This window comes from Lepidochelys kempii, chromosome 4 (genome assembly GCF_965140265.1).
Source record: "Lepidochelys kempii isolate rLepKem1 chromosome 4, rLepKem1.hap2, whole genome shotgun sequence".
Taxonomy (NCBI): Eukaryota; Metazoa; Chordata; order Testudines; family Cheloniidae; genus Lepidochelys; species Lepidochelys kempii.
This window is the reverse complement of record NC_133259.1, coordinates 57,822,130-57,894,218: the sequence shown is the minus strand read 5'-3', so window position 1 is coordinate 57,894,218 and position 72,089 is coordinate 57,822,130. Positions and strand designations below refer to the sequence as shown.

The window sequence follows — 72,089 nt, the reverse complement described above, 5'->3', positions numbered from 1 at the left end:
CAGACAGCACTGGTGGCCATAGCTGACTGAGAAGGATCCTGGGGAGGAAGCACAGAGTTTGAAGCCTAGAATCCTAGGCACAGTCCAGTACAAGAACAGCCTGGTACCAGGGGCAGTTCCCCAAAAGACTATACACTAATACAGCAGTCTCCAACCTTTTTATGCCCAACTTCACTTTTTGAATTTAAGGGCAACCCAGGATCTGACCCTGCCTCTTACCCGAGGCCCTGCCCCTTCCCCAAAGCCCTGCCTACTCCATCCCCTCCCACCTTCATTGCTCGCTCTCCGCTACCCTCACTCACTTTCACCAGGCTGGGGCAGCAGGTGGGGGTACGGGAGGGGGTCTAGGCTCTGAGCTGGGGCTGAGGGGTTCGCAGTGTGGGAGGGGGTCTGGGCTGAACCTGGGACAGGAGTTTAGGGTGCAGGAAAGGGTGAGGGGTGCAAGCTCTGGGAGGGAGTTTGGGTGCAGGAAGGGGCTCCGGCTGGCGCAATGTGTTGGGGTGCAGGAATGGGTGCTGGCTCTGGGAGGGGTCTCAGGGCTGGGGGTTGCGGTGCAGCCTCCTGCCAGGCAGCACTTACTTTGGGTGGCTCCCGGTCAGCAGCGCAGTGAGGCTAAGGCAGGCTCCCTGCCTATCCCAGCCCCACGCCACTCCTGGAAAGGGCCAATGTGCCCCTGTGGTCCCTGGGTGGTGGGCATGTGGCTCCATGCGCTGCATCTCTCTGCAAGCACCATCCCCACAGCTCCCATTGGCCACAGCTCCCCATTCCCAGCCAATGGGCGCTGCAGGGGTGGTGCTTGCAGGCAGGAGCAGCACTTGGAGGGAGACCCCTGCCCCGTCTCTGGGACTTCTGGGAGAGGCGTGGAGCCAGGGCAGGCAGGGAGCCAGCCTTAGCAGCAGCCCCGCTGTGCCGCCAGAGATCGCCATCAACTGGGAGATCCTCTAGGATCGACCAGTCGATCACGATCGACTGGATGGTGACTACTGCACTAATAGATCTATAAGACACTAAACTGTAGACTGTAAAAACTAATTACAAAACTAGATCTAATTCTTATTTTGTAGGATGAAGCTAAAGCTATGGACACTGAAGGTTCCAATCTGGACCATGTGTAAGGTTACGATTTAGTCACAGAAGTCGTGGAAGTCACGGAATCTATGACTTCCAGTGACCTCCATGATTTCAGCCTGTGCTAGTTGGGAGCTGCAGGGTCTCCTGCCACCCATGGGACAGGGAGCTGTGGTGGCCCCCGGAGCTCCAAACTGCTGAGAGCAGTGGGGAGCATTGCAGCTCCCGGCCACTGGGGGAAGCCTGCAGCTCCCAGCTGCCCCAGCCTCTGGAGCTGCGGGTGGTGGGGGTACCCCACAGCCTCCAGCTACTGCAGGAAGCTCCTATCCCCTGAGCAGCTGTCCCGCTTCAGGCAGAGTGGGGACCCACAGATCCCCATTTTGTCATGGATATTTTTAGTAAAAGTTATGGACAGGGCACTGCTTCCGTGAATTTTTCTCTTTTATCCATGACCCATCCATGACTTTTACTAAAAATATCCATGACAAAATCTTAGCCTTAACCATGTCAGTGAGAAGGAACTGTACAGACAGTTGGTCCACCCAGCTCTTTATCTTTTTGGACAGAGGCACAAGATGAACTAGAGCGCATGCATGGACCAGCAGACACTACTTTCAAATTCTCCAGCTCCAGGCACATGATGCGCGCGCACAACCCAAAGTGGTCTACAATAGGGACCATCACTTGAAGAAGAACCAGCTGATCTAAACTGAAGATGCATCCAGCTAGACAAACTAAAGGCTTTGTGAAAGAAGGTAAGGAATGGAAGGCTGGAGGATGGAAATGGTATTGTCATGTATCAGGACAGGTTTTTTCCCCAAAATGTAAAATATCTGCAATCAGTTAGACTTAAGTTCCTCTTAAAACATTATGGATCCAAAAATAGCAAATGTATCCTAGTAGGTATGAAAGGAATAAAGAAGGAAACTGGGAGGCTGGCCTCATTGTAGGCACAGATTTAAGGCTGTGTATGGGTACCTTACTGTGAATCTCAAATGTTTGGAGGGTAATTCTGTATTTAATTCTGTATTTCTTGTCCTGCTAAAAGTTGGTTTGGTTTGTCTGGATGGGAGTTTGTAACTATGCTGTTTGGATTTTTACCATTAAATTACTAAGTACTCTTAATCTTCAGTACAGTTTTAAATCAAGTCATAAATAAAGCCTCTTTCAACTTGGAAGCAGAATTTTGGCATAGACTGAACTGAAGAGACTGTGACAGCTGCATGGAAATATGCTGCTAAGTGTTCTGTCACATGTGGCATCCAAGAAACATGTGTATTGCAAAGAATGTGTATACCTCAACTAGACTGCATGGTATCTTTATTTCCCCATATGTGCTGGGAAGAGTGCAGAGAAAGGGAGTCCTTCAGATTCATTTATAATGGCATCTCCCCTACATATTACAGTTTTGGATGAAGATGCCAAAAAGTTACACATTACAAGCATAGGGTCAGCAGCAGAAGGAACCCAGAAGAAATTTTTTTCCACTTGAAATTTTTCTGGAGGTACTAGTGATCTGTTCAGCCACTTTATTTCTGGCAGACAAGAATATGGCTGTAACAAAGGTGAAACTGCCTGTTGTTCCCACAACACATACTTGAAAATTTGGAAAATATTTGCTTTTCAAGAAACTCACTTAATGTCTCAAGCATTGACCAATGCAGAGCTGTGAAAAATGTTCTTATCAAACCCTAAAACCATGCCAACCTTGCCTAGTTTTCAAATTCCATAACGAACTTGAAACTCAGCTCAAGTCATTAAAAAGTTTGTGAACCTTTTTCAAGAGAATCTGAGAACAGCATTGTGCAAACCTGGGCTGATTTCTGGAAGCTAGGGTTGAACCTGAAATTCAAAGTTCAGATCTAAACAAAGCTGCAAATGTTCTCAAAATTCTTGTCTGACTCCAGGGTTTTGCTTTGGCAAAGTTCAGATCTGGAGCCAAAGTGCTAAAATGTAGGAGTTTGGATAGAAAATCAGGTGAAATTGAGCATTGTTGGCTGAATTGTTTTGAGCTTTAGGGGTGTCCTAACCTAAAAATCAAAGTGGAAATTCCAAACCAAATGTCCAGGATACAAACCCATGCAAATCAAAATGTACTTTTTCATGAGCTGCTTTGATGCTGAAAGCACTGGCATTTGGCAATGCTGTAGTTACCTGTCCCCCTTTTCCATGCTGTCACTAATCTGTGATGCACACTTGCATTTGGACTGATTTTTTTCAAGCAAAATTCCTCACTGAAATGCTGTTAGGCATCAATGTCTATTAAGGGTGTCACCAGCCATATTAAGTTCTAACTTTTCTGGTTTTATTTATACTGCATAACTTGAGGAGGTAAGAAAGAAATTGAATGAAGCATAAGCTGTGTGGAGTCCTATGTAAAGATCCTGTGGGTCCCTAGACAAGCTTCAGTAGTCTACAAGACACCTTTGAAGAAACAGAGAGGAAGTTTTAACATCTGGGCAGGGGATCATGAGCCAAGAGAAATGCCAGTTTCCAGGAAACTAAGCTTTTCTCTGAAGGAAACAAACTTTAATGCTAGTGGAGGAGGTAATGAAATATAAAGATCCATAGCTGGTAAAATGTCAGTTTAAGGGAACCTTGGCAAAGAAGTTTGCCTCGTGGCTATCTGGCAAAAAATGTAGTGGATAAAATAAACACCCAGGATTGTTGTTCACAGGGATCCTCAGTCAAACAAATAGACAGGGGAGCCATGGCCTCTCTTCTAATTTCTTTTCCCCAAAAACTGTAGCCAGGGTGGGGGGGAAAGAGAAGTTATCATAGCCTCCAGCTGTTTCTTCCCCCCCCCCCCCCGCCGCCAATTTGTACTATATCTGTACTATGGAACTCCAAAAAAAAAAAAACTGTGGTGGGTGACTTACTCTGAGTAGGGTTGCCAACCTTCTACTAGCACAAAACCAAACACCCTTGCCCTACCCCTGCCCACCCCTCCTCTGAGGCTCTACCCCTGCTCACTTCATCCCCTACCTCTGTGGCTTGCTCTCCCCCACCCTCACTCACTCATTTTCACCAGGCTGGCTCAGGGGGTTAGGGTGCAGGAGGGAGTGATGGCTCTGGCTAGGGGTGTGGGTTCCAGCATGGGGCCAGAAATGAGGGGTGCAGGAAGGGGCTCTGGGCTGGGGGTTGGTAGAGTGAGGGCTCAGTCTAGAGGAGCAGGCTGTGGGGTGGGGCTGGGGATGAGGGGTTTGCGGTACAGGAGGGAGCTCTGGGCTGGGGGGTGAAGCCAAGGGGCTCAGAGTATGGGAGGGGGCTCAAGGCTGAGGCTGCCCTTATGCTTAAGAGCAGTAAGGGGGACATGCTGCTGCTTCCAGGAGCTGGGCGGAGCCACAGCTGGCAGGAAGCCTGCCTTAGCCCCACTGCGCTGCTGACCGGACTTTTAACGGCTCAGTCAGCAGTGCTGACTGGAGCTGCCAGAGTCCCTTTTTGACCGGGTGTTTTGTCAAAAACTGGATGCCTGGCAACCTCTCTCTGAGTGGCCTCAGTGGAGGTGCACTGTCCAGGAACACCAGGGTCCAAAGCTAGTGCAGATGCACAGTGTGTCCACACACATGGTGTTTACAAGTAATTGAGATCCCCAAGATTATGCAGACCTCTGGAAATCAGTATGTTCAGGGAATGAACTTCTTGCTTTTTCCAAAGGGAGGGAGAAAAGCTTACCTCCATAAACAGAAGAATTCCTAGGAAAGTTTGCAAGTCAGAATTGGTGCAGTTCTCTCCCTCCCACTATGGATAACTCCCACATAGGGGAGAATGAGGCCTTTGTTAACAAGTACATGGGTGTCTGTTAAGTAGCATAATCTTAGAGGAAAATTTTGCATTTGTGTTTATTTAAAACAAATAAGAGTCACAAACTTAATAGGCCACTTTTTGGACGTAAAGGGAAATGTGACATACCAAACAGTAGCTGGTGGCTTGGGAAATTCCAAATCATGGATTCCCTCAATTCAGAATGCATTATCTCCTGGAAACTTAAAGGATTTCCATGGATCAGGAAGATGAGTTCTGAAGATCATACACAAGAGTCTGTGGGCTGCTTTGCAACTTAAAGGGAGCTTTGAACTGCACCTTATAGAATCATAAAAATGTAGGATTGGAAGGGACGTTAATAGGTCATCTAGTCCAGTCCCCCATCTAGTCCAGATTGTCCCTGACAAGTTTGTCTAACCTGTTCTTAAAAACCCGCAGTGATGGAGATTCCACAAAGTCTCTAGGTCAAATCTGTTCCAGGTCTTTAACTACTCTTAAAGTTCAGAAGTTTTTCCTAATATCTAACAAATCTCCCTTGCTACAATTTACACCAATTACTCCTTGTCCTGTCCCCAGTAGTTAAGGTTTATCACCTTCCTCTTTATAACAGCTTTTCATGTACTTGTAGACTTATGTTCCCCCTCAGTTGTCCCCTTTCGGACTAAACAATTTTTTTTTCAATCTTTCCTTGTAGGTCGTGTTTTCTAGACCTTTAATCATTTTTGTTGCTCCCACCTAGACTTCCTCCAATTTGTCCACATCTTTCCAAAGTGTGGTACCCAGAACTGGACACAATATTCCACCTGAGGCTTTATTAGTGCTGTGTAGAATGGAAGAATTACTTCTTGTGTCTTGTTTACAACTCTGAATGCTAATACATCCCAGAATGATGTTTACATTTTTTGGCAACAGTATTACAAACCCCTCAATCCTTTTCTGCAGTACTCCTTCCTAAGCAGTCATTTTCCATTTTGTATTTGTGCAGTTGATTACTCCTTCCTAACTGTAGTACTTTGCATTTTTCCTTCTGATTCACTGGGTGCCCGGCAACCCCCAAACTAGGGAGTATGAAGGTTGCTTGAAGCCATTAAGCATGCTTCTCTAAAGTTGCACGGTCGACAGAGAGGCCTAGATGAGTTGTGCATTGCAAAAAAGGATACCTTATATAAGGAGAATGTTATTTTTTGAAATCAGAGATCGGACGGATTTTTATCTGAATGTATATACTTCAGATCAGCAACTGATTAAATCATAGTTTTAATTCCACTGTGGAGAGGTGAAGACATAATAAATGCAGTAAAGCAATTCAACTCAACTGTAAATCACCTGCTGTTATATATTGAGCTGCATATTGTAGCACTAGTAAGATTCCACACACAAAAGCTTCAATAAGACTCAAGTTGCTATAGTACCTGACATGGATTACATGGGACATTGGCATGGGGACTTTTTTCTTAATTATTCTAGACTTGGGCCTGAGCAAAGTGGGCTGCAAAGCACAGCTCTCAAGCTTAGCTTTACTGAAGTTCAGGAGTACTTGGATCTAGGATATTAGTTTTTCCCATCTCTGTTATATTTGATTTTCACCTTATGCTTCATGAATTATTGATAAGTATCCTGACCTCTGTGCTAGGAAAGCATTTTATTATTTTGTCTTGGGAAAATACATGTGTAGGCCATACAAACTTTGAGAGTACACCTGCAAATACTGTGTTGTCACAGATAAGCAGAACATCAGTACAGACAGGAAGAGTTGGCAAAGTGAAAGCAGGATTTTCTTCCATATTTAGAGTCAAATGTTTAAAAGGATGGAGGCTGTGGTCCCTGTGCAAAATATGTACATTGACCTAGACCCTAATATGCAGGGCCAACCCCATAACTGCATGTGCAAACACACTGACTGTGTGAGTAGACAGGTATTAACATATATACCAATTCCAATTGCTGTGATTCTTTGTATATTAATATCCTTGCTTCCATTAAAGGTATTCTGTGGTTGATAACTATATTAAATAAACTACAGCATGCAAGCAGCAGCTTACAGACTTTGAGGCTACAGGGTAACATATCACCAGATCTATCTACACATCTGAAACATTGTCTGAATGCCAAATGTCTCTGGTATCACTAATATGAAGATCTTACAAACCTTGTTAATACCTCAACTCTGCAGAGGTATAGTAATTTAGAATGCATATCATCAAACATGATTTCATAGGGAAACCTCCATCACCTGTATGGAATGAAAAACAGCTATAACATGTCCATCAAGGTCTAAAGAGGAGCTCTGAGATTGTGTTAGCCACCTTTTAATGATTTGTCCTGACTCTCAGTGCTGCTGGAGGGAAGTGTGCCTGATTATGGACCAAATAAAGAGAAGTGCTGAGCAGCAGCTCTTTGAGCCAGGACAAATCAATGAACATTGCAGGTGCTTAGTACCTTGTAGTGTCTGATCCGAAGTTTGCATCATGATCCTAACAAAATATGCACGATCTTCAATCTCTACAAGCAGGGCTCACAGATCATGCTATAGGGAGGAAGGAATATACAAATTTAGGTCCACACTCACAACTAGTGTAAATTCATGGAGGTCAATGAACCTCTGCTGATCTACACCAGTTGAGAATCTGACTCTTCAAGTCTAATATCAGACATGCAGTGTATTAAGCATTTTTCGGAGTATCATGATTCCATTTTGCTAATCTGTTTATTGTGTTGTGTTACTCCGGCATTTGGCAAACTGTTTCAATGTCCAAAACATTTCATGACAGTGCCTGTTTTAGAGTGTATGTGAAGGAGTACAAAGGCTCAGGACTTGATTCATAAAAGTAGTTATGAGAGTGTTCTGTAATTTTGTCATGGATCTCTTATACAGCAGCCAGGCTGCATGCTGAATGCTTGATTCAAAGAGAAGAATCACTGCATTACATGGCAATATTGTGACATGCTGATCAGGTGCTGGGGAGACACAAATTCACACAAAATTGAATTACGGTTATCATGGGAAAATATCCTCCTGTGCTCACTGAAGGATTTAATCACATTGCCCCAAACACCGCTTTGTCTGTTAAAACCTGTCTCAAGGAGCCAGGAGGGAGAACCTCACAGGTTTTTCTCTGAATTCTTGAGCAGGAATAGGACCCTCTGCACAGAAGTAAGAGGTTCAGCCCCAGGAGCCCACAGATTTCCCAAGATCTGCCCAGATTTCTGAGGTCTGCCTGAGGAAAGGGCTGTCAGCATGGAGGCCCTGTGACTCCACACCATCTGGAGCCTCTCCTGCTCCCTAGCAACACAACTCTAATTAATTCATGGTGCCAGTGACATCCTAGCCTGTGGCTGCTTCTGGAACACCCCTCCCCCTCTTGGGGGCACGGGGAGAGGGAGGAGAGAAGGGTTGTACAGCATGGAAGGGACTGCAGATATTAGCTTTACTGAGTATTCATCAGGTGCTTGGACAGAACCTGTGCCCCCTGCCCTGCACCAGGTCCAGCCTCATCCCCACCAGCACACAGGGGTCCCGGACTCAGAAAAGAGCCATTTTTTGGTCCCCAAATAGGGAGGAAACAGTGCCATGGGAGGGTCTGACTATTTCTGCACAAACCATTGAGGAGATCTTTTGTCTGCTGGAATTTATGCAGGTCCTACCACTCTCTTAAAAATAAAAGGGTATCAATGACAACATTAGAACAGATGCTGCCTGTGGTGTGGTCTGGTGGCCCCTTACAACAACAATTAATCCCTTCTCCATTCTCATGAATGTTTTAAAAATCCATTAGAGAATACAGGAAAGTGAAGACAGACCAGCTGTATAGTTTCAAATACACACATTAAAATATTTTTGGAGACGGGGTTATTGTCTGGATAAAATTAATTATGGGCCTAAATTTAGCATTGGTCTCTGTTTTGGGGGATTTTCACAGGGTGCTCCACTCACTGCTAGGATGGCACCTTCTCCTTGGTCACTCTGGGGAATAGCCCAGGTTGATGCCCCTTCCTGCTGTTGCATGACACCATCCCTTCTCCTCTGTCACTGTCTGCAGCCCCTCTCTCACTCCAGGAGCTGCTGTGGCCTCTTTGTGCTTGGTCCTGCAGCCAGGTCATTCAGTGTTCCCACCCCCTCCCCTGCTTTCTGGCATATAGTCCTTTGAAGTCTATCACTCCCACAGAGACCCAGGCAGTCTTCCAGCTCACTGTCCCAACAGTGCCACTTCCACAGTGGCAGATGGGGGACCCTGGACCCACCCTCTATGCTGGGTTTCAGCCCAGGGACCCTACAACATGCAGCCAAGGTCTGTTCAGTCCCCAACCTTGCTGCTTACTCCCTAGGCTGCTTCCTATCCTGGCACTCCCCTCTGCCTGGGGTTTGCAGGCCTTTCTACTCCCTCCTCCCAAGAAGCAATTGTGGGCTATTTGTCTCTAATAGCCTCCAAACACTTCTCCCAGGAAGTGACTAGAGACTACCTCCCCACAGCCTCCTTCCTGCTATCCGCTCCCTGGCTTTATAGAAGCCATGCCTGTTCCTGCAGAGGTAAACTTCCCTAATCAGGGCTCTCCTCTCATCCTTCAGCCTAATAGGTTAATTGGCTCATCTGACCTCCATTAACCCCTTCAGGGCAAGTGTGGGGTCAACAGTCCATCACAGGGACTTATCTATTTTCATAACATCATAGCCAAAGACTTTACAAAACTGATTCCGATATGAAAAGAAATTAATTCTTGTGAAATGGGAATCATCATATATGTAAAAAGGGCAAATGAACTGTTGCTGTAAAGGAAAGAACATCTTTCAAAATATTGATCAGTTTAGATATTTTCAATACCACCTAGTCTCAGTTCCTGGACCTCTGTGAACGGACAAGAATTATTATAGATTTTGCTACTTTTCTGTCTGCCTTTATGGCAAATACATCAGAAAGCCCAATCTTGCAAGTAGCTGATGTGCCTTCTGCAAGGTGGTCAGTGCACTCAATACACACTGAAGTCAGGAAGACTTGAGGGAGTTCAGCACCTTGCAGGAGGCCTTTACCTCCCTGCAGAATCAGGCTCATACATATGCACCACATTGTATTATGCAATATGGCTGTATGTACACATTCAACATTCAAAACAAGAGATGGATGGGGCTGAACCAAAATCCTGAATCTGAACCCACTTGGGCTTTGAACACCTCCAAAGTACAAGTCTGGATCAGAGTTATATTTTGCAAACAGCCCATACTTTTATAATGGACAAAATCAAACCCCATAAATCTGAACTCATCCTGGTCAAGGTTTTTCAAAGTGACTAGGGATGGTGGGTGCCAATTTGGGCCACGCATAAAGGGACTTGGTTTTCAGAAGGCAAGTATTTTCTGCAAATCAATCCCCCTTTAAAATATGTCAAGTTGGGCGCCCAGAAATTAAGGTGCACAAAAAACTCTAGGCACTAATGATAGACTGGACCCCAGATGTTGTGGGAAGGGCTTCAAAATTCTGGTCTGGATTTGCATTTTGCAGCTGGAGCCAATCTCTAGTCAAAATCAATACAAAGTTCTGTGCTGGAAACATACACATAGGAAATAATAACAGAAACAAGAAATGTTTCCCATGGAGAAACATGTATTCCCTCAGCAAAGTGCAAACTACAACTCACATTGTGAAGGGGCTTTGTGGTACAAATATCCAGTGAGTGCATTGTCTCTCTAGAGTTCTATGTTACAGGTAACTAGAAAGGATTTTCAAAGTCACATTGCTTTATAACTGTCCATATGTCTAAAGACTAATTAACTGTGGCAAGCTGACCATTAAGAAAAAATGTTCGTACAGATGACAAGATGACAGATGTTTTAACACAACTACAATGTCATCCTTAAAAAAAGATGTGACAAGTTTAAATTTCAATTAATTAGATAAGTTTTAGAATAGAATAGTCATTTTCAAACCACTGACCCGTATTAGACTAGGATAACAGTATTTCATATTTTAAAGAGGCATTCTACTCAGAAGACTGACTATGATTTGTAAAAAAACAGCAACTTCTTATTCAACCAATCTGCTCCCTATGTGTATTCAGACTTTACTGACTGGAGAAAATATCTACTCCTTTTTACTTCCATTGGCATAGCAGAGCCAAAGCAGCTACGAGAGCGAGCGAGAGCTGGATTCTATTTTGACTGTTTCATCACCTAGAGAACTAACTTAAATAAGTTCAGAGTGCAGCATCTGTAAAGCTGACGACACAGGAGCCACAAAGAACTCAGCCTGACTTTCAGATTCCAGGATGAATCTGTAGAGCTACCAGTTAGAAATAAACAATTTTTTTTCCAGGCTTTCCATATTTGATCTGAAGTTAAATGCCAGACAATAAACATAAGACCTCACATTTTTTCAAAGTCAACTTTCAAAGCAGATCAACAGTTCCAGGGCCTTCATTTTCAGCAATACACACCCAGAATCGATATTCCAGCTAGAACTGAGGTAATCAGTCTTTGCTTTGACGTATTTCCTTGTAAACCATTATGCTTTAATATCTGCATTAGGGATTTTTCACAAATTTGGTCCAGACTGAATGGTCCAAATCCTGAGCTTCAACCAGGGCAGTTCAAGAGGGTGGAGTGCAAAGGTGGCCTTAATCCTCCTTTCAACACCCCAGTTCTGGGACAATCCTGGCACTGGTCCAGTCCATGGCATATGTCAAGGTTCCTTCCCCACTCTGAACTCTAGGGTACAGATGTGGGGACCTGCATGAAAGATCCCCTAAGCTTATTCTTACCAGCTTAGGTTAAACACTGCCACCACTAAAGTGTTACACAAAGAACAGGGGAAGTGCCCACTTGAAAAAGTCTCTCCCCCTTAAAATATCCCCCCAAGCACTACACCCCCTTTCCTGGGGAAGGCTTGATAAAAATCCTCACCAATTTGCATAGGTGAACACAGACCCAAACCCTTGGATCTTAAGAACAATGAAAAAGCAATCAGGTTCTTAAAAGAAGAATTTTACTTAAAGAAAAAGCAAAAGAATCACCTCTGTAAAATCAGGATGGTAAATACCATACAGGGTAATCAGATTCAAAACATAGAGAATCCCTCTAGGCAAAACCTTAAGTTATAAAAAGACACAAAAACAGGAATATACATCCCATTCAGCACAACTTATTTTATCAGCCATTTAAACAAAACAGAATCTAATGCATATCTAACTAGATTGCTTACTAACTCTTTACAGGAGTTCTGACCTGCATTCCTGCTCTAGTCCCAGCAAAAGCATCATACAGACAGAGAGAGACCCTTTGTTTCCCTCCCCCACTCCAGCTTTGAAAGTAACTTGTCTCCTCATTGGTCATTTTGGTCAGGTGACAGCGAGGTTATCTTAGCTTCTTAACCCTTAACAGGTGAAAGGGTTTTTCCTCTGGCCAGGAGGGATTTAAAGGTGTTTATCCTTCCCTTTATATTTATGACAGCATACATTAGAGCAGTCTTCCAAGGGGCAGTTCTAGCACCTAGGACATAAGGGAGCACTAGTCACACCTTCTTTTCTTTGAACACATTACCTAGGCCAGTAGCAGTAGCCACGAGCCACTTATGGTTGAACATTGCTAAGGGTTCCCCTGCAAAGAGGTATAAAACTGCTCCGAAAGCACTGTGAAGTCAGGGCCCATGCCTCTCTTCCTGCCAGTGAGAACAATTTTCTGTAGCAAGAATTCCAGCATGGGAGCAAAATTCTTGATTTTTTTGTGAATTTTGTCACAAGGATAAATTAAATATTTTTGCAAGGAAAACACTTTATGGCAAAATGACACCTTTCCAACCAAAAAACTGCCTTCACCGTCTATAACAGCCATTTAAAATTAACATTTTTAAAATTTTCATTTTTTTGGAACTCATCAAAATAAAATTTTGTCCCCTAGTTGTGCTATAAGTGATTTGTCTGCACAGCTTTCCTAGCAACAGGAGAGATAAATCCAGTCCAAAAATACTCACTTTTAATTAGTTTGGATCTGGATGCAATTTTTTTCTCTTTTCTGTCCCAAGGCATACTAAATTATGAATAATTTAAACAATCCTTTGTATATATGGCTGGGATACACAGGCTAGCAGAGTCTTGCAAGCATTCACTGTGCCAATCTGTCACCACACTTTAGCACACAGTCTGAATCTTACACAGTAAAACAAACTTCAAGGCCAGCATTTATTCATAAGCATTCAAAACCACAAAGACATTGGAAACAGGCTCACAATGTGACTATTTCCATTCAGAAAAAGCTGCATTATTAAAAGCTGTTTCAGTAATGCTTAATTGGAAGCCCTTCTGGGGTTTTGCTTCAAAAAAGCTGCTAAGAGCTATGTTATGCTTGGAGTGCACAAGAAGAAGGAAGTGCACGTAAGAATCCTTCCCCTTTCTCACACTCCTGTACAGTGGCTGGGTACCAGCACAGTTCCTGTACTCCTTAAGGGCATGTCTACACTGGCAAAATTACAGCGCCTGCAGTTACAGCACCGCTCAAAGAGCGTAGAAGGAAAACCACTGTTGTGTGTTACACTGACAGCTGCAATAACATGTTCACACTTGCGGCACTTGCAGTGCTATTCAGAGCGGTGCACTCTGGGCAGCTATCCCACAGAGCACGTTTTTCTCTTTTGCTGCTAAGACTTGTGGGAAGGTGGAGGGGGGTGGGTCGCGCAGCATCCTGGGTCCTGTCCCAATGTCCTGTGATGCATTGCTTTGCATCCCAGCAATCCCTGTGCTTCTGTCTGCATTTGGCGCCATCTTTCAACAGTTTGTGTACTGTGCACCCTGCCTCTTTCGGGCAGCAGGAATGGACTGCGAACTGCTGACCAGTATGCTGCTCACTCTGACCAACATGTCATGAGTGGCAGTGGAGTTATTCCTTAAACGACAAAGGCAAGAGGAATGTGACATCGATCTCGCCACGCATAGTAGCTACGACACGAGATTGCTTGTGGCATTCACGGAGGTGCAGACAGTGGAATGCCACTTTTGGGCTCAGGAAAAAAGCGCTGACTGGTGGGATCACATAGTGGGATCACGAGCAGTGGCTGCTGAACTTTTGCATGAGGAAAGCCACAGTCATGGGACTGTGTGATGAGCTAACCCCAGCCCTGTGGCGCAAGGACATGAGAATGAGAGCTGCCCTGTCGCTGGAGAAGCGCGTGGCGATTGCACTGTGGAAGCTGGCTACTCCAGACTGCTATCAATCGGTCGCTAACCAGTTCAGAGTGGGAAAGTCGACCACTGGAGTTGTGCTGATGGAAGTATGCAGGGCCATTAATCGCATCCTGCTCCGAAAGACCGTGATTCTGGGCAATGTGCATGACACTGTGGGTGGCTTTGTACAAATGGGCTTCCCTAACTGCGGAGGGGCAATAGATGGCACGCTCATTCCAATTCTGGTACCAGACCATCTAACCACTGAGTACATTAATTGCAAGGGGTATTTTTCAATGGTTCTCCAGTTCTTGTAGATCACCGTGGGTGTTTCACAGACATTAATGCAGGCTGGTCCAGAAAGGTGCATGATGCACGCATCTTTCGGAACACTGGCCTGTTCAAGAAGTTGCTTAATGCCGTGGCTTATGAAGCCATACATGGGACAACATGACAGCAGCAAGGACTGATTCAACAACAGGCTGAGCAAGTGCAGAATGACTGTTGACTGTGCATTTGGCTGTTTAAAATCCTGCTGGCAATGCCTGTATGGGAAGCTGGACATGGATGATGACAATATTCCTGTGCTTATAGCCATGTGCTGTACTCTCCGTAATATTTGTGAAGGGAAGAGTGAAAGTTTCACTCAGGGCTGGACTGCAGAGGCTCAGGGCCTGGAGGCTGAGTTTGAATAGCCAGAGACCAGGGCTATCAGAGGGGCACAGCGTGGGGCCATAAGGATCAGGGATGTCTTGAGGCAGCAATTTAAAGCTGAAAGCCACTAATATTTGTTGCTATGCTTGGGATTGCAGTGCTTGTAATGCTAGGAGGTGATTGGTGCACATGATGCAAGAAGGGTGCTTAACATAATTGTATGTTGCTTTGCAGTGCTTTTTTTGCTTTCACTTAATAGAATAAAGATTGCTTTCAAACCAACACAATTCTTTTATTAAAAGACAACAACCAGAGGAGAGAGTCAAATGAACAAATTCATCAGCAGAGAGGGGGATGGGGGAAGGGAAGGTCTCAAGAAGAGGAGGGGTCTCGGGACGACTACAGATTTGTGTATGTCCAGGGATCATACCCAACTGTCTCCTTTGGAGTACAATGCAGTGGGTGTTGTACTTCAGCAGGGCCAAACTGCAGGGGGATGGGTGTTGAGTGCAATGTGTAGTGGGAATCCACAGTGCTGGACTGTGAGGAGGGAGGAGTGGAATGCTACAGGTAGAGAGAGGAGCCAGGAGGTTGATAACGGTGTGTTGGCGGTGTGTTGGGGGGTGCATGGGAAAGAGTTTTGTCACAGCAGCTGCAGGGGAGGGCGGGCATGGAGCTGCTCAGTTTGAAGAGCTAGTATCACCTGAAGCGTGTCCACTTGGCGCTGTATAATGTTTAAGAGCCTCTCCGTGGCTTCTTTCTGGTGTGCCGCGTTCTCCTTTCGGTCCCTCTTCTCACCATCCCACGACTCCTTCAGTTCCTGTTTCTCAGCGGCAGAGTGCATCATAACCTCACAGAGAAAGTCCTTAGTTCTTCTTGTCCGCTTTCTAATTCTGCACAGCCGTTCTGCCATCAATAACAAAGAGGGAGGCTCGGCTCCCAAGGTCATCTCTGAAGTATAAATGCAACATTTTACAGAAGCAGTATTGTTTGCAACACAGACAACACTGATTCAGTGCTTTAAAACACAGCCAGTACTCACACACCTGTCACTAACTGGCTGACCCCAGACAAGCACACATGAGCCACAAGACCCCCAAAATGGTGAGTAGCCGCAGGGGCAGGGTAAATCACTCTTCCTGGACCCTGCTGTACACTGGGCACATTGCTCTTGGGGAGAGACAGCACTGTGGGGGGGGGGGCGGTTAATCATTCCTGCATCCACATTTTCCACAGGATGTGATCATTATGGAAGGTATCTTGCTGCTGAGGGTGAGCAGGGAATCAAGGGAGGGTCTTCTCCAAGCCCGCGGCTTTTGCCCTGGCCCCATGTGGCTTGCCTCTCCTCCCCCCTCCCCCCCCCATGATGGGAAAGTGGCGCAGGAAAGTTACTGTTAATGGGGCAAGAAACAAAGCAGCTCTACCAAGGAACCTGCGGCAGTGGATTGCCCAGTATCTACTACAGACCACCAAACCAGGAAGAAGAGATGGATGAGGCTTTTTTTAAACAACTAACAAAATCATCCAAAGCACAGGACTTGGTGATGATGGGGGAACAGACATCTGTTTGGAAAATAACACAGCAGGGCACGAATTATCCAACAAGTTCTTGGAATGTATTGGAGACAATTTTTTATTTCAGAAAGTAGAGAAAGCTACAAGAGGGGAGCCTGTTCTAGATTTGTTTTTGACAAATAGGGAGGAACTGGTTGAAAATTTGAAAGTGGAAGGCAATTGGGTGAAAGTGATCATGAAATGGTAGAGTTTATGATTCTAAGGAATGGTAGGAGGGAGAACAGCACAGTAAAGACAATGAATTTCAAGAAGGCAGACTTCAGCAAACTCAGGGAGTTGGTAGGTAAAATCCCATAAGAAGCAAGTCTAAGGGAAAAAACAATTGAAGACATTTGGCAGTTTTTCAAAGAGCCATTATTAAGGGCACAAGAGCAAACTATCCCATTGTGTAGGAAATATAGGAAGTATGGCAAGAGACCAACCTGGCTTAACCAGGAGATCTTCAGTGATCTAAAACTCAAAAAAGAGTCCTACAAAAAGTGGAAACTCAGTCAAATTACAAAGGATGAATATAAACAAACAACACAATTATGTAGGGACAAAATTAGAAAAGCCAAGGCACAAAATGAGATCAAACTAGCTAGGGACACAAAAGGAAACAAGAAAACATTCTACAAATACATTAGAAGCAAGAGGAAGACCAAGGACAGAGTAGACCTGTTACTCAATGAGTGGGGAAAGACAATAACAGAAAATGTGGAAATGGCAGAGGTGCTTAATGACTTCTTTGTTTCAGTTTTCACCAAGAAAAGGTTGGTGGCAACTGGACATCTAACATAGTGAATGCCACTGCAAATGAGGTAGGATCAGAATCTAAAATAGGGAAAGAACTAGTCAAAAATTACTTAGACAAATTAGATATCTTCAAATCACCAGGGCCTGATGAAATGCATCCTAGAATACTCAAGGAGCTGACTGAGGAGATATCTGAGCCATTAGCAATTATCTTTGAAAAGTTATGGAAGATGGGAGACATTCCAGAAGCCTGGAAAAGGACAAAAGGGCAAATATAAAAAAGGGAAACAAGAACAACCCTGGGGAATTACAGACCAGTCAGCTTAACTTCTGTACCTGGAAAGATAATGGGGAGCAAATAATTAAGCAATCAATTTGAATACACCTAGACGATAATAAGGTGATAAATAACAGTCAGCATATATTTCTCAAGAACAAATTGTGTCAAACCAACCTGATAGCTTTCTTTGACAGGGTAACAAGCTTTGTAGATGGAGGGAAGTGGTAGATTTGGTATATCTTGACTTTAGTAAGGTTTTTGATACTGTCTTTCATGACCTTCTCATAAACAAGCTAGGGAAATACAACCTAGACGGAGCTACTATAGGGTGGGTGCATAACTGGTTGGAAAATGGTTCTCAGAGAGTGCTTATCAGGGGTTCACAGTCATGCTGGAAGGGCATAATGAGTGGGGTCCCGCAGGGATCGGTTCTGGGTCTGGTTCTGTTCAATATCTTCATCAATAATTTCAATAATGGCGTAGAGAGTACACTTACAGTTTGTGGACGATACCAAGCTGGGAGGGGTTGTAAGTGCTTTAGAGGATAGGATTAAAATTCAAAATGATCTGGACAAACTGGAAAAATGGTCTGAAGTAAATAGGATGAAATTCAATAGGAACAAATGCAAAGTACTCCACTTAGGAAGGAACAATCAGTTGCGCACATACAAAATGGGAAATGACTGCCTAGGAAGGAGTACTGCAGAAAGGAATCTATGCGTCATAGTGGATCTCACGCTAAATTGAGTCAACAGTGTAATGCTGCTGCAAAAAAAGAAAACATCATTCTGGGATGTATTAGCAGGAGTATTGTAAGCAAGACACGAGAAGTAATTCTTCCACTCCACTCCGCGCTGATTAGGCCTCAACTGGATTATTGTGTCCAGTTCTGGGCGCCACATTTCAGGAAAGATGTGGACAAATTGGAGAAAGTCCAGAGAAGAGCAACAAAAGTGATTAAAGGTCTAGAAAACATGACCTATGAGGGAAGATTGAAAAAATTGGGTTTGTTTAGTCTGGAAAAGAGAAGACTGAGAGGGAACATAACAGTTTTCAAGTACATATGAGCTTGTTACAAGGAGGAGGGAGAAAAATTGTTCTTCTTAACCTCTGAGGATAGGACAAGAACCAATGGGCTTAAATTGCAGCAAGGGCGGTTTAGGTTGGACATTAGGAAAAACTTCCTAACTGTCAGAGTAGTTAAGCACTTGAATAAATTGCCTAGGCAGGTTGTGGAATCTCCATAATTGGGAATTTTTAAGAGCAGGTTGGACAAACACCTGTCAGGGATGCTCTAGATAATACTTAGTCCTGCCTTGAATGCAGGGGACTGGACTAGATGACCTCTTGAGGTCCCTTCCAGTTCTATGATTCTATCGCCACAAGAGTTTCCTGGAGATCTCTGAGGGATATTCCCATGAAGGGAGGGAGTTTATCAACAGCCTGTTCCGCTGCTCAGACTAGGCATGCAGTGGGAGACAAGCCTGCTTTCTGCAACCCTCCTGCCCCCAACAACTTGCTTCAGCAATTCCCAAAATCAGATCCACTTACCAGGGGCCTCCTCTCCTGTTTGCGCTTTGCCAAGATCCGACTGCTGTGACTGGCTAGCTCCTCCAAGGTAGCAAAGAGCTCCTGACTGCATGCATCTCTGGCCTCCGAGTCATCCTCTGCCTCCGGATCTCCCTTCCCCTCCTGGTCCAAGATTTCCTCCTCCTGGCTTGGTCCACTCTCAACTGGCACGTGAGCCAATGGAGTATCCACAGGGGCCTTTGCAGTAGAGGTGAGGTCACCACCAAGTATCGCATCCAGCTCTTTGTAGAACTGGCAGCTCGTGGGCGCAGCACTGGCATGGCGGTTTGCCTCCTGTGCCTTGTGGTAGGCGTTCCGCAGCTCCTTCACTTTTACCCTACACTGCAATGTGTCCCTATCATGGCCCCTTTCTATCATGCATCATGAAATCTGTCCATAGGTATCATAATTCCTATGGCTGGAGTGCAGCTGGGACTGCACAGCCTCCTCACCCCAAATGCCGATGAGGTCCAGTAGCTTGGCATTGCTCCAAGTGGGGGATTGCCTGGTGTGTGGAGGAGGCATGGCCACCTGGAAAGAGGAGGAGGCAGGAGGAGGAAAGAGGAGGAGGCATGGCCACCACTGCATGCATCACCGAGCAAACAGGAAGGGGACTTTCAAATTTGCAAAGGAATGTATGGGGTGGGGATGACAGTTGGTCACCTGAGGGCAGGGCAGTAGAGTTTAAACCGATGACCAGAAAGGTGAGAACAGGCATCGTGGGACACCTCCTGGAGGCCAATCTCAGTGCTATCATCGCCATGGTGTCTACACTGGCACTGCAGCACTATAGCCATGATGCAGAAAGCTGTACACCTCTTGTTGGGGTGGTTTTTTAGAGTGCTACAACTGTGCAGTTTCTGCGCACTAAGTGGCTTGGCAGTGTGTACACCTAGGGAGTTACAGCACAGAAAGGTGCTTTACTGTGCAGAAACTTGGCAGTCTAGACAAGGCCTTAGTGTGAGATCTGCTCCCTCTTTCCTCACCTGGGGTGCAAGAACCCACCACCACCCTTGCTTACACACCAACCCACAGAGCAGGACCAGAGAGCAACAAGGAGTATGCTGCACCATTGGAAGGGGTGAAGCAGCAAACATGTTCCCAGAGTCCAAAAGTAAGCTAGAGGAATAATTTTGCGTACTGAGTCATCATTACCGGAATGGTCCCTGGAATAGCGCAGCTCTGCGCCACCTTCAATGCATGGCCATGCCTGTAAGGCAGAATCAAAACTTAAGAAGAATGATTATTCATACCATAAATGATATATATATATATATATATTAGAGATGAGCCTGAGCCATAGAATCAGATTTTCCCCTCACTTAAGCCATTGCAATTCCATTCTCTTCAATGGAGCTGCTATTGATTTACAGGGTCATATCAGAATCTGGTCTACAAAGTTCAGATCCATACATATGTTAATCAAAGTTTGGGACGTTTTAATCCAAGGCTTTGGTTTGGGCCCATATCTAATGAATAATGAAGAAAAAATCTACATTATATCTTGGTTATTGTGAGTTTGTATTGTGGTGCCTCTGACTATCATTTTAATCCATCTGAAAAAACATTTTATTTTAGGGCCTTGGAAAGCAGACTGTAAAACCAATGTGTAGAATATGAGTAAAGTAGAACCTCAGAGTTACAACATCTTGGGCATGAAGGTTGTTCGCAACTCTGAAATGTTTGTAACTTTGAAGAAAACGTTATGGCTGTTCCTTTAAAAGTTTACAACTGAACATTGATTTAATACAGCTTTGAAACTTTACTGTGTAGTAGAAAAATGATGTTTTTAACCATTGTAATTTAAATGAAACAGGCACAGAAATAGTTTCCTTACCTCGTCAAATCCATTTTTTTAAACTTTCCCTTTATTTTTTTAGTAGTTTACCTCCTGTATTGTATTTTCTTTTTTTTTCTTTTTTTGTCTATGCTGCTGCCTGAGTACTTCTGGTTCCAAATGAGGTGAGTGATTGACCAGTCAGTTTGTAAATCTGGTGTTCGTAACTCTGAGGTTCTAGTGTATTGCTCCCAGCTATCCTATGCTATCGTCTTAAGTTTATGTTCTATCTATCAAGTCAGTCACCCCTTTAGTATTGCTTGTACAGTTAAGGGAAAATACTGACACGTGATCTCAAGTAGGTGTACAAGATTCAAAACGCAGGAGAAACACAATGTTTCTGCTGTGCAGTAGATCCAGACGTGGAGAGGCCAGACAAACAACTCAGCAACCCCACAGCACTGTGGCAAAGAACTCTGTTGAGGCTCTCTGCCACTCACGTTGAGTTGGGGTGCGGAAAGAGCCTAATTAGTGAGGCGAATAGGAAGTATGTGGAGGTGAAATTCTCCCCTCCAAGTGCAAGGCCCATGCATTGCTTAAGGCTCAGTGAAACCCTATTTTAGCATTTAAGTGGTATCTAGGCCTTGTGCAGAACCTTTGCCTTGGGGCAAATTTCAGCCAGGACAATTGGCAAGAGCCACTGAAATGAAAAAAAAGTAACATTTGTATACGGTTTGCACTAGATCTTTGATTATTCTGTGCTAAATTTCAGTGTCTTTGTTCTTTCTGATCCTGCATTTGGGGTTTACCCTCATGAATCCAGTTGCAGGACCATGACTTTAGAATCTTAGCTCTTCTTACAGTCTGAGAGATTTACTGTCTTCCTGTATGTGTATGGACAATGTGTCGCATACTGTGACTGCTGTGAAAATAACAACATAAATACTAATACTACTACTAATAATACAGCTGGACATTCTGTTCTCAGTTACAGTGGTGTAAATATAGTGTAATATTAACTTTTGAGAACTTGCTCTAAATTTACACCAGTGTATCTAAGTAACATGTAGCTCGAAGACTAAAGTGAAAGATAGTTTAGAATCCAGGTAAGACTATTAGGTAGCTTAATTAGGTCTAGGTAAAAATTAATGTTCACTAAAATATCAGGCCAGATTCACCATTGGCCTCACTTGGTGCAACTACATAAATTCAGTGGAGCTGCATATGCTCCTACTAGCTGCAAATACAGTTAATCACCTATCTGCCAATCCATCTACTTAAGATATCTAGCTATCGCCTTGGTTTCTAAACCCGTATGCTTAATCTACAGTTTACAGCAGATTAGCACTTTGACATAATTTAACATGGACTGTTGTTGAAAAATATACTAGATTATAAAATTCTGAAGATGTAGCTGTCGAAGCTCAGAAGATGAAAATTATTTTTCTGCATTAAAGGAAGCAAAGATTTGCATTAACAAATTGATGTTTGTGAAAACTGCAGATTTTCATCAGCTAATAAATACAAATGCTAATTCTTAGCTCTTACACAATACTTTTCATCTGGAGATCTCAACACACTTTACATAAGAGGGTAATTATCATTATCCCCATTTACTGATGGGGAAAAAGAAGCAAAGCACCCTGAAGTTAAGCGATCAAGGTCATGCAGCAGATCAGTGCTATAGCCATACAGAATCGTCTTCTGACTCCTAGTCCAGTGCCCCGTCTCCATTCCCCACAGTCTTCTGAAGTGCACTTAAATTGTGTTCTGCCTCCCATTGTACAAATGATGTACGGGGCTTGCAAGAAGCCAAGCCTTTGAATGGCCCACATAAGCAAAGAGCATAATAGCCATCCCTGTGAACAAAGACTGCTTAGTCCTTGCTCCTTCCTGAGAGTAAATGCATGGGAAGGAGCTAAGGCTATGGCCTGGCCCTCATTCTGCACCCAATCTACACCATCTGTGTGGTTCCCCCAATCCTCTGCACAGCGAGAGGTGCTGGGAGCGACTGTGCCTCCTGAGCCACAATCTCTCCCAGTGCTCCTCCCGGGACAAAACAGCTTCATACCCATTCTCCAACTGGGCCCTCATGCAGGCTCTGCACTGGGCTCAGGATTGGGTTTTTGTATCAATTATTTGTAAGACATTTCTCAGGACAAACCCAATAACCATGAAAGACTATTCTACCCATTTCTGATTTACTGTATTAAAAAAAAGTGCTTCCTAACATTTCTTCTGAGTCTTTATTTTTTCTCCATTGCAGTTTATATTTTCTTCTGCCAGTTGGATGAACTGAAGAAAGCAATAATTTAAAATCCAACTGCTTTAATTCAATTGCATCAACAATCCAAAGAATCTCTCATGCAATCCTGGAATCAGAGTAAACAAAGTATAGGTATTCCTCAAACGATCTTGTTGTAGATTAAGCAAATCCTGACTTTACTGTCTTTCGGTATGAAACTTTTGTTCTTTTCAGCTGGCTTTCCTTTTAACAACAAACCGAAAAATAGGGATCAACCTCAATTTTCTCAGGGCTTGTCTACACTTACTGGGGGATTGACGTGTGGCGATCGATGCATCAGCAGTCAATTTAGCGGGTCTAGTGAAGACCCACTAAATCGACCGCAGATCACTCTCCCGGTGACTCCTGTACTCCACCTGAATGGGGAGTTGACTGGAGAGTTTCTCCCATCGACATAGCGTAGTGTGTCCCCCGCGGTAAGTAGATCTAAGTACATCGACTTCAGCTACGTTATTCACATAGCTGAAGTTGCGTAACTTACATTGATCTCCCCCCCACTCTGTGGTGTAGACAAGGCCTCAATACTTCAAATTAAACAAACAAACTTTATGAATACATTGTCCTTACTGGATATGCACAGGATTTTAAATAAGATCATAAAGGGGATTATGTAACTGGTAACACATAGTATACCTTTAGGTTTATATTCTGCTACACTAAGACCCCTATTTAGAACTCATTCTCTTTTTTAAATGTATATAGGAGCTTTGTCTGAAGTGAATAGGACCCAAAGTGTTCTTACTGCTTCCCTGTACACTACTGGAATTTGTAATTCTTCTTCCATTACTTGCTGTAAGCAATATAGGTCTTTAGCATCTGTTCCATCTCCATCTGAAGTTAATGTAAGTCTTTCCATTGATATCAATAGGAATTGAACTGGATCCTTGAGATCCTTACTCAAAGCTCATTTTAAAAATCCTTATAATCATTCATTCTGTATTTGTCTTAATTGAATACTGATCTTGAGACCTGATTGTCTAATGGCACCTTTTTTATTCTAACTTTTGTGTCTCTCTTAGTTGGAGCATTTAGGGCTGTTTGTCAAACCAATGCACTTCACTAACACTGCAGCATCTAAAGCTCACATTTCAATCAATCTGTTTTGTTGTGTTAAATCATAAATACTCTGTTTTAGCCACTGTGGTGGTTGTGCATGCTTTTTTCCCCCCTTTTGGTTAACAAATGTACCTGCCAACTCAGCTTTTGAAGCGTTGCTAATATTTCTCAGCTTCATGTTGTGAAATATTTTTTGTTTCCTCAGAAACAGATCTTCAGGACCACATCACTACTATAACTCCCTGCTGCTTTTCAGGAGCAGTTTTATGGATAGTCACAGCAGAAAGAACCCTCAAGCCCTTTTTTCCCTCCCATCCCCCAATGAATCAGACTTGACAAGGTAATTTTGAACAACTCTTCTGACTGTACAACTTGGATTTTTATCAGCGGGAAAAAACATAAGTAGCTCACAAAATAAAAGTTATAAACCTGTTTTCTCACTGACTTGCTAAATAGCTCTTGTTGAGAAAGTTCACTGACACTGAGTCAGGGTCCAAAATACATAGATATGAAATGGTCAAAAACTAATGCAGAGAAAAAGTTAACAGGCGGTATCCAGGTGAACTATATTAACCGTACATAGGAGGTGTTCTAAATATCCCACTGCAAATACAACAGTGTTAGCGGAAATGAAGACAATGATCTTCAAAATTTTTCCTTGATTGGCTAAAGCCAAACAGAATTAAGATCAATTCTCTGAAAACATAAGGAATATTAGTGTTCAATGTATATTGAGATTCAGATTTATCACTGTCTAACAGTGATAGTACACAGGGTTAACACTTGGGATCTGGCCCTGCATGGGAGGGCACTGTGCTTCCTGCACAATATATTATGATCATGTCTTTCTCTGATGGCTGAGTCCTGCAACTATAACTTGCTATTTACTTGCAGTTAAAGGAGTTCTCCTTTGGTATAAGTGGTAGAGGCAGGTGTTTTCAATGCTGAAAGTCCCAGATCTGCCCCAGTGATGACTATGGTGGCAATGCATACAAGCCTTCTCAGGAAATCTACAGATTGACTCCATATAGGGGAGCCAGCTAGATAGTGGAGAGCAGTAGAAGAACACAGCCTGACCATAGTTCCTTTCCAACCAACCACGACTGCTGAATGGGGGAGCTCCAGAAGTGTGGCAGCCACAATCCTGAAAACCCCATTCAACATTTATAATATTTAGTACCTATGATGATTCTTACATCAACATCAGTGTATGAGGATTCACCAAACATAGATGAACACATACATAGGAGGTCAAGACAATGTGAGAATCACAAACGCAGGTTACATGTGGGATAGACAAGATTGTCCTTGACCATTGCAAGCTGTTGTGTCCTTGCTCTGACCTATTCATATTTTTCACATAAAGGTGTGAATGCACCTTGTTTCTAAGTGGTTAATGGTGACATGACAAATCTGCCACCACCTTGCTCTGTCATGGACTGTTGCTTCCCAGTTGCTGGGGTCAATTTCACATGCTTTTAAGTTTGACTTCAGTGTGTCTTTATATTGTTTGTTTGTACTGGCCACCATAAGAACAGGTGTCTTGCTTCACCTGAGCATAAAATAGGGCTTTGGGTAGTCTTGAGTCGGCCATTCAAATGACAAACCCAGACCAATGCAGCTGAGCTTTTATGAGCAAGCTTTGAATGGCAGACATTTGACAAGAATTAAGGATTTCAGTATTGGGAATCTTGTCCCACCGTTTCACCCTGCGAACAGACTGAAGACCATTCCAATAGTAGTAAGATAGTACCTAAAACACTCTTTCAATCTTCACAGTGCTGTGCAACCCTTATCTAATTAATCCTCATAACATCCCTCTGAGGTATATATTATCCATGTAGTACAGATGCGGAAACTGAGGAGTCAGAGTCCACCTTTCTAGGTACTTATAGTCTCCAACACAGTAGTATGTGAGTGTCTCACAAAGATTAAGGAATATTTCATCATTACAAGCTTGTGAGGTTGGGAAGCTGAACTGAGGCACGGAGAGATTAAGGCCAGATTTTTAAAGGTATTCAGGTGTTCGGCGCTCCTAACTAATATTAAGAGCTTACACTCTTGTCTACACTATAAACTTTGGTCGACACAAGTTATGTCAGCCTAAAGACACTGCAGTCACTATATTGCTTGTGTGTATGCATACGCAGTTGTTTGCATCTGCACTGCGCATGCTCACCAGCAGTGCTTGTGTTGTTGGTGAACTGTAATAGAGCAACAGACAGCATGCACATCCCTATTTTGGCACCAGCTTATCTTGCCACAGAGATCATCAATAGAAAAGGCTACTTTGTCAGTGGTTATGCAAGCACTGGTGGATCATTGGGGATATTTCACCAATATCACTATGGGCTGGTCAGGGAAGGTGCATGACGCTTGCATTTTTAAGAATCCAAAACTGTTCAGAAGCTATAAACAGGGACATTCTTTCCTGTCCAGTGGATTACCACTGGCAATTTGAAATGCAAATAGCAGTGATCCTGGGGTACCCAGCCTACCTCATGCTCCCCTGGCTCATAAAGCTATGAATTATGCAGTGCTTGCTGTACATTTATAATTATTACACTGGTTTTTTACTGAATCTATGAGTTCTGTAGTTCTGTACAATTTTTACAACTAATGGGTATTTTGAATAGCTCCATGCATTCTGAAATAAAGATTAATTTTTTCCAAAAAAATATAAATGCATTGCATACCAAAAAGAGTGCAAAAATAATGTGCAATTACAAATTAAGAGAACAGACCTTTAACATTTGAATGGTAGAAAATATTCATATCCATTTCAGTCCATTTTGGCTACATGTACACGAACTGTTGCCCTCACAGGTTAGTATTTGTGAAGCTACGGTTGTCCCACATTGGAGAGGTAAGGGTAGTGTTTACTGCCTGAGAATCCCCATTATGTCCTCCTTCTCCTTTTCCTGCTGGGATTCCTGGGCCTGCCTGACATATTCACCCTCCAGAACCTCTGTTCACGGTCTGATGCAACACTGTGTCAAAGTCAGATTCAGGACTCACATAATTTGTCAGACCACACTGTTTATTAGCAAAGCACTTTGCCAATGCACCCAGATATGTGAGCCCCTCTCTGAGGCTCAAGCTAACTTATTTATACAAATAAACCAAAGCCAATTTAACATAAGAGACAAAAGGAAGCAGAAACTGACAAATATACATACATATCTTATTTGCATACTAACGTTTACCAATCTCCTAGCTCAGTAGGAGCTCTAAGTTAATTAGTTTGAGGACCCATTGTCTCACACTCCTTAATGTTTCTCTTCCTGACAACTATATTTTAACAAACCCTTCAAGTAGCATTTCTTTAATGAATTATAATTTCAATATAATTCATTCTACTGTCACAACTGCCTTGCAGGATCTTACTAAACATATCTTCCCTAGTGCTCTTCTTTCTCCTCATCAGGGTCAGGCGTTCTGCAGGTGTGGAGGGGGCACCCCGCAAGGCCACAATGGCAGCAACCACAGATAAAATGAATAGATGTATCGTATTTTCAGTCACAATGGAAAGTTTCAGAACTCCCCCCTCTTATTCCCATAAGCGTTTTAAGTAAGATCTGCTTATTGACACTTCAGCTTTGCAGCGCCTCTGCACAGCTTCACTCTCCAGTCTGAGCCAATAGAAGCCAGGGCTGAGGGAAGGCAGAAACGAGGAGGGAACTGTTTGGTTGCATGAAACAATAAAATTTAGGCCCCTATTTTCATGCGTACAAGTACAGGGCAAAGGCACTGAGTACTGGCACTGTTTTCCACAGGCGGTGGTGATTTTAGCTATCTCATTCCTGCAGGTAGCAAAGGGACAGAGAGCACAGCTTCTGTTGGCATCCCAAAACTGGCTAGGCCCATATGCCACTAGCCTGTTTACTGCAATGGTGCCTGCTGAAGTCATTGGGAATGGCCTGGGAAAGTATCCTACCACGGAGGAAGAAATAAGGCTGCCTGCCATCCCTAGAAACCTTCACGAGAGGATTGCAGAATACCTCCATGAAAGATTCATCAAGATCTCGCATGAGGATATAAGGAAGAGCCCTATGTACATAAATAAACTGCTCCGCATGCAATGGCTGCCTAATCCTACAAGGGAATTAAAAACAAATAACTCTGCTTGTTGTATTGTTACATCTTCTTGTATGAGTAAAACAGTGAGAAGTTGATACCTGTGTCCTGCTAACTTGGTGTTCGGCTGGGCACCATCTTTATTTTTAAACACTGGTAAGGAAAAATGCATGAACAAAGTTACCCAAGGTTCCTTTCCCTTCATTAAGCTTGTTCATCTTTGGCTTGTGGGACTTGCCAGATTGCAATGGAGTATTGAAAAAAGATACTAGCTCATGGCATAGATGGACTCCCTGACGCGTGTTCCCCTTCCTCCTCTTCTTCCCCCTCCTTGATGTTCAAGGCAGGATTTGGTGTCTCAGCATGTTCATAGGTATTCACAATGGTCTGCAGGGTATTGGTGCTCTTTCCACCAAGTATGGCATACAGCTCATTCTAAAAGTGACAGGTCTGTGGCTTGGCACCAGATTGATTGTTGGCCTCCCTGACCTTGTGGTATGCCTGCTGAGGTTCCTTTCCTTTCATGAAGCACTGCTTCTGATCCCTGTTTTACCCCATTGCCTATTCAATTTTTTTGTAGATGTCTATGTTTCTATTACCTGTTCATAGCTGTGCTTCCACAGTCTCTTCTCCCCACAGACCCAGGAGATCCAATAAAGCCTGTCTATTCTAGGCAGGAGCACATCTAGTGTGTGGAGTTGGCCTGGTCAGTTGCTCTCAACAATGGATGGATGCTAGATGTGCTTGCCAAGGCAGGCAATCAGGAAAAGGCATTTCAAAAATATGCAGGAGTTTTAAAGGGGAGATGGCTTCTGGTCGTGACCTCTGGGCAGTGGAGTTGACAACTGTGACCAGAACAGTCATTGTCAGTCATTGTGGGACAGCTGCTGGAGGTCTGTTAAGGTCGAAATAGGTCATGCAGTGTCTACACGCACGTGGATCGACCTCAGTGGGTTGACCATAACTTATTGCTGTTTGGAGAGGTGGTGTTACTGCATCAGCATAATGAAGTGCTTACATTACTTGGAGACAAATTTGAGTACAGACACATGAACAACTTGGTCAACATAAGGTGACTGACATCGACATAACTCTGTAGCATAGACCAGGCCTAAATCTCATTTTCAAAAGGGATTTAGGCACTTAGATGCCAGAGTCCCATTGACAGTCAATGGTATTTAGGCTTTGGTGCCTAAATCACTTTAGAAAATGAAACAGCCTCCTAAATCAGTTAGTGTTGCAATGTTGAGTGTCACAACACCTAAATAGCTTTAAAAAACAGAAAGACAAGATGGGTGAGGTAATATCTTTTATTGGACCAACTTCTGTTGGTGAGTGACAGGAATTGGCCCAATAAAAGATATTATTCACCCATCTTGTCTCTCTAATATCCTGAGAATGACACAGCTACAACACCACTGCATATTTAAAAATCTGGGCCTAAATTATTTGCCCAAGGTCACATAGGAAGTCTGTGTCACAGCCAGGAACTGAATCAGCTCTCCTGAATCTCACTCCAGTGCCTTTACTGCAACACTGTGCTGCAATAGCTGAGATCAGAACTTAGGAATCCCTGGACCCCTGTCCTGTGTTCATACTATTTGACCATAAACCCTTCTCTCTGACAACTGGAACAAATCTAAAATTCACTTATTGCCACTGCATATAAGTATTGCCTCCTGCCAATCATGAACAAGAAGGGCCTTTGCTACCTCCAGTAGTAGTGTAGATTTAGAAGAGTGTGGGGCCAGCACACTAGTGAGCAATTCCAGTTCAATAAGTTGTGAAGGCCTTCTGCAAATCCCACTACCTGATAAAAGATGAAAAAGTAAAAAAAAAAAGAAAAAAAGAAAAACTAGTATTGTATATCAAAGCATTTTGTACAACCTGAACTCTAACTGCATTTTTGTGGTTGTAGATAGTTAAATTAAGAATGCCTTTGTAAGCGTTCTTCATTGCCGCTAGTGCCCTTTTCTGGCATTCCCTTCTAGTGCTAGTCAAACCCTTTGAGTTACCACGGTTTGGCTAATCTTGTTTCTTTTTAAATCTCATTAAATGCCTTAGTATGTATTACACATATTGAAAGGAATGAATGCACACCTTGCAAAAATAGTAGAATAGGTCTCTCACATGAAGAGAAATTAGGTGGCCAAAAGAGCAACATCTAACTTTTGAACAGAGCAGTGGACAGACATGACTAATGGATTGGAGAGTCTGTAAAATGCTTTTTAAGTCCACTGTGATGGTTATTTGTTATGCTGGCTTCCATCACCTGTTTGGGAAACAGACATGGCACAAGACCCACAAACACCAATTTTTTTCCAGTATTTTGACACAGGACAATACAATAAGCCTTTTATCATCCAGAACAACAACTTTGGTAAATCCAAGAATCCTTTTATTTTCTCTTTACTGGTCAATAATAATAGATATATCTGACACAAATAATTTGTTCTTAATGTGGTCTGTCCTGAAAGGCTTCAACTAAAAACACAACTGGCTTTGCTTAACTTACCATTGCATCAACAACGCACACTTTGCAAGATGAATGACTCCAGTTTATATTTTGATGAGAGATGGGGCATGGGTTAGCACAGAACCATTTACCATTAAATAGTAGTCACAGTATCACTTTTTAAAAATATATTACATGAATATCAGGCTCATATAAGGCGGCAAAATTTACAGGCCTGGAAAATCCTCTGTTTACCTAGGGTGACATTATCAGCATTGGCAGTGACAGTGTAAACTTCTCCCCTTAGGACATGCCAAAGTTTCCCAACCCTATACTGGATGGAGGGCTTCTAGGGGTTAGCGAGTGCATCAGCCTCCATGCTTACTCTGCCCTTGGCCTCTCTGCTGAGACTGCCAACAAGGATGGCAAATTAATGCCAATTGGGATGATGGCTTTTTGTAATGTGCACACGTGTTCACGAGGAAATGGAATGAGACCACCAACTCATTTCACATAAGCCATTGAACACAATAGCCATCATATAATAATGAGTGAACTTATGGCCCTCATCTACCAAGGCTGAATTTAAGCTAGTAACCTGATGATAAAAGAATCCATATTCCATTTCCAATTCCCTGAGCTTGGTAGACTACCTGTAATATCTTTCCATAAGCTGTTGTTGTTAGGGTTCTGCTTTCAATCATTGCAGCTATGAAGAGTTGTACCATTTCTTATCAAATAAATTAGTGAGTTCTAGAAGTAGTTTTGTGCATTCTCCTCTCCTCTGAATTTTGCATCTTGTTGAGTTTTACTTACTGAAAAATGTTGGCTTTGTGTATAGATGACTTGTGTACATAGCCCAACCTGCCATTAATTTTCCAAGCGCTCTGGAAAACTGATTTTCCTAGTGCTTATTTTTCCCTCCCAGACTGTAAAGGCTTTGGGTGTAAATGTGTCCTCAGCATTCTGCTGGCCAGTTAATGGATATATTTCTCACAGCTCTATTCAGACCAATATAACTTTCGTACTATTAAATATTATAAATGTCTCTCTTTTGTACCATAAATCATTACAGAAAGATCTGGTAGGATAGACTGGGACAGACCTATACTTTTATCTCTTAAATCACAGGCAGCATTACTTCCATTGTATAGCAGCTGGCCTGAAAAATTCAAATGAGGAGAGTTCAATGTAATTATTAATGCCACTGATATGCCTTGCCTCACCCTCAGAAGCAACATTATTATCCTTTTCATTATCTAATGCGGAAACATCACCAGGGCTCTTATTAATAATTGCCGCTGTGACAGAACCACAGTATTTAGTTTTTTAGGGGTTTTTTTGTGTTTGTGGGGAATTTGTGTTTGTTTGTTGGGTTTAGTTTTTGGTTTTTGAAGGATGATTAATTAGGAAAACAAGAATTGAAGTCTCAACAGTTATCTCTATTTAAGATCATTCAGAAATGATACAATAAGAGAACTGTAACTTGGAAAGTAAACAGAGCAAAGTGGTCTGTGTACCAGTGTTCTCTGGGTCTGATTCTTCTCTCACACTGGAATAAATTCTGGAGTAATTGTACTGAACTCAATGAAAGTAAATAAGTATAAAGCCACTACAAGCAAAATTGAAATCAGGTCCTCTAAGACTAATCCACAGAACCCTCTTTTCCCACTGAAGTCAATAGAGAGTTAGGTCACTCAAAGGATGCATTTCTTACCTTGTAGGATCAGGCTTTATATTTCTAAACCAGAGCTAAATATTTCCTAGTTAGATGGTATTGTGTGAGTGTCTTCTACAAACAAGTTTAAAGAGAAGAGGGACTGCTTTTATTAAAATGCAGTTTGAATCTGTATTACTATAATTTGAGACTTCTAGTATGAGGCCTACCCAAAGAAGAGTGACACTGACCAGATACAGGGTAGCACAGGGATTCAGATACGTTACCCAAAGAATAGCACAGATCAAAGCAAACAATTTATAATGATTTATAAACTTCATATATTATCCATAGAACAGACTGAAAGTCAATTTAGCCTTGGGAGCTACTGAGTACTTCAACTTCCACTGAATTCAAGGGGAATGGAAGATGCCTAGGATGGCATAGATTCTAAGCCCTGGTCTACACTAGGACTTTAGGTCGAATTTAGCAGTGTTAAATCGATTTAAACCTGCACCCGTCCACACAGTGAAGCCCTTTAATTCGACTTAAAGGGCTCTTAAAATCGATTTCCTTACTCCACCCCTGACAAGTGGATTAGCGCTTAAATCGACGTTCCCAGCTCGAATTTGGGGTACTGTGGACACAATTCGATGTTATTGGCCTCCGGGAGCTATCCCAGAGTGCTCCATTCTGACCGCTCTGGACAGCACTCTCAACTCAGATGCACTGGCCAGGTAGACAGGAAAAGAACCGCGAACTTTTGAATCTCATTTCCTGTTTGGCCAGCGTGGCAAGCTGCAGGTGACCATGCAGAGCTCATCAGCACAGGTGACCATGATGGAGTCCCAGAATCGCAAAAGAGCTCCAGCATGGACCGAACGGGAGGTACGGGATCTGATCGCTGTTTGGGGAGAGGAATCCGTGCTATCAGAACTCCGTTCCAGTTTTCGAAATGCCAAAACCTTTGTGAAAATCTCCCAGGGCATGAAGGACAGAGGCCATAACAGGGACACGAAGCAGTGCCGCGTGAAACTGAAGGAGCTGAGGCAAGCCTACCAGAAAACCAGAGAGGCGAACAGCCGCTCTGGGTCAGAGCCCCAAACATGCCGCTTCTATGATGAGCTGCATGCCATTTTAGGGGGTTCAGCCACCACTACCCCAGCCGTGTTGTTTGACTCCTTCAATGGAGATGGAGGCAATACGGAAGCAGGTTTTGGGGACGAAGAAGATGAGGAGGAGGAGGAGGTTGTAGATGGCTCACAGCAAGCAAGCGGAGAAACCGGTTTTCCCGACAGCCAGGAACTGTTTCTCACCCTAGACCTGGAGCCAGTACCCCCCGAACCCACCCAAGGCTGCCTCCTGGACCCAGCAGGCGGAGAAGGGACCTCTGGTGAGTGTACCTTTTAAAATGCTATACATGGTTTAAAAGCAAGCATGTGAAAGGATTACTTTGCCCTGGCATTTGCGGTTCTCCTAGATGTAGTCCTAAAGCCTTTGCAAAAGGTTTCTGGGGAGGGCAGCCTTATTTCGTCCTTCATGGTAGGACACTTTTATCACTCCAGGCCAGTAACACATACTCGGGAATCACTGTAGAACAAAGCATTGCAGTGTATGTTTGCTGGCATTCAACCAAAATCTGTTCTTTCTCTCTCTGTGTTATCCTCAGGAGAGTGAGATATAATTCATGGTCACCTGGTTGAAATAGGGTGCTTTTCTTCAGGGACACATTCCTGCTGTGCTGTTTGCCTGTGGCTGAACAGAAATGTTCCCCGCTGTTAGCCACGGGGAGGGGGGAGGGTTGAGGGGGTAGTCACGCGGTGGGAGGAGGCAAAATGCGACCTTGTAACGAAAGCACATGTGCTATGTATGTAATGTTAACAGCAAGGTTTACCCTGAAAGAGTGTAGCGACTGTTTTATAAAATGTGTCTTTTTAAATACCGCTGTCCCTTTTTTTTTCTCCACCAGCTGGATGTGTTTCAATGATCACAGGATCTTCTCCTTCCCAGAGGCTAGTGAAGCTTAGAAAGAAAAAAAAAACGCACTCGAGATGAAATGTTCTCCGAGCTAATGCTGTCCTCCCACACTGACAGAGCACAGACGAATGCGTGGAGGCAAATAATGTCAGAGTGCAGGAAAGCACAAAATGACCGGGAGGAGAGGTGGAGGGCTGAAGAGAGTAAGTGGCGGGCTGAAGAGAGTAAGTGGCGGGCAGAAGACAGGGCTGAAGCTCAAATGTGGCGGCAGCGTGATGAGAGAAGGCAGGATTCAATGCTGAGGCTGCTGCAGGACCAAACCAGAATGCTCCAGTGTATGGTTGAGCTGCAGCAAAGGCAGCTGGAGCACAGACTGCCACTGCTGCCCCTCTGTAACCAACCGCCCTCCTCCCCAAGTTCCATAGCCTCCACACCCAGACGCCCAAGAACGCGGTGGGGGGGCCTCCGGCCAACCAGCCACTCCACAACAGAGGATTGCCCAAAAAAAAGAAGGCTGTCATTCAATAAATTTTAAAGTTGTAAACTTTTAAAGTGCTGTGCTTAATGTGCTGTGTGGCATTTTCCTTCCCTCCTCCACCACCCCTCCTGGGATACCTTGGTAGTCATCCCCCTATTTGTGTGATGAATGAATAACGAATGCATGACTGTGAAGCAGCAATGACTTTATTGCCTCTGCAAGCAGTGATCGAAGGGAGGAGGGGAGGGTGGTTAGCTTACAGGGAAGTAGAGTGAACCAAGGGGCGGGGGGTTTCATCAGGGAGAAACAAACAGAACTTTCACACTGTAGCCTGGCCAGTCATGAAACTGGTTTTCAAAGCTTCTCTGATGCGTGCCGCGCCCTCCTGAGCTCTTCTAACCGCCCTGGTGTCTGGCTGCGCGTAACCAGCAGCCAGGCGATTTGCCTCAATCTCCCACCCCGCCATAAACGTCTCCCCCTTACTCTCACAGATATTGTGGAGCACACAGCAAGCAGTAATAACAGTGGGAATATTGGTTTCGCTGAGGTCTAAGCGAGTCAGTAAACTGCGCCAGCGCGCCTTTAAACGTCCAAATGCACATTCTACCACCATTCTGCACTTGCTCAGCCTGTAGTTGAACAGCTCCTGACTACTGTCCAGGCTGCCTGTGTACGGCTTCATGAGCCAGGGCATTAAGGGGTAGGCTGGGTCCCCAAGGATACATATAGGCATTTCAACATCCCCAACAGTTATTTTCTGGTCTGGGAAGAAAGTCCCTTCCTGCAGCTTTTGAAACAGACCAGAGTTCCTGAAGATGCGAGCGTCATGCACCTTTCCCGGCCATCCCACGTTGATGTTGGTGAAACGTCCCTTGTGATCCACCAGAGCTTGCAGCACTATCGAAAAGTACCCCTTGCGGTTTATGTACTCGCCGGCTTGGTGCTCTGGTGCCAAGATAGGGATATGGGTTCCGTCTATAGCCCCACCACAGTTAGGGAATCCCATTGCAGCAAAGCCATCCACTATGACCTGCACATTTCCCAGGGTCACTACCCTTGATATCAGCAGATCTTTGATTGCATGAGCTACTTGCATCACAGCAGCCCCCACAGTAGATTTGCCCACTCCAAATTGATTCCCAACTGACCGGTAGCTGTCTGGCGTTGCAAGCTTCCACAGGGCTATCGCCACTCGCTTCTCAACTGTGAGGGCTGCTCTCATCCTGGTATTCATGCGCTTCAGGGCAGGGGAAAGCAAGTCACAAAGTTCCATGAAAGTGCCCTTATGCATGCGAAAGTTTCGCAGCCACTGGGAATCGTCCCAGACCTGCAACACTATGCGGTCCCACCAGTCTGTGCTTGTTTCCCGAGCCCAGAATCGGCGTTCCACAGCATGAACCTGCCCCATTAGCACCATGATGCATGCATTGGCAGGGCCCATGCTTTCAGAGAAATCTGTGTCCATGTCCTGATCACTCACGGGACCGCGCTGACGTCGCCTCCTCGCCCGGTATCGCGTTGCCATGTTCTGGTGCTGCATATACTGCTGGATAATGCGTGTGGTGGTTGATGTGCTCCTAATTGCCAAAATGAGCTCAGCGGCCTCCATGCTTGCCTTGGTATGGCGTCCGCACAGAAAGAAGGAGCGGAACGATTGTCTGCCGTTGCTCTGACGGAGGGAGGGGCGACTGACGACACGGCTTACAGGGTTGGCTTCAGGGAGCTAAAATCAACAAAGGGTGTGCCTGTACATCAAGGAGTATTTCAGGCAGGACTGCACGGAGGGTTCCAATAAGAAATGGTGCACCAAAGTTATCGTTCTTATTGGAACAAGGAGGTTAGCCTGGCCTCTGATTGATACATGGCTAGATTAACCTCGCTGCGCCTTCTCTGTGACTGACTGCAGTGTGATCTAGACAGGGGAGGAGGAAAATGAGTCCAAAACAAATCTGGTCTATTTCTTGTTCTGACCCACTCCATCGATCCTTTACATCTTTGGCTGGCAGCAGACAAAAAAGGCGCGAAATGATTGTCTGCCCTTGCTTTCATGGGGGGAGGGAGGGTGGGAACGGGGTCCTGACGATATGTACCCAGAACCACCCGCGACAATGTTTTAGCCCCATCAGGCATTGGGATATCAACCCAGAATTCCAATGGGCAGCGGAGACTGCGGAAACTGTGGGATAGCTACCCACAGTGCAACGCTCCAGAAGTCGACGCTTGCCTCGGTACTGTGGAAGCGCTCCGCCGAGTTAATGCACTTAATGCACTTAGAGCATTTTCTGTGGGGACACACACACTCGAATATATAAAACCGATTTCAAAAAAACCGACTTCTATAAATTCGACCTAATTTCGTTGTGTAGACATACCCTAAGAGAAATACTTTAGGATTTACAGATATTGCCCACAGCACAGATTGACTGTGACCTGACAAAAACAGTTTATGATTTACGGTAGTAGACTTTTTTCCTAAGCAAGCAAACAAGTGATGTGAATAATTAATTTGGTTAATTAATGGTCCTAATGCCTTGTGCAGGGCTCTCAGCTAGCTGAGTATTTCGCTATTCAAATCTTCCCAGGCTTAGAGATTTTGCAGGGTCTGTTTTCTGCTTACTTTTCCAAACCTCAGAACTTCCTAAGCAGAAAAAAAATCTAAACATAATGCGGTGAATGAGACAGTTATTTGCATTATTTTTTATGAATATCATATATGGCTCAATTTACCTGCTTGATACGAGCCTGCCTGTCTGCCTGGCGTTAAATTAAAGGAGGCTGTTAGGCAGAGAAACAAACAAGAAACAAAACAATGGTGAAGATAAAATATACGGGGGTAAACTATTTCAAGAGAGTTAAGATACCAAAGCTGGGCCATTAATTGGAAGATGCTATTTTCAAGGTGCCAGACAGAATTATACTTGGCTGGTTTGCCAAAGGTGAAAGCCTAGATGTCAAAAATGTCATAAACAGTTATAAAAAACCTCCAGGAAAAAGGAAGAGGGTTGACCAGCCAGAGGTAGAGGATGGAAGGGCATCTCTGACAGAGAGACACTGAGTGCAGGCTGCAGGAGCTGACTGTCTCCCCCAGCCAGAGATGGAGGCAACTGGACTCTGTGGAATTTACCAAAGCTTGTAAGAAAAGATGAAAACATAGGGAAACATTCATAGAAGCTGTTATCGATGTTTATTGGGGTGAACTTCCAGCAAGCTTAAATCCAAGTTCCTTTTTCCTTATTTTCAAATCCCAATTTACTTCCCGTTTGCCCCAATTTACATAGTAATATTCTTAGCTATACCTTAACCAATCATTTAACTGAAATTTACCTAACCAATCCTAATATATTGTAACATGATTAGCTAACCAATTATATTCCAACACTTTAATTAGTTTATCCCCAGCAAAATTAATTATACAGCAGACAAAAACAATCACAGAACCAGACAGAGACCATGCAAATAAACAATAGCAAAGTGGGAACTATAATGACAAAACAATACAGAAGTGAGGATTTTACAACTACATCTATAAAGACATAGGGTTTTTTTAACTATGTCTATTGATAAGTGAGTTCTTACCAAACAGGAAACTATCAAACTAAATTTCCTTTTACATCTTCGAGGCTCTTTTCTTTATCTGGAGGTAATAGATCGGCTCACCTTTCTAACAGCCCCAGATTGCCTTATTTCAGTAAGACTGGTTTGTAAGTGTGTGAGGACATGACCGTACGCTTTCCAGCTTATGGCTGCTCCCACTGTTTAGCAAAAGGCCTTAGCTTAAGAACAGGGCCTCAGACTGTCACAGTAAAAGAAGGCCCTTACACAGGCAGACAGTGATTTTAATTCTTTCTTTTATACCTCTATAACTAGCTAAATGATAAACATATACCTAAATTCTTAAAGTATAGGCCTTTACAGACAGGCCTGAATATCTATATCCTAACAGAGGCATTTATTATTATATCCCTTTGTTTTGCATGCTATGTATCTTTGAGTGAATAAACAATGCTTTGTTTTTAAATAAGCTGTTTCTGAGTCTTTTTAATCAACTGCTGTCATAGGCCCCTGGATAGGCTTACAGGCACCATACACAGCTGGCATATTAACACAACTGATAGACAAGGGGCTGCAGCAGCCCAGAAACCCTTACCAAGTGTGAGGTCAGTCTAACGAGACAATTCAATTGACAGCAGGATACCAAGGGACGAAAAATAACTTTTGAAGTGGTAATGAGAGTGGCCCATTTCAGACAGTTGACAAGAAGGTGTGAGTAACAGTAGGGGAAAATTAGTATAGGGGAAATTAGGAAAATCTTGGTATCCTGCTGTCAATTGAATAGTCTCATTAGACTGACCTCACACTTGGTAAGGCAACTCACATCTTTTCATGTATTTATACCTGCTCCTGTATTTTCCACTCCATGCATCTGATGAAGTGGGTTTTAGCCCACGAAAGCTTATGCCCAAATAAATTTGTCAGTCTCTAAGTGCCACAAAGACTACTTGTTGTTTCATTTATAACTAGTAAGTCCTGCATTTCCACCCCCTACCTGGCTGCATGGATGCATTGGCATTGAGATGCATCTATTCTACACTACACTGATGATGCACTGAAAGCTTTGATGAATCCCTGATGCCCTAGCAGCTTCTGCTATGCTTGTTGAAAAGCAAACTGTAAAGTCTAAATGTACTCATTACGTTTTACACCTATTTGTTTCACTAATTATGCAAGAGAGTATACGTATAATTGTCATATAATTGTCACTTAAACCCTTTTTACAGATTCCGGAAGACTCAAAAGTGTTTTGGTTAATAAAAAACTAAGGAGGACTGCAAGAAACTACACTATAGGGATCAGATGGATTTAAACACTATAGGGATCAGACATCGTGATGGCAGTTGCAATTTAACCTGGATAAATTAAGGAAATTTATATTAGCAAAAATTATCTAAACTGCTCATATTCACTGATTAGCTCTGAATTTGTAGGATACTCTAAAGGAAAAAAAAAATCAAGTAGCAACTAGTATCACGAATTGTGAGAATACCAGACAGAGAATTTCTTAGAGAAACTGCTTGATGAGGAGAAAATTAACTAAATTTAGAGAGCTATTTAAAGGTGACCTGCAAGATATTTTTTTAAGAAAACAAAAATTTTAGAATTATGTTCTGGATGTCCCAGCTAGCCATGATGAGATGGCACAAGGCAACTATATTTGCTGTGGTAAACATATAAAGCTAGAAGATGTGTGGAAATAAGTTACATCAGACTTAGAAAGAAATCTACTTTAAGGAGAGGAAAACATAAAACTATTATGAGGAGACTGCTCCAGATTCATAATATTGGCATGCAGGGAATTTAGACGCTAGATAACATTCTTGAAGGGGAGTTCACAGCACTGATTTTTCCTAAAAGCCTGAATGTTGCAGAGTGTTGTCCAGTACAGGCTATGCTACAGCACAGCACCTCAGTAACCCCAGCTTCCCTCTCAGACAAACACATACTCACATGTTCAAAAAAATTCCACATTTTGGGGAATTTGATTTACTAACACCAAACAAACAACACACAGTTCTTTAGGTCCTCTGCAGCCTATTCTCCCCCTGCTCAATCCTCCCCCCCGGCCCCGCCACTCCTAATACAACACTTCCACTTTGTTGCAGGGTTCTTTACAGCCCTTCTTCTAGAGGATACACCTAATAAATTTTTATCCCTTGACACAGGGTTTCCTCGCTCCTCCTAGGGGCTTGCCTAGAGCCCTAGTTCCTAGGTTGCAAGATTTTCCAGCCTTGCTCCATTTGCAAAAGAGCCTTCCTCCAGGTTTCTCCTCTTCTGATAGAGATATAAGCTTACATTTTAAGCTTACATTTACATTACATACATAGAGATATAAGCTTACAGGGTGTGACTAAACCACAACTGGGAGGTGTGATTGCAGCATCTCTGTCTAGCTGAGCTAGCTTTCATTGAGCTTAAAGGGGCAGAATCTTGGAACAGGGCTAGATGAGCTTGGGCCACAAGTATCCTTACTGTATTTCTGTCTTTATAAAAATATAAAAGCATCATAGAATCATAGAATATCAGGGTTGGAAGGGACCTCAGGAGGTTTCATAGATTCATAGATTCATAGATATTTAGGTCAGAAGGGACCATTATGATCATCTAGTCTGACCTCCTGCACAATGCAGGCCACAGAATTTCACCCACCACTCCTAAAAAAGACCTCACACCTATATCTGTGCTATTGAAGTCCTCAAATTGTAGTTTGAAGACCTCAAGGAGCAGAGAATCCTCCAGCAAGTGACCCGTGCCCCATGCTACAGAGGAAGGCGAAAAACCTCCAGGGCCTTCCAATCTGCCCTGGAGGAAAATTCCTTCCCGACCCCAAATATGGCGATCAGCTAAACCCTGAGCATATGGGCAAGATTCATCAGCCAGATACTACAGAAAATTCTTTCCCGGGTAACTTGGATCTTACCCCATCTAAAAACCCATCACAGGCCATTGGGCCTATTTACCATGAATATTTAATTACCAAAACCATGTTATCCCATCATACCATCTCCTCCATAAACTTATCGAGTTTAATCTTAAAGCAAGATAGATCTTTTGCCCCCACTACTTCCCTCGGAAGGCTATTCCAAAACTTCACTCCTCTGATGGTTAGAAACCTTCGTCTAATTTCTAATCTAAATTTCCTAGTGGCCAGTTTATATCCATTTGTTCTTGTGTCCACATTGGTATTGAGTTTAAATAATTCCTCTCCCTCTCTGGTATTTATCCCTCTGATATATTTATAGAGAGCAATCATATCTCCCCTCAACCTTCTTTTAGTTAGGCTAAACAAGCCAAGCTCCCTGAGTCTCCTTTCATAAGACAAGTTTTCCATTCCTCGGATCATCCTAGTAGCCCTTCTCTGTACCTGTTCCAGTTTGAATTCATCCTTCTTAAACATGGGAGACCAGAACTGCACACAGTATTCCAGGTGAGGTCTCACCAGTGCCTTATATAACGGTACTAAAACCTCCTTATCCCTACTGGAAATACCTCTCCTGATGCATCCCAAGACGACATTAGCTTTTTTCACAGCCATATCACATTGGCAGCTCATAGTCAACCTATAATCAACCAATACTCCAAGGTCCTTTTCCTCCTCCGTTACTTCTAGTTGATGCGTCCCTAGCTTATAACTAAAATTCTTGTTATTAATCCCTAAATGCATGACCTTACACTTCTCACTATTAAATTTCATCCTATTCCTATTACTCCAGTTTACAAGGTCATCCAGATCCTCCTGTAGGGTATCCCTGTCCTTCTCTAAATTAGCAATACCTCCCAGCTTTGTATCATCTGCAAACTTTATTAGCACACTCCCACTTTTTGTGCCCAGGTCAGTAATAAAAAGATTAAATAAGATTGGTCCCAAAACTGATCCTTGAGGAACTCCACTGGTAACCTCCCTCCAACTTGACAGTTCACCTTTCAGTAGGACCCGTTGTAGTCTCCCCTTTAACCAATTCCCTATCCACCTTTCAATTTTCCTATTGATGCCCATCTTATCCAATTTAACTAATAATTCCCCATGTGGCACAGTATCAAACGCCTTACTAAAATCTAAATAAATTAGATCCACTGCGTTTCCTTTATCTAAAAAATCTGTTACTCTCTCAAAGAAGGAAATCAGGTTGGTTTGGCACGATCTACCTTTTGTAAAACCATGTTGTATTTTGTCCCATTTACCATTGACTTCAATGTCCTTAACTACCTTCTCCTTCAAAATTTTTTCCAAGACCTTGCATACTACAGATGTCAAACTAACAGGCCTATAATTACTTGGATCACTTTTTTTCCCTTTCTTAAAAATAGGAACTATGTTAGCAATTCTCCAATCATATGGTACAACCCCTGAATTTACAGATTCATTAAAAATTCTTGCTAATGGGCTTGCAATTTCTTGTGCCAATTCTTTTAATATTCTTGGATGAAGATTATCTGGGCCCCCCGATTTAGCCCCATTAAGCTGTTTGAGTTTCGCTTCTACCTCAGATATGGTGATGTCTACCTCCATATCCTCATTCCCATTTATCATGCTACCATTATCCCTAAGATCCTCTTTAGTCTTATTAAAGACTGAGGCAAAGTATTTGTTTAGATATTGGGCCATGCCTAGATTATCCTTGACCTCCACTCCATCCTCAGTTTTTAGCGGTCCCACTTCTTCTTTCTTTGTTTTTTTCCTATTTATATGACTATAGAACCTTTTACTATTGGTTTTAATTCCCTTTGCAAGGTCCAACTCTACTTGACTTTTAGCCTGTCTCACTTTATCCCTACATATTCTGACCTCAATAAGGTAGCTTTCCTTACTGATCCCTCCCTTCTTCCACTCCCTATATGCTTTCTGCTTTTTCTTAATTACCTCTCTAAGATGCTTGCTCATCCAGCTTGGTCTACAACTCCTGCCTATGAATTTTTTCCCCTTTCTTGGGATGCAGGCTTCCGATAGCTTCTGCAGCTTTAATTTAAAATAATCCCAGGCCTCCTCTACCTTTAAACCCATAAATTCTTCAGTCCAATCCACTTCCCTAACTAATTTCCTTAATTTTTGAAAGTCAGCCCTTTTGAAATCAAAAACCCTAGTTGCAGATTTATTTTTGTTAATCCTTCCATTCAGTTTGAACTGAATTAGCTCATGATCACTTGAGCCAAGATTATCCCCTACAACCATTTCCTCTATGAGATCCTCATTACTCGCCAAGACCAGATCTAAAATGGCATCCCCTCTAGTCGGTTCAGCAACTACTTGTTGAAGGAATCCATCAGCTATCGCATCTAGGAAAATCTGAGCCCTATTATTATTACTAGCACTCATCCTCCAGTCTATATCTGGGAAGTTAAAGTCTCCCATGATCACACAGTTTCCATTAGTATTTACTTTATTAAAAACATTAAAAAGGGCTCTATCCATATCCAAATTAGATCCCGGTGGTCTATAGCACACCCCAAGCACTATCCTAGGGGAGGCTCTAATAGTTTTCTTCCCCAATTTAATTATTGCCCAGACAGACTCAGTCATATCCATTTCATCGCTTCTTATTTCTTTACATTCTATCTCATCATTGATATACAGTCATCTAGTCCAACCCCCTGCTCAAAGCAGGACCAATCCCCAACTAAATCATCCCTGCCAGGGCTTTGTCAAGCCTGACCTTAAAGACTTCTAAGGAAGGAGATTCCATCACCTCCCCAGGTAACGCATTCCAGTGTTTCACCACCCTCCTAGTGAAAAAGTTTTTCCTAATATCCAACCTAAACCTCCCTCACTGCAACTTCAGACCATTACTCCTTGTTCTGTCATCAGCTACCACTGCGAACAGTCTAGATCCATCCTCTTTGGAACCCCCTTTCAGGTAGTTGAAAGCAGCTATCAAATCCCCCCTCATTCTTCTCTTCTGTAGACTAAACAATCCCAGTTCCCTCAGCCTCTCTTCATAAGTCATGTATTCCAGTCCCCTAATCATTTTTGTTGCCCTCCGCTGGACTCTTTCCAATTTTTCCACATCCTTCTTGTAGTGTGGGGCCCAAAACTGGACACAGTACTCCAGATGAGGCCTCACCAATGTCGAATAGAGGGGAATGATCACGTCCCTCGATCTGCTGGCAATGGGATTTGCTTGGGCTCCCAGATGCCAATAAGATCCCCACCTTCTCCAACAGTTCTTTTGAGCTTTTGGCAGGCTCAGCATTGGGAGAGTGCAAAAAGTACTCCCGAGGGACAGGAGAGGATATGGCCCTAGAACTTCACAAAGTGATCTACAGTTATTTAGAGAACTTATACTTTTTGAAGGTTCTACCATCACAAGCAGAAGGATGATGTGCTGGGTACCCAGCACTGTAACTTTCACTTCAGTCCATTTCCTCAGGTTGCCAGAAGTTTATGATTGTACAAATCCTACTGAAGTCAATAGAAGTTCCATTGACTGCAATGGGATATGTTCAAAATATATCTTAGATCTGAAGAAAACAGAACAATAGTGAATTCTCTTGCAGTATTCAGAGAAATTGAACATGAGAGATACAGGTTTACTTCCATTGCTACCATATGGTCTACGCCCAATGTAGTAAATGGAAACACTTGCAACAACTTCAAGGGGCTTTGAATCAAGCCCCTAAGCAATCAGAATGTAAGCTTGTACGTCATAGCGGCCATGAGCATGCTGGCAGTAGACAATGGAAGTACAGTGATAATGACTGTACAATGGAACTCTACATGGGGATTAGGGTTGGCAACTTTCTAATTGCACAAAACCAAACACCCTAGCCCCGCTCCTGCTCCGAGGCCCCACCTCCACCCACTCCAGCCCCCCTCCCTCCATTGCTCACTCTCCCCCACCCTCACTCACTTTAACTGGGCTGGGGAGAAGGGCTGGGGTGCAGGAAGGGATGAGGGCTCCAGCTGGTGGTGCAGACTCTGAGATGGGACTGGGGATGAGGGATTTAGGATGCAGGAGGAGGCACTGAGCTGGGGCTGAGAGGTTTGGAGTGTGGGAGTGAGCTCAGGGGTGGAATAGGGGTTTGGGTGTGGGAGGTGGTGCAAGTGATGGTGGTGCGTAGTCTGGAAGGGAGTTAGGGTGCAGGAGGGGGTTCCGATCTGGGGCAGGGGGCTCAGGGTGTAGGCTCCAGCTGGGCAGCGCTTACCTTAGGTGGCTCCTGGTTGGTCGCGCATCAGGGTTAAGGCAGGCTCCCCCTCTGCCCCGGCTTCACGCTTCTCCTGGAAGCGGCCAGCATGTCTGGCCCCTATATGGAGATACGCTGCCTGCACCTGCAGGCACCGCCCCCGGAGCTCCCATTGGCCACGGTTCCCAGTCCATGGGAGCTGCGGAGATGGCGCTGGGGGTGGGGGAAGCACGCAGAACTTCCCTGGTTGCCCCTGCACCTAGGGGCCAGACATGCCGGCTGCTTCCAGGGAGCTGTGCAGAGCCAGGGTAAACAGGGAGCCAGCCTTATCCCCGCTGCGCCGCCAACTGGTCTTTTAATGGCCCAGTCAGAGGTGCTGACTGGAGCCACCAGGGTCCCTTTTCGACCGGGCATTCCAGTCGAAAAACCGGACGCCTGGCAACCCTAATGGGAATAGATGCCTATATGGATCAGATTGCTATCATAGCTGATCCACGATTGGGGCCCTAAGGCACTATTATTTCCACCGTGTTATGGGGTGTATAGAGCCCACGCGGGCCTGGCAACCAAGGAGTTAATGTAGGAACTGCCAGCCAGTGCTGATTAGCAGCCTAACAGCAGCTGAGAGAATAAAAGAGCTGAGACACAGAAGAGCAGGATGGCCACCCAAGGTGCAAGGAGACGGTCCTGCAGAAAGTTGGTGAGAAACTGTCCCAGAGTGACCACAATCCAAAGAAGGGATGACCAGAGCCACAGGCTGCAGAAGCCTACAGAACCAAGGGAGATAGGAAGGAGCTCAAGTTACAGCAGAAGAATTGTTGAGCACTGATTCTGCCTGCCTGGGTTAAGGGTCCTGTGCAGGAACCAGTGGAGTGGGTGGGCCTGGGTTCCCCTATCTACTCCTTAGCAGAGACTTAAGAACCAAAGAGGTTCCAGGCCTCTTGAGGACAAGGACCAAACATAAGGGGAAACCTGTACATCCCAATGGGACAGAAATTAACATCCTTGTCTCCAGAATAGGACTATAGAGACTCAGACAAGAAGGGCAAACTGATGGTCCTCCCAAACATGAGCAGACTCTGTGCAATGCACTGTCTGACTAAAAGGGAGATCTAATGACTGGAGCACCAATAATAATTATTAATAATAATTAGGGCCTAAATGTTCAAAGTTTCGTTTGTACTATTGACAGCCAATAAACAGGCTTAAAACAATTTAAATCACAGAATTTAGAGGAAGTCCTCTGTACAAGAAAGCAAGGTGTGTGGTACCAGAAATTGCTGTTCACTGGTAGCTAAGAGAAATAAATACTTCTACAACCAAAGAACTGCTCTATCCCATAATTCCAAAAGTGAGACTATTTGTCATAAATTAGATTGTAAGCTCTTCATAGCTAGGGACTATGTTGTCTTATGTATTTGTACAGCACGCAGTACCATGCAGCTCCAATATGATTAGGGTCTTTACAAGTCACTATAATAAAAATAAAATATTAATGAACTAATTACTATTATCCCTGCAAAGAAAACATAACTGCATAAGTAGAGAAAGCAGAATGATGATACAAAGACAATATCTTTGGACACATGCAAGATAGCCAAACAGGTCTCCTAACATACTTATTAAATTCAGCCAGCAAATCATTTCCAACATCAATTTGGAGCAACTGAAATGTGGTTCTAATGGCTGGACAGATGACCGTCTGCTACTTTTAATGGAAGTAACACTGTCTTCTGCCGGATGTGATTGAAATCTATCCCTTTTTCTTCTCTATTAAGGTGGCCCATCCTCCAAATTGCTTCCATGGAAGAATTGTGTTATGAGAGTTTGCACTTGGTTGGCGAGTCAGGATAGAAGGCTGCTGTAGCTGCATTCTCTCTTAAGAGACAAATGTCCTTCATAGCCACTATACGGTTTGTTATATTCCCCCCCGCCCCAATTCCATTGTACTCATCACCATATCATACAGAAGTTTCCCAATACAAACTTTGTTAATAATTGAGTTGAAACTTGTGAGCAGTGAGAACCTTGCTTCCAATCTCTCCTTGTTGCTTTGTTTCCAAAACAGCAGGTCAAAGTATGCTACAGAACTTTTAAAGTGTGGCAGCAGGGTCCTCATGGAAAGGACTGCATAGCAGCGAGCGTGCAACTGATTTATTTCCCAACTTGCCAAACCTTAAATCTCTGTGTAGACAAAGCCCTTAAATTCATACATACCTTTTTTTTTTAAATCAGAACTTTCCTTAAAACAAATTAGAAAGAATTAGAATCTTATTCTACATGCATCCTCACACTGTTAAAAGTATGTTGCTTCTTGCTTGATTTTTTTTTTAGTCTTTGACAAATTTAAGATGCATTTAAAAAATTCAAATGATTTACTCTTCTTTATAATTAGGTATGCTGATTAGAATAGCTTTTATATTACACTGTAGTTTTCCTCTAATGGTACAGAGGCAGTAAAATCTTTTTGCAATAGATGGGAAATTGGTAGACTTGACTGGTGCACATTCATCTGAAATAAGTTAAAATAGTCCAGTGGTTCTCCAACTTTTGTACTGGTGACCCCTTTCACATAGCAAGCCTCTGAGTGCGACCCTCCCTTATAAATTAAAAACAGTTTAAAGTATATTTAACACCATTATAAATGCTGGATGTAAAGCGGGGCTTGGGGTGGAGGCTGACAGCTTGCAACCTCCCATGTGATAACCTCGCGACCCCCTGAGCGGTCCCGATCCCCAGTGTGAGAACCCCTGAAATAGTCTACAGAAAAAATGTACTTGTAATAACTTTTAAACTCTCCTATATTTCTCCTCCCCCGCCCGCCCCTCAGCATTTTTGTTTAGTACCTCAGAGGAAAAAATAAGTCAGTAACAGTTAAGTTATTGAAGTTACACTGATGTAAAAATGGTGTCAATGAGATCAGGAACAGATTGTATTTCAGTTCCTAGAGGGGCTATTATCTCCATTAAAAAGCTTTCTTTGTATTATCAAATCATCATGCTGTTCTATAATTTGTTTCCTTTAATACAGAGTAGCAAATTAATCTTATCAGCATGTAGGTTAAAACAAAATAATATATGATTAAAAATTGCTATTGTTACACAGTATGCAAGAATGAAACTACAGTACATTCCAGCTCATCTTCCATATTAATAAGAAGTAAGGAATGATGTGTCTTGAGTATTACTTCTCTAGTTTCAAATTTTTGTTTAAGCAAGCAAATAAGAGGACATAGGAGAGGGAAAATGGGAAAAAGAATACCCTCTGAGGTAAGCTGCAAAGAGTAGCTTTTTGTTCCACTTTGCATGTTAAAAAATCTAACTCCTGGCATCTTCAGTCTTCAAATTTCCAGTTTTCAAACCATTCCTCATACTACCAGTGCCTGACTCAGTCTTCAGCATCTTTCTGCATACTGACCTTATACATGCCCAACCATTCATTATGGAATAAATGGAAAGTCAATGTTTTGGTCTGATTTATCTTGTAATAAGTAATAAGTAAGTAATAACGAAAGCACAGTCAAGCAAAAGAAATAAAAACAAGATTTCTCACCTATATATGTAGTTTTTTAATTTCAGTAAATGGAGTCCTAAATTCTTTGTGGTTCAGATCACAAAAGCACTATTGTGTCATACACAGTTTAGCCAGTGACAAGTATAGCCAGAGATCTGAACGGTGGTTAATATAGTAAAACCATTTTCTTTTTTGCTGTTAAAATATTTTTAAGCTAGAACTGTCCTTAAAACAAATTTAAAAGTCTCCTGTTTGCCTTTACATTCAAATGGCATCTGCATGCCATGAATTCCTCCCTATTTCACGGAGAGCCTTCTGCTAGGAAGCATCATTAAAATGTCTGTTTCACAGAGACCATATACAACTATGTGGCTAGTGAAAGAGTTACAAAGACTTTTAAAAACTGTTTTGATATTTATAGAGTTCTCATTTAGAAATAATCAGGATCTATTAACTCCTGATGGGCCTCAGTAACCCCATTCCTGAAATTTGAGAGTATGGAGAAGTAGGGTTGCCAACTTTCTAATTCCAGAAAACCGAACACCCATGCCCTGCCTCCAGCCCTACCCCTTCCTGAGGCCCTGTCCCCCACTCACTCCATCCCTCCTCCCTCTGACGCTTGGTCACCCTATCTGCAGGAGACTTCCCGTGCCCATGGGTTCCTTGACCAGGGGGCTGCAGCACTGCCATGCCCGGTGTGAAGGTTGGTACCCAGAGCGAAGGGGCCAGAGATTGGCCACCTGGCACTGAGGGGGCTCTGCTCTGCCTGGGCCCTGGGCTGCTGGCTGAGTTTTATTGTCTGGTTTTATTGCCTTTTTTTTTCTCTGTCTGATTATGATGGTGCCCAGGAGGACTCCACTCTTCCAGGGGCTGCCTAAATCACCCGCCCAGGAAGGGAGGAGGGTGGGTTGGAGGGGAAAAGATGTGGGGGGTGTGGAGGAGAGAGGATGGGGAGGGAAAGAGGCCAAGGATGAGAGCAGGGTGAGGGTGAGAGAGGGCAGTGAAGGAGAGAGGAGGGAGTATGGGAGGGGTATGTGGGTAGGATGGGGATGCAGGGGGAGGCAGAAGGGTAGAATCATAGAATCATAGAATATCAGGGTTGGAAGGGACCTCAGTAGGTCATCTAGTCCAACCCCCTGCTCAAAAGCAGGACCCATCCCCAATTAAATCATCCCAGCCAGGGCTTTGTCAAGCCTGACCTTAAAAACTTCTAAGGAAGGAGATTCCACCATCTCCCTAGGCAACGCATTGCAGTGTTTCACCACCCTCCTAGTGAAAAAGTTTTTCCTAATATCCAACCTACATGTGTATGGTGTATGGTATAGGTGTATGAGGATGTGGGGGGCACAGGGGTGTATAGGGACAAAATGGGAGTGCAGCAGTATATGGAGGTGAATGGCGTGCAGGGCTGTGGGAGGTGAGGGACATGGGGGTGGCAGCTCTGGGAGGTGGAGAGGATGGGTGGTAGAGCACTGTAAGGGGTACAGGGCTGGGATGGGTAGGTGTGAGGGGCAGGGCGGAGTGGGATGGGGGAGGGATGAAGTGATGGGGTGCAGGGCTGTGGGGGAGGAATTGCCCAGAGTCAAGTGCTGCTGGGGCCAGCAGCAGACACAGGAGGATTATCCTGGGCTGGGGAGGCAGTGCTGCCAGGGCAGAGGCAGTGCTGGGATGGTGCTGCTGGGCCGGGCCTGCCCCGACTCCTTGAGGAGGCTACGCTGGGCTGGGCGCTGGATTCGTCTCATTTTCCTCTCCTCTCCTCCAGCAGCCCCATTCCCAGCACTCAGAGATGGGGATACCTCGAACTCCTGGGTGCCAGCGATGGGATGACAGATGGAGCACAGCTATAGGAGGAGCACGAGGAGAAGAAGAGGGCCAGCAGCAGCGGGAGAGGCATCCACACAACCCCTCAATAGCTGCCTACTGAGCGCTCGCGAGTCGCGCTAGTTCGTCCCCAGCCCTGACCCAGCCAATGGGAGCTGCGTCTGAGGGCAGGGAAGCAGGCGTATCCCCCTGGCCACACCTAAGCCTTGGACCTGGACATGCCGGCTGCTTCCCGGGAGCTATGCAGCATGGAGGGTAGCAGGGAGCCTGCCAGCTGGACAGTCAATGGCCCAGTCAGCAGTGCTGACTGGAGCCGCCAGAATCCCTTTTCGACTGGGTGTTCCGGTCGAAAACTGGACACCTCATCACCCTATGGAGAACGGACAAATACAAATGTATTTACTATCTATAGGTATCTCTAAAATTATCATCATTATAATGTCAGTCAAGATTTCTGCCATTTCAGGTTAAAAATCTCATGAGAACAGCTCATCATGGTTGCCAAACTAGATCTTTACGGTATGTCTACAAACAAAGAAAAACCTGTGGCTGACTCATGCCAGCTGACTCTGGCTCAGGCTGTGGGGCTGTTTCATTGCTGTGTAGACTTCCAGGCTTACGCTCTAGGATGGGGTGGGAGGGTCCCCAAGTTCCAACTCCAGCATGAGCCCGAACTCTGGGACCCTTCCACCCCATCCTAGAGTGTAAGCCCGGAAGTCTACACAGCAATGAAACAGCCACATAGCCTACATTCGAGTCGGCTGGCATGGACCAGCCGTGTGTTTTTCTTTGCTGTGTAGACATACCCTTAGGCTAAAGCAAAGGCTGCTGAGGGTACTAAGCCCCTCTCAGGTTCAGGCCACGTAGGCTTCAAATGATTCACTAGTCTGTTTGATAACTTTTCCTCCCTCTGCTTTCTCTTAGATTGCAGAATCCTGAAATACATAGCTGCTTTTAGAAAACCATGGCACTTTCTTTAATACTAAAAAAGAAAAATGGCTTAATTGCACAACTTTCAAAAAGTGCATAATTTCCTGAAGGTTCATAAGATATTCTCATCATATAAACATCCTCTGTTTTGCACTCAGGGTGCATAAAAGATGCATAAGCCTTCAGTGACTGTGTGCGCTCATTAGACAACATAATACTCATCAGACATCTCGTGGAACTAGAAACCTCAGCTGGATTTCTAGTGTGAACACGCAAAACCACTAAATAAGAAACCAATACAGCTTGATAGAATTTTGCAAGACAAGTGCTGTATCCACTCCTGCCCCCACACACCTAGTTTAGCACCAAGTTAGATGTACCACCCTATTGCAGAATGTCTCACCCAGGAGGGAGGGGGACACCATGACATTAGCCCCACTCTTCTCCCCCTGCTCAGCAAGCAGGAGGCTTGGGGAGCAGCTCCAAGGCAGAGGGCAGGAGCAGCACATGGCAGTGGGGGGAGGGACAGCTGAACTGCCAGCAATTGATAGCCTGGGGGGCGGCTGCTGCACAGGGAGAACAGGGAATGTAGGGGAACAGGGAGCTGATGGGGGGCTGCCGGTCCACCCTGGTTCCAAGCCCCCACCAGCTAGCTTCAAAAGGCTGCTCTTCTTGCAAGCCGTGGACAAAGCAGGCAACTGCCAAACGACATTATAAGGGAGCATTGCACAACTTTAAATGAGCATGTTCCCTAATTGATCAACAATGTAACAACAAAACAACGTTAACTGGGACCACTTCAAGTGAGGAGTTAACGGTATATTAAAAATATAGACAGGTAAGTAAAATCAGTGCTCCACCAGAGGCTGTTTCTCTAGAACAGTGTTTCTCAAACTGGGGGTTACAGGACAGGATTAGGGGGGTCGCAAGCAGGGCTGGCGTTAGCAGGGCCGGCCCTAAAGATTTTTGCCACCCCAAGCAAAAAAAATTTTGGCCGCCCCCGCTTTTTTTGTGCCCCCCCCACCTCTTCCCCAAATACCCGGCCCCGCCTCCTCCCCCAGGCATGCCGAATTTCTCCCCTACCCTAGCTCACTTCCACTCTGCCTGCTCCCCTAAGCACACCACCACGCCGCTTCTCCCCGCTCCCTCTCAGACGAGGCAGCGGAGTGGAGGTGAGCGGGGGGAGCGCAGGAAGCAACGGAGGGGGAGTAGAGGAACCGCTCCCCGCCCCAGCTCGCCTCCGCTCCACCGCCGCCTCCCCTGAGTGCGCTGTCGCCAGTCAGCTTCTCCTCTCTCCCTCCCAGGCTTGCCACACCAAACAGCTGTTTCGCGTGTGGCAAGCCTGGGAGGAAGGGGGGAGAAGCGGAGGTCCGGCAACACGCTCAGGGAGCAGGGGCGAGCTGGGGCAGCAGGGGCACATTTCTAGGGGCGGCATGGCTGGCGCAGGAATGCTACCCCTGGAAATGTGCCGCCCCAAGCACCTGCATGTTTTGCTGGTGCCTAGAGCTGGCCCTGGGTGTTGGGGGGTAGCAAGCAGGGCAATTGCCCAGGGCTGCATGCCACAGCAGGCCCCGCAAAGCTAAGCTACATGCTTCAGCCTTGGGCAGCGGGGCTCAGGGCTGAACCTGAAACCTCGAACCCTGCCACCTAGGGCTGAAGCATGTAATTTAGCTTTGCGGGGTGCAGCCCGGGAAATTGCCCTGCTTGCTACCCCCTAACATAGGCCCAGATATTTGCGTAGGTTTGAAATATCAGTTTATTAATGCTGGTGGGCCAGTATTTTTTATAATGATATTTATATAATGATACTTAATGATATTTAAGGTAGGGTGCTGCAATTTTTTCAAGTCTCAGTATATGGAGGTCACCATTTTTTTTTAAGTCCAAAGAAGGTCACCAGCACAAAAAGATTAAGAAACACTGCTCTAGAATATAATTTGTCCAGTGGAGTGTATCAGAGCTGTGTGAAAGCCTCTGGTTTCATCTCACATACATTTTATTAGCCCAGGCTGCAAGATTTTTTTTTCCAAGGTAAGCAAGGGGTGAACCCTTTAATGTACAATCAAAATTTAGGTTCAAATCTATTGGAATCCCCATAAAACTTACCATTTTTACCACCCCTCTCCTTCCTCTCAACAGCAACAAACTCCCTCAACAGGCTCAACTACCGACTCCAATTTCCTTCTACATTTTTCTTGCGAATTCCTGTGACTTGCATTTCTGCTCTTTAAGCTTCCTGAGAAACCCCTGGTCTTCCCCCACACTCCATCCAGTCCTTGAAAGGAATCTTCTAGAAGGTGGTAGGCCTGCTTGGCCCCCTTTCTGTAGCAGCATAGTAAAGCTTCAGTCTACTCCATAATGAGCACACAACTTGGGAACACCATGGACTGAGGAGCCTGGAGCAACTAGGAATATCATAGAGTTTCCATAGCAACCTCTCAGGGCCCACTATCAATATGGAACAAGTAACACATGGAGCTGAAGGCTTTCCTGCCCTCCTGCTACCGGAGTGTGGGGGGAAGGAGGCAGGTTTGTATTATTGTCAATCCCCAAAATTCAAAAATCATGAGTTAGACCCCCAAACAATGAGGAGATTGCCTCCCAAAACCACTAGACTTTTAAAAGGGGATTATATAATGTTTTTTGGTAGGTTTTCTCATTTCGGAACCACCCCTGCCCACCTCCATTAGATGTGACAATTACAGTGCTGGCAAGCCTCAGAGATGGATAGTGAGTAATGCTCCTGCTGCAGGAGATCATGCTATTAGACCCACTTGAGAACAGATTACACAGATTTGTATAAAGTGGTGCCTGATGGTGCAGAGCTTCCACCTTCTTCCCAAACCTCAAAATTCTGATTAATTAATGCTGTTCCCCCAGCCCATCAACTAGTTATGCACCTAACCCCATGTAACTTCTGTCCCCTTTATACCCTATCTCAATCAATTTTGTGTCCTTAGCCCTTACATCTGCCTCAGCCCTCACATCCACATCAGTATTGTCCAGCCCCGCAGTCCCACATCTGCCCCATGCCCGCAGCCTCCCCTATGCTCCTCGTGCAGCTGTAGAAGTTCGCCACGCTATTCTCTCTGGTCTGGGGTCGGGGCAGTTCCAGCCAGAGAGCTCTTCTGCCCCTTCCCAGGCCCGGTGTTGCAGGATTAGAGGAGAAGGCAGGGGAGGAGGGAAGAGCAAGAGAAACTGACCAATTTCCATAGGAGGAGAGAGAGAGGAGGGGACTAAAGCTGCCCTGAGAAGCTAGACTCTTTCTGCTCCCTCCTTCCCTCTCTACTCAAAAACTTCTGTCAGAGCCTAAGGGGAGAGGGATAGGGCTCTTCCAGCTTCCCACAGCAGCCCCAATTGGCTGCTCTTCCCCAGGAAGCAAGGAAGTGGGAAGGCAGCCAACCAGAGCTTCAAGGCATTGCAAAACCATCTTTAGAAAGGACCAAAAATGGGATGAAACTGGGAGAGTTGGCAACACTGCACCTGCAGAAGACCTTTCAAGGACTGTTGGGGCAATATACCTATCAACTGATCACCCTAAATTATAGGGCTAGATCAGTCAGTGCTTCCTGATAATCTCTGGATTAGGACTGTAGTGGTCTCACCAAAATTGTAGGTTCTTTTCTTGTGGCCTTACACATGGGTGGGAGAATACTGTTGCCCCTTTTGACATGAGCAGCTAGTCATAGTTTGGGGCCTTTGGGATGTTCCAGTTGGAATTGATGGAATCTGGTATCTCCTGTGATGCTGCAGTTTTGTTTATTACAAAGAATATACAAAGTTCTGTGTCTCTGAACACAGAAGGAATCGAATAGCAGGACACAACTTCTTTTGCTCACAGCACCAAGAACACTCTTTTCAGACTGCACTCTGGTCCAAAAACCCCTCTCCAAGGTTTCTTCCAGGGTCAGCCACTGTGCTTTCACAGCTTCTCCGTTAGGTTGGCTCCCTCTCTCTCTTAGGCTATGGCTACACTAGAGGGTTTAGAGTGGGGCGCAGTTGCAGCAGTGTAGCTGAAACGCTGTAAGCTCTAAGGGCTAGTCTACACTGGTGATACTAAAGCGTTGCCACGGCAGCGCTTTAACGTGGCTTGTGTGGTCGCGGCAGAGCGCTGGGACAGAGCTCTCCCAGTGCTCGAAAAAAACCACCACCACAAGGGGCGTAGCTCCCAGTGCTGGTGCACTGTTTACACTGGTGCTTTACAGCTCCGAAATTTGCTGCGCTCAGGGGGGTGTTTTTTCACACCCTGAGCGAGAAAGTTGCAGTGTTGTAAATTGCCAGTGTAGATAAGCCCTAATATAGCCACTCTAAACCAATAGGAGGGAGCTCTCCCATCAGCTTTAATTACTCCAGCCCCCACAAGGGACAGTAGGTATGTTGGCAGGAGAAGCTCTCCCGCCGACATAGCGCTGTCCACCACTGTGGCTAATTCACACCCCTGAGCTACATATGTTACTTAAGTTAACTTACGCTGTAGTGTAGCCATAGCCTTAGTCTTTCTTGTCTGTGCTCAGTTTCTTTGTGGTCCCCCACCCTGCACACACACACACACACACACACACACACCTCTCTCTCACACACACAATACTCAGAAAAAGCTCCTGGGAAGGTTCACACCTTTCTTTGTCTTAAGTGGAGGTTATGCTTACAGTTATGCTAACTGAAAGGTAAACTCAAACCTATCAACCTCATCCCATAACAAGGTTTCACACAACTCAAAACACCTCTCTCCCCACCTCAGCCTTGCTTCTTATCTCGATGAGCCCTAAAAGGGTAACACCAACAAACCATCTCAAACAGAAAGAAAATAAATAAATTAAGAAATTAAAAATGATACAAGGTTAACTATGATCCAAGACAGTGCCTTTCTGTCAAGATGTTTTCATATCACCTACCCAAAATAATTTTTTGCCCACCCATATCTCTTTGGGGCTTTTCTCTCCCTGAGTTTCCTTTCAATCAGCCCTGAAGGAACTCCTATTGTTTCTGTGGAATTTGATGGCTGAGACAGACCCTGCCCATCTTGTCCTAACTCTTAATGGGGAATTCACCTTTAACAACTCTTTCAGCCTCAACTTCCAGCTACATTCTCACAGTTAGGGGGCAGCCAAGGTGAAATTCTGTCTCCATGATATCTTCTCATACGTATGGATAACTTTGGGTTTAGTCTTGGGCCCAGTTGCATCCTCTTTACCTCTTCCTTTATTTGAGTCAGTACTGTACAGGGCCCCTCCTAAGGATTATCCAGTTTAAGGTTCCTACTCTTCTTTCTTTTAAGATTGTGCAAGGTCCCCTCTTAAGTTTCCCCATATGACCTTATATCATATGGTCTGGGGTAAGGGGTGGGCAAACTTTTTGGCCTGAGGGCCACATCGGGGTGCAAAACTGTATGGAGGGCCGGGTAGGGAAGGCTGTGCCCTCCAAACAGCCTGGCCCCCACCCCCTATTTGTCCCCACCCACTTCCCACCCCCTGACTGCCCCCCTCAGAACCCTCAACCCATCCAATCCTCCCTGCTCCTTGTCCGCTGACCGCCCCCTCCCAGCACCTCCCCGCCCCTAACCGCCCCCCCGGGACCCTACCCCCATCTACCCCCCCCTTCTCCCTGTCCCCTGACTGCCCTGACCCCTATCCACACCCCCGCCCCCTGCCAGGCCCCCTGGGTCTCCCACACCTATCCAACCCCCCCCGCTCCCTGTCCCCTGACTGCCCCCCAACCCCTATCCACACCCCCGCCCCCTGACAGGCCTCCCAGGACCCCGCCCCCTATCTAACCCCCTCTGCTCCCTGTCCCCGGACTGCCCCGACCCCTATCCACACCCCCGACCCCTGATAGGCCCCCCGGACTCCCATGCCTATCCAACTCCCCCCCCGTTACCCGACCCCTGACGGCCCCCCCCAGAACCTCTGCCTCATCCAACCGCCCCCTGTTCCCTGTCCCCTGACTGCCCCCTGAAACCCCCTATTCGCTGCTGTGTGCGCACCGCCGTCGCTCCCTTACCATGCTACTTACCATGCTACTCAGAGTGGCAGGAGCTCGCAGCCCCGCTGCCCAGACGGACCCAGCCGCGCTGCCTGTGTGGCAGTGTGGCTGCGGGGGTAGGGGGACAGCAGGTGAGGGGGCGGGGGCTAGCCTCCCGAGCCAGGAGCTCAGGGGCCGGGCAGGAGAGTCCCACAGGCCGTAGCTTGCCCACCTCTGCCTTATATCATACACCCTTTTCATTTCTTCAAAGGTTATCCTCAAATTTTCCCTAGGAAAGGTGTGAACTTTTTCAATTTTGGATTGTAGGGTTTCCAGAGTTCAAATCATTCTAGTCCATTTATTCCTCTTCAGGAACGCCATACAAGAGGTTTGCTGCGGTCCTCAGTTCATGCCCAAATATGAGGAATGCTGGGGTACATGTTGCACTCCCATTGATTGTAGTTCCATAAGTCATCAAAAGAATATGCTGGTCCCACTCCCTTTAGTGCTATTCTACAAAAGTAGCCACCAAAAGTAGCCACTTTGAACCACCAAAGTCCTATTGAACCTTTCCACCATGCCATCAAATTGTGACTGTACTGGGGAATTTTGAGTTTTGTGGATCCCTAGAATCTTGCAAATCAATTGAAACACTTTGTATTCAAAGTTTCTCTTTTGCTTTGCATGTAATTTACTCATGATCCCAAATCTGGTGAAAAAATCATTCACTAGGACCTCAGCTACTGTCACAGCCTCTCAATTTCTTATTGGATAAACCCCAGGCCATTTTATGAGAAGTTCATAGCTATCAACAAATATTGATTACCAGCCTCTGCCTCAGGCAAGGGCCCAAGAATAGCAATGGCAGTGTGTTCCATTGGGACCACCATAAGATACTTCTGCTAAAGGGCTCTCTCACTTTAAGGGGAGGGGGTCCTTCTTTGCAACACAAGTATTATAGTTCCTGCACCAATTTTCTACTTCCTTTCTGTATTTTACAGAACAGAATTTCTCCCTTAGCTTGGCTAAGATTTTTGTAACACCAAAATGTCCAGTGGTTTTAAGATCATGACCCCTACTTTTTCAATGTATCCAGTATAACCAGCTAGTACCTGCATCCACAACCCACTGGCCTCTCCCACATCCTCTTTATTTCATCTTTAAACTCCAGGTTTTCCCACTGTGACCAGAAAGCTTTTACTAAGCTACTATGAGGGAAGCTCTGCTACTGCTAACAGTGCTGGTCGTAAGCCCAGATAAAAGAGGAGGGTTCTGCAGTTGTGTTTGCAACCCACTCAGGTAAAACCTTACTGCAACAGGTAGGCAGATCACTGGAGCCCAGTGTTTCATAATCCCAAATTCAGAAGCCCAGTATTGATCCTCCAAAGATCCTGCTTCAGTCTGGTGCTAGGGTCGGGATGGGTGGGGGGAAAATCTGGTCAACCCCATCCCAGAAGACATCAGAGGGAGGGTTGAAGGTCATGGGGCCTCTGCTTTGAACACTTCAAAGTTAAGTGCGTCCCAGATGGGGGCCAAAAGGAAGGCTATCTTGATTCTCAACTTGTTTACACCATAACATTTGGTCCACCTCACAACCCTTTCAATGAACCTGGGCAGGACACTGAGTCCAAACAGAAACCCAAAGAAATTCCCTGTGGTCTCCGTTTTTAGCACACATTTTCACTGCATTACCTAGTATAAGCAAATTTTTATGACATACACTGTTAGCCTGGAAGAAAACCATAAAATCCCCCCAAAATTAAGTTTTTTGTTCAAATACTAGGCTTATCACCCCAACACTAAAATCAGCATAATAAATATGTGGACAAAAATAATATAGTCAAATCCTGGCTACAATTTAAAAAAAAACATTTTGTGGGTCTCAGTTTGTGGCACAACATATTTACTTTCTATTTCCTTCTAAGGCTGTTTCAATGTGACCCTGTTACAAATGATAATGAAAACTGGCCTGGAAGAAAATGCTTTCACTGTCTTCGCATCACAGTCAAGAAATAGCTATGCTATGGCATCTTTGCCAGCTAGGTTCATATGTCAGCTGTTGCTTAGATTATTGAGAAGTAACAGCCCTAAGGAGTCTTCCTCCTATGGGTTACAGATTAGTGGATCCCAGCGCTTCATTTCAAAAAGTACTTTGGAGTACAGTATGAAGGCTCAAATGAAACTGAACTTGGGAAACAACAGGGCTGGAAGGACCTGAGGCAGTGTGGCATCCATTTAGAATAAACAGTTATCACTCCTCAAAGGATATAAAAGTTGTCCCTGTAAATAAGCTATTAAATTTTAGAGATATTAATTTGTCTGGACAAATACCGTACTCCTTACTCAGGTTTCAGCAAGAGTTTTGTATAAATAGAGAATAAGAACTTCAGGATTTGGCTCACAGTTTCAAATCCTCTTCCAAGTTTCAGTACCTTTGTTGGGGTTGTGGAGCTCTATTAAAGGAGAAGGAGAAGGGGAAGGGAGAAAACAGGTGGGGCATACACAGTTACATCAGACTCACTCTGTGGTGACTAATCCAGCCAAGATCCAGGGTAGGATTAGATCTGTACTCCAGGTACAGAAAGGAGTAAAGGATCTGTGCAGTGGGAGATCCTCCAGTAGGGTGACCAGATGTCCCGATTTTATAGGGACACTCCCGATATTTGGGGCTTTTTTTATATTGGGTCCCTATTTACCCCCCATCCCCTGTCCCGATTTTTCATATTTGCTATCTGGTCACCCTATCCTCCAGCCTGCCCTGCCATTTCCCATCTTGCCCCACCCCAGTCCTTTTCAGCAGCATGCAGGGGCAAGGGAGGCACTGCATCCCCTATCTGACCTGGAATTTTAATTTACAGTTCCTGTTCTCTTCCACATCCCACTTCTGCATGGTGGAACAACACCATCTCCATTGCAGGAGCGTTTTCCATTCCCACAGTACAGGGGGGTAGGATTTGTGTCTCATAATGATTAACGTAGATATTGAATCTAGATGATTTAAAAATTGCTATTAGTGTATACACAACATTAGTTTACTAAAAGACACTGTGGAGTAAAACAAATGAAAGTGAATGGTTTGGGACAAACCCCAAAAAGGAGAATCCATTATAAATTAATATCATAACAAGATTTGTTCTTAAACAGCTGCATTGTGAAACAAATATTTGATACCATCGAGGCATATACAAAATATTCATTTGGAATTTCCCTCAGTTGAAGAGCAAAGATTAAATTATTTCAGGCAGGATGTTTTTTTCTGAACATGCTTAAGATTAGAGAAAATGTCCATTTTAATTAAGATTTTGGCATTGGCTTTTGAACATCACAGGTTTGTTAATTTTATATAAAGGAAAATAAAATTATATTCTCCCTGGACTCCAGCAAATTAAATGAAAATAATATTTCCAGCAGCTAACTTGAAAAGGGATATCATTAAAGTACTCTGTTGAATCTTATCTGTAGATACCACTTAAACTTCTAGTCACGACACATTCATTCAAAACAAAGTAGCAGATTGTAATGTGGGCTGATATCTGAAGGCATTTCATGCTCATATTCATATTAAAGTCTAAATTTTACACAATCACTAGAAAGATTAGCTTTGAACTAGTTACAAAGCTGTTTTCTCTTCTTTGTTCTGTCTGAAATATTACAAGGTTGTGGAATGCTTAAATACTCTCCACCCTCCCCCTTTTTCTTCCATCAACTGTAATATACCTCAAAAACGATTTGCTAAAATAAGATACTCTACACACTGGGAAAAAACAAGTACTGGTTCAGTAATTGTAACAAGGAGGAAAAAAATCACAGATCAAACCAATCAAATTACACAGCTTTCAAATTTGCAGTCCAAAATTAGGATATTATAGTGACAATTATGTCCATCCTTATTTTGCTGCACTAGGATTATGATTTTTCTATCAGTGTGTATCCAATAGGATTGACACTTCAGTATGTTTTTTGCTGACAAATTTGCTTTGACACTTGTCACTGCATCTTAAGCTAGTAAACAAATGTTGTTCCTAATCAGAACAGACAAAAGTACTATACCATTTGATGACAAGTACAGTTTCTAAATGGCTCTGTGTAAGCCATTCTAACCTAATGCCAGATCCTTGTGGATGGTAAGTACTGATAGGAAACATTACTAGGCAGCTCTATGCATGCAGACGGTTAATTATGACTTCAGTGGAGAACAGTTCATGAGATTATCTACAGTTACTCCATGATTAACTCTGTCATTTATCATTTCAAATGTAGCTGCAATGTTAATGCATTTGTAGAGTATCTATCCTCTGCACACCATTCAATTTTAACTTCTCGTATGCTAAAGATCTCAAAGCTGAGGTTTTGTACCCTGATTGCCTTTTAAAGAAGGGAGAGGGTAGCTCATTTTCAGGTTACAGACCAGCCTTCCTCTGTCTCTGGTGCTAGCTTTTAGTATTGCCTATAAAAATTAGCCAGATCAGGGCATGCTATAGTCATCTGCTGAAATTTCAGCACCAAAATACAATCTATAATTGGTGATACAAAGGCAGAAGGTCTGAAATTACAGCTCTACGGGCCCAATATTTGCAGCACGGGTGATAGAATTCTGCAGCAGTGTTCAGATGTGGCTGTCAGCAGTTGTACACCCACAGAATCTACTATTAGCAGTTAAAAAAAAAACAAACCAAACCTACCTCCTGTAGCTCTGGCTTTTCACAAACCCCGGAGCCAACTAGCTCCCCCAACAGTCCCAATGTGGAGTCAATAGGACTCATGCTGTTCCGAGGGAATAAACAGGTCAACCCCATCTTAATCATAGCATGCTCTGGGAATTTACAGTAAGGAGAAAACTCACAAGAGCCAGATGAAATGCTGTGTGCTATTCTGGAGCAAACTTGGAACTTTAAAGCTATGTCTAAACAACAGGGGTTATAGCGACATAGCTATGGTGCCAGAGCTACGTCAGCATAACCCCTGTTGTGTAGAAGAGGTTTTTCTGTCTCTGTAGGAAGGAACACCAGCTTCCCGAGCAATTGCAGCTAGATCATCAGAAGCATTCTTCCATCAGCCTAGCTGCGTCTGCACCCTTTCATCAGCATAGCTATGGTACTCAGGAGTGTGGATTTTTCACACCCCTGAGTGCTGTAGCTATGTTGATCTAAGTTTAATGGACTTAGTTAATTTGTTTAATTAAAAATATTTTTATTTAGTTTTATTTTTTTTTAAATAAGAGTTGTACGTACAAAGTTGTAGGTCATGTACTATTTTTATAACAAAACAACTACAACCACAGTCCAAAAAACAGCAACACACTCTGAAATCCCCAAAGTCACCCAACAAGGCTATTTCACACAACTACTGATTCCTCCCCCTAAAAAAACCCTGAGAGAACAAATAAGCTTTGCCATATTATTGGAATTTCAACAGATTCAGGCTCAGATGAACCAGTGAGTGAAGTAAAGTTCACAACTGCTGTCACTCCAGAGAATGCCTTGTCTCCAGACTCTTTGCAATTACACTGGCAGACTATTAGCTCAAGCAATCTTACCTGGTGAGAAAGCCAGTCTGTGAGATGATCATTTCATATTTTAAGGTTTAAAAATAATACCTTAAATTGCATCCTGAAATGAGCAGTGAGCCAATACAGATGTAACATTTCTTGTAAGAAACACACTTAACATGGGCCTCTGCTTTCTACATGAGTGGCCTCAATGTGTAGACCTAGGTAGGCCTTATCTACCTTGTCATTTCTTTCCAGGCCTCCCACTGGTGCCTGAACATCCATGTAGCTCCACTGGCGGGAGCAATACTGAAAGTGCCAGTCTGGCGAGCCCTCCCATGGCTTCCAGGATTTTAACCAGAGTGCCATCTATACCTATTCACAGCAGAATTAATTGACACAGTGGTTAAAATACTGGCAGTGAGTTTACATTAGTGTTCCCGCAGTTGCTAAAGAGAGTTTTAATATCACTGGATCAAAATAAAGGGAAATACCTGCAGCACAGGGGGGAAGCCCTCATGTCACAGAGCTGGCATTCCTACTGTATGTGACCCCCTTGCCACTCCTGGTGTAAGTGACATGACCAGAAAAAGGGGGCATGGCTTGGGTTCAACTGTACTCTGGCTATTTTCAATTGCTGGCACAGCCCCATGTGGCCTTAGGAACCCAAATGTAAGTTAAAGAAATCTTGCAGCTGCTCTAAATTACACTTCGGGCCAGACCCAGTGTCTTAAAACCATCTTTGCCTTCTCCTGCTTCCCAGTTCCTGCACTGAGCAGAGAATTGAGCCTGCTGTTGTTTTATCAGCAGGATGTTTTATCAGCAGGGGTACCTGGATTCAGCTCACAACAGAGGCCCAAAGCTAACCCAGCATCTCCAGAATCTCAATGGGAGAAGCTGACCAAAACTCCAGCAGAGAAGACCCTGCATTTTTCCCCCTTCCCTCCTCAGAAACATAAGTGTTTGGGGTTTTCCCTTTCTTACATTTTACCTTAGAAATCTGAAGAAATCACAGCTCTCCTAGCTCTGCTGAAGTATTGGAGTACCGTCATGGATGGATATAAACTGTTCAGGAAGGACAGGCAGGGCAGAAAAGGTGGGGGAGTTGCATTGTATGTAAGAGAGCAGTATGACTGCTCAGAGCTCCAGTATGAAACTGCAGACAAACCTGAGTGTCTCTGGATTAAGTTTAGAAGAGTGAGCAACAAGGGTGATGTCGTGGTGGGAGTCTGCTATAGACCACTGGATCAGGGGGATGAGGTGGACAAGGCTTTCTTCTGGCAACTAACGGAAGTTACTAGATCGCAGGCCCTGGTTCTCATGGGAGACTTCAATCACCCTGATATCTGCTGGGAGAGCAATATAGTGGTGCACAGACAATCCAGGAAGTTTTTGGAAAGTGTAGGGGACAATTTCCTGGTGCAAGTGCTGGAGGAACCAACTAGGGGCAGAGCTCTTCTTGACCTGCTACTCACAAACCGGGAAGAATTAGTAGGGGAAGCAAAAGTGGATGGGAACCTGGGAGGCAGTGACCATGAGATGGTCGAGTTCAGGATCCTGACACAGGGAAGAAAGGAGAGCAGCAGAATACAGACCCTGGACTTCAGAAAAGCAAACTTTGACTCCCTCAGGGATCTGATGGGCAGGATCCCTGGGAGGATAACATGAGGGGGAAAGGAGTACTTGTGGCACCAAGTACTCCTTTTCTTTTTGCAAATACAGACTAACGGCTGTTACTCTGAAACCTGTCATGAGGGGGAAAGGAGTCCAGGAGAGCTGGCTGTATTTTAAAGAATCCTTATTGAGGTTACAGGGACAAACCATCCCGATGTGTAGAAAGAATAGTAAATATGGCAGGCGACCAGCTTGGCTTAACAGTGAAATCCTTGCTGATCTTAAACACAAAAGAGAAGCTTACAAGAAGTGGAAGATTGGACAAATGACCAGGGAAGAGTATAAAAATATTGCTCAGGCATGCAGGAGTGAAATCAGGAAGGTCAAATCACAATTGGAGTTGCAGCTAGCAAGAGATGTTAAGAGTAACAAGAAGGGTTTCTTCAGGTATGTTAGCAACAAGAAGAAAGTCAAGGAAAGTGTGGGCCCCTTACTGAATGAGGCAGGCAACCTAGTGACAGAGGATGTGGAAAAAGCTAATGTACTCAATGCTTTTTTTGCCTCTGTCTTCACGAACAAGGTGAGCTCCCAGACTGCTGCACTGGGCAGCACAGCATGGGGAGGAGGTGACCAGCCCTCTGTGGAGAAAGAAGTGGTTCGGGACTATTTAGAAAAGCTGGACGAGCACAAGTCCAGATGCGCTACATCCGAGAGTGCTAAAGGAGTTGGCGGGTTATCTCTGAAAACTCATGGCGATCGGGGGAAGTCCCGGAGGACTGGAAAAAGTCTAATGTAGTGCCCATCTTTAAAAAAGGGAAGAAGAAGGATCTGGGGAACTACACGCCAGTCAGCCTCACCTCAGTCCCTGGAAAAATCATGGAGCAGGTCCTCAAGGAATCAATTCTGAAGCACTTAGAGGAGAGGAAAGTGATCAGGAACAGTCAGCATGGATTCACCAAGGGCAAATCATGCCTGACTAACCTAATTGCCTTCTATGACGAGATAACTGGCTCTGTGGATGAGGGGAAAGCAGTGGACGTGTTGTTCCTTGACTTTAGCAGAGCTTTTGATACGGTCTCCCATAGTATTCTTGCCAGTAAGTTAAAGAAGTATGGCCTGTATGGACTGTAAGATGGATAGAAAGCTGGCTAGATCGTGGGGCTCAACGGGTAGTGATCAATGGCTCCATGTCTAGTTGGCAGCCAGTATCAAGTGGAGTGCCCCAAGGGTCGGTCCTCAGGCTGGTTTTGTTCAATATCTTCATTAATGATCTGGAGGATGGTGTGGATTGCACCCTCAGCAAGTTTGCAGATGACACTGAACTGGGAGGAGAGGTAGATACGCTGGAGGGTAGGGATAGGATACAGAGGGCCCTAGACAAATTAGAGGATTGGGCCAAAAGAAATCTGATGAGTTTCAACAAGGACAAGTGCAGAGTCCTGCACTTAGGACGGAAGAATCCCATGCACCGCTACAGACTAGGGACCGAATGGCTAGGCAGCAGTTCTGCAGAAAAGGACCTAGGGGTTATAGTGAACGAGAAGCTGGATATGAGTCAACAGTGTGCCCTTGTTGCCAAGAAGGCCAATGGCATTTTGGGATGTATAAGTAGGGGCATTGCAAGCAGATCAAGGGACGTGATTGTTCCCCTCTATTTGACATTGGTGAGGCCTCTTCTGGAGTACTGTGTTCAGTTTTGGGCCCCACACTACAAGAAGGATGTGGAAAAATTGGAAAGAGTCCAGCAGAGGGGAACAAAAATGATTAGGGGACTGGAACACATGACTTATGAGGAGAGGCTGAGGGAACTGGGATTGTTTAGTTTGCGGAAGAGAAGAACAAGGGGGGATTTGATAGCTGCTTTCAACTACCTGAAAGGGGGTTCCAAAGAGGATGGATCTAGACTGTTCTCAGTGGTAGCAGATGACAGAACAAGGAGTAATGGTCTCAAGTTGCAGTGGGGGAGGTTTAGATTGGATATTAGGAAAAACTTTTTCACTAGGAGGGTGGTGAAACACTGGAATGTGTTACCTAGAGAGGTGGTGAAATCTCCTTCCTTAGAAGTCTTTAAGCTCAGGCTTGACAAAGCCCTGGCTGGGATGATTTAGTTGGGGATTGGTCCTGCTTTGAGCAGGGGGCTGGACTAGATGACCTCCTGAGGTCCCTTCCAACCCTGATATTCTATGATTCTATGATTTGCTGGCTAGAAGGGGGTGAGTTTTCTATGTTATGAACACTCACACTGTAATTGCAGGGGGTTGTGTTTACAATGTTGCCCACTCTCCCCATTAATGGGTATGGAGCCAGCCTGCTAACATCAGAAGCTTCACCCTCTTGGAATGTTCAGCCCAGCCCAAGAAGAAAAACCCCTGTGTCTTCCCTGCTTCCACGAGAAAAGCTACGGTGCTGCTATTGGAGGCATCAGACACCCTCAGGCATTGAAAGGAGTTTTTGGCTAGGGGAGGGGAGAGAAGGAGCAGCCCCTACCATACACATAAAGGGGGGTGATGCCAGCAGGCTTGGAAGAGGGGATGAAGAGCTCCTGGAGCTGCACGAGGAGAGCAGAGGTGAGGCTGAGGGTCATGGGGCAGGTGTGTGGCTTTGGGGAGCACAGCTGACATGGAGACTGGGGTGTGTATAATTCATTGATAGGCTAAGGGATGGCCAAATGTGGGGCCAAATGTGGGGGCAAAGAATTAATTAGAATTTTTGGGTTTGGGGAGAAGCCTTTCTCCATCATAAATAAATCTGAATAATCTGACCTCAGTTGGGTCTTCCAATGACAGCGCCTGCTGCAGAGTTCAAAATCACTTTATGAATATGGAAGAGCTGGCAACACTATAACTGACACACACGTATGTGAGTGGCAGGGGGAGTTCGAAATGAAAAGACAGATCACATACTACAATAGAATCATTCTTCAAAGTTAAAAAGATTTTTGGGGACAGTGTCATGGGTTTCAAGGGGGTGATGTGAGTCTTGAACTTTTAGGGTTGGCAGTATTGTAATTAGTGCCTACTTGTGCAGTCTTTGGAGTGCTGTGCTATCAAACTTTCTCTTGAGCTGAACCCTGGTAATGGCCCAGGCATGAATTGTAGGCACTTTGGCTGTTAAGACTCTAACAGCTTGGGGGCCCACACAACAGTCCACCAACTTCCACCAGACACTGTGCTCCCCCAGGAGAACCCAAACATTCTTCCTCTATGAGCTGGCCCTCCTACTGCCAGAAAATCTTCTTCACCTACATCCCTACCCAGGAGGGAAAGAGTCACAAAATACTCTCACCCAGCAGATTCATCAAAACGCCTCTTGCTGACCTTGCATTCTTCTGTGGATTCATCACAAATCTCTAAATAGGATAGTCTCTCATATTATGTATTTTCAGTAGTGCCCGCTCTGTGCTAGGTGCTTTCTAGACCCCTAAGAAAGATGGTCTCTGCTGCAAGGAACTTGCAGTCCGGACAGAGGGACTAGTAGACGGAAGTTAGGGGAAGTGGAATAACAATGTACAATTTCTATACAAGACAACTTGATACATTGTATTGCAGCATGGCAGAATTTAAATGAGGACAGGGTCTAGGCACTGTGGATGAGTTTAGGGAGGTCATACCATGCATATGGGGCTTATAGAAGAAGGCACAGAGGTGAGAAGCTGACATGTGGACAGACAAGACTTTGGGAACACTGGCAGTGTTGATGGAAGGGGAAATGCAAAGCTTGGATAGGGTTGATAATTAGGGAAGTGGGATGTACCATGATTTTGCTCCCCCTGCTAGAGGTCTCATCACCTTGGCACATACTGCCTGAAGAAGGGATACTTTCCAGGGGAAACAGTGAGTTCAGACCTCCAAGAATAGCTTAGAGAGGCCACCCAGAATCAGCTGCTGGCAGAACAAATAAGTTCTGGTTCTCCAAAGGCTGGGAGCAGGCAGAAGCCAATCAGGCTCAGCAGGCAAGATTTAAAAGTTTTGCCTGCTTTCTCCAGGGACCAGGTCTGGGTGAAAGATCTCCTCTAAGGGTCTGTTAAATTACAAAAGAAAGGTGCTTTTTAAATTGTTATGTAACGTGATTTGAAACATTCCTTAAGACCTTGTATAGACAGTTTACACCTTAACTAACATGATTTGAAACATTAACTCAATTTTTAAAAGTGTCTTTTTTTCCCATCATCTAGATGGACTGTAAGGGTGAAATCAATGTCAGTGGAAATTGAGAGCACTCATCACCCTCACGTAGATTTTCCAAGGAACTCATGCAGGGTCCTCAGTGGCACAGAAGCCCTCGCCTCTGGCAGGGACAGGAGGGGATATGCCTAGGGAAGAGCAGTTGTGCAGATGGGCCTCCACACCCCATGTATGCAGTGGGAAGTGAGCTCCATGATGTCTCATGTAGAAGGGAACATTAGGAGTTGGACAGAAAGGGGGCTGCTGGATCCATATTTATCCAGTGGCTGGGAACTCATGCAGCTCAGGGAGTGGCTATAGAAAGACTGTATTGCAGCCCTGTGGGCAGAGGGTGGATGCCATTGCTGACCTCTGCTTAGAAAGGATTAGTCTGGCTTTGTGTGGGAGAGGTGAACATCACCATCAAAGCATAGCTGTGATAGTTCTATATGAAATTCACCTCCCTGTGTACATGAGTCCCACATAAGCTCATAGGGAATCATCCCATGCCAATGACATTTATTTACTCTTTGATGCAAAGAGAAATTAGTGTACAACAAAATCTGTATATTTTCCAGAATACTATTAGCCAGATAACGAAGTGGCAGAATTCTGTGTGGTAGAATGCTTGATGAAAGATGTAAAAATAAAAGAGAGCCATGTTCCTTTCTTTCTTAACAGAAATATTGTAAAGCCTAGTGAAGAACAGTTCTCTTCTCCACTGGTTCTCTCTTATCAACTGCTTCATCTCTTTATTTTGTTTGTTAGCGCCAACTGTGATGTGATTCACTTGCCGCTTGACTGGCTAGATGACATCAGTCACAATCACTGTGGGAAAAAAAAATATAGCAGTTTGTAATGCATTGTCCTTCCTCTGAAATGTCAGCTTCAATTTGCCCGGAGCCAGCAGTTCAAATATATATTACACAAAATTACTCTTTAAAAACTTAATTTATTACGGTTGAGAGAGAGAGAAAAAAAAAGAAAATACATTAAAGGGCTCAAAGAGTGATGAGCACCCTCAGCTCCCACTGACACAACTGGGAAGCAGTGGTAAATACCCCTCCCAGTACTGACATTGCTGGGAGATGTGGATATAAAGCAACTTGCAGCTTAAGCTCTAGATGGTCTGTCTGCTATATAATATAGTGTCCTCAATTTACCTCACTGTGCTCAGATATCACGGCACCCTGAATCCCCTAGAGAGCCAGGCCCCTATTATGCTACAGTCTCTAATTTCATGTAACTGTTTTATTTTATAACTGCATTAATGCTCCTATGAGTGAATGGTGGTTTGTACTCCAGCAGTTAAATGAAATTTAGGATTGTAACAAAATTTTGCTGTGAGACCTGGCATTCATGACTAACGTTGTATAAGTGGCACGTTATTGCTTAGTAAAAAAAAAAGGGTTCTGAAAATAAATAAAATCTTACACATGCTTAACATTTGTTTTATATCATAAAAGAAACAAATCAACCAGTAAAAGAGGACTTGATCTCTTGCAGAGACTAACTTTATGGAAAACTGTATTTTTTAATATTAAGTTCAAAAGTTCTGCAATCTGTTGTATATCAATGAACAAACTATGGCAAAAATGTTCATTCAAAGGAATCTGAAATTAAATTGAAATCTGATCAAGGCTCTTTGTCTTCCCTGTGACTCATCTTGTGGAATGAAAGAAATATATTATAAATTCTTTGTCTTGAGCTTTTTTTCCTCTTCTTATTTTGTTAATTTGTGGGTGTACAGCAGACAATTGAATTTTGGAACACGATGGAGAGATGGTTTGGGGAGTACTTTGCCCCAATCTGTACGCATACATTTTACATGTTTTTCTAATTGTTGTATTTGAAAGTGTTTGAGTTTCAAATACTGTTGAAGTATTTTTAATTAAGCCATTTTAGTTCTAGAAAGTGATGGAAATGAACCCCAGTCCAAAATGTGGTGCTCTTCGCTTTAGCCCATAAAACAACACAAATTTGCCCACATGTTCTGTTGCCCATACAATCCTCACATACCAGTCCCTTGACTAGAGCAAGAGTAATTTTATCACCGGATGGTGTGTTACAGGAGGACCTACATATTCCTATGAACTGACCCTGTACCTTGACCTCTAGTTCCCAACCACAAATGCTGCTCTACAGCTCAGTGCACAATGGAACTATGGAACCTGAACTCCTCAGTAGTTGAGTGAACTAGGAGTGGAGTACAATAGTTGTAGTGCAAGGTACCCTTTCTAGCTATATGCTTATACTGAAGCCAGGATGTAACTGGTCTTTCATGTTCTTCCTCCCATCTTTTTTTTTTAATACCCCCAGAGTTCAGAAAATATAAATCAACCTTCCACATTTTGAATAACAATAAAAGTACATGTTGGTAGATGATTTGGAAACCCAAATTGGCCAAGATGTTAAAACCGACAGAACCTCGACATATAATACAAACATCAGCTCAGCCTTAAAGCATGTCCCAAACCTTTGCTTGTTAATTGTAAAAAAATTTGTACCAAAACCATCTGTTAACAAAGAACAAGAATATTTACAGTCATTGTCCTCAGATGTTATCACAAGGGTTGGCAATTTGTTCTATGTTATGTTTTAAGCGGGTTATATATATATAGGATATATTGTGATCTATGTACTGTAATGCTTGTGATTGTCTTACTTATTTCTATACTAATTCTCTGAATATATATATATGTATATTCAGAGAATTAGTATAGAAATAAGTAAGACAATCACAAGCATTACAGTACATAGATCACAATTAATGAAAGGTAGTGTCAAAGGCCAATCTAGACTAGAAACTACTGCTGATATATCAGTGTTAGGTAAAGATATGATTTTAAAAAAAAAGAAAAGAAAACATTTTTATACTGGCAAACACTATAATGTAGATGTGGTTATACTATCAAAACAATGCTTTTAACAGTACAGTTCATTTCTTTCGGTATAAATTCCATTTTTGCTAGGAGGGTTTGCTGATATAGCTATACCAGCAAAGCTTTTCAAGTGTAGATTTGGCCTAAAACTCTTTCTACAGTGTGTAATATGTGGACCAACTGGTGCACCTGCATGGAACACCCCTGTAATCAATGGAGCTCCACGTAGGTGCAGCAGTCTTCCCTCACACTACATTGCAGGACCGAGGCCTAGTTGTGATTAAAATAATTTGAAGATATACTGTGGGCCCTGACCTTTAAAAAGGCCTCAGTTCAGCCTCTGATTTTGAGCAGGGTGCAGTTGTTGTGGGTGCAAATAACTTCAGGCACATTAGACACCTAATTACTTAATTTGTAGGATGTCTTAATGCTATACAATGTGCCTACAATTATTTTCACTTGATAAATGGT

The 72,089-nt window shown here is 44.1% G+C and overlaps 1 protein-coding gene across 1 annotated transcript; it reads left to right on the top strand.

Annotated features, from left to right (window-relative positions):
* The first annotated feature begins 32,659 nt into the window (after nucleotides 1-32,659).
* Nucleotides 32,660-34,747, top strand: LOC140909967 (myb/SANT-like DNA-binding domain-containing protein 7). Its single transcript, XM_073340064.1, has 2 exons — nucleotides 32,660-33,510; nucleotides 34,087-34,747. The coding sequence occupies exons 1-2, from the start codon at nucleotides 32,928-32,930 to the stop codon at nucleotides 34,170-34,172; spliced, it is 669 nt and encodes a 222-aa protein (XP_073196165.1). The 5' UTR covers nucleotides 32,660-32,927; the 3' UTR covers nucleotides 34,173-34,747.
* The last annotated feature ends 37,342 nt before the right edge of the window (nucleotides 34,748-72,089 follow it).

Excerpts from the sequence above, each read along its gene's own strand:
- LOC140909967 (XM_073340064.1), top strand. The coding sequence starts at position 32,928 with ATGCAGAGCTCATCAGCACAGGTGACCATGATGGAGTCCCAGAATCGC. Across the intron at positions 33,511-34,086 it reads AGGCGGAGAAGGGACCTCTG|CTGGATGTGTTTCAATGATC; the intron begins GTGAGTGTACCT and ends TTTCTCCACCAG.